At 33.5% G+C, this 72089-nt stretch overlaps 6 protein-coding genes across 10 annotated transcripts in view; 2 read left to right on the top strand and 4 right to left on the bottom strand.

Annotated features, from left to right (window-relative positions):
- Positions 1–24468: 24468 nt before the first annotated feature.
- On the bottom strand, positions 24469–31083 carry LOC140887885 (NADPH-dependent diflavin oxidoreductase 1). 4 transcript variants are annotated; one of them, XM_073295459.1, is made up of 13 exons: positions 30697–30826; positions 29660–29889; positions 29494–29571; positions 29281–29385; positions 28751–28842; positions 27860–28044; positions 27591–27685; positions 26808–26882; positions 26577–26687; positions 26358–26483; positions 26073–26192; positions 25347–25563; positions 24470–25248 (listed from the first exon to the last, which is right to left on the bottom strand). In XM_073295459.1, the coding sequence occupies exons 2-13, from the start codon at positions 29828–29830 to the stop codon at positions 24719–24721; spliced, it is 1905 nt and encodes a 634-aa protein (XP_073151560.1). In that variant the 5' UTR covers positions 29831–29889; positions 30697–30826; the 3' UTR covers positions 24470–24718. The 4 variants fall into 4 exon arrangements, with proteins under 4 accessions (XP_073151561.1, XP_073151562.1, XP_073151560.1 ...); XM_073295458.1 differs by lacking the exon at positions 30697–30826 and adding an exon at positions 30954–31083 and having other exon boundaries at positions 24471–25248; XM_073295460.1 differs by lacking the exons at positions 27591–27685; positions 27860–28044; positions 28751–28842; ... (2 more) ...; positions 29660–29889; positions 30697–30826 and having other exon boundaries at positions 24469–25248; positions 26073–26172; positions 26808–27577.
- Positions 31084–40213: 9130 nt separating this feature from the next.
- Positions 40214–44439, top strand: LOC140891098 (ultraviolet-B receptor UVR8-like). Of its 2 annotated transcripts, none has more exons than XM_073299382.1 (11): positions 40214–40409; positions 40498–40642; positions 40730–40840; positions 40944–41004; positions 41232–41350; positions 41680–41765; positions 41897–42098; positions 42632–42685; positions 43287–43397; positions 43731–43787; positions 44022–44439. In XM_073299382.1, exons 1-11 carry the CDS (start codon positions 40381–40383, stop codon positions 44229–44231), a joined length of 1185 nt encoding a protein of 394 aa, XP_073155483.1. In that variant the 5' UTR covers positions 40214–40380; the 3' UTR covers positions 44232–44439. The 2 variants fall into 2 exon arrangements, with proteins under 2 accessions (XP_073155483.1, XP_073155484.1); XM_073299383.1 differs by having other exon boundaries at positions 43925–44223.
- Positions 44440–44575: 136 nt separating this feature from the next.
- Positions 44576–45919, bottom strand: LOC140893361 (membrane protein PM19L-like). The gene is made up of 4 exons (XM_073302416.1): positions 45524–45919; positions 45253–45430; positions 45073–45121; positions 44576–44993 (listed from the first exon to the last, which is right to left on the bottom strand). The coding sequence occupies exons 1-4, from the start codon at positions 45654–45656 to the stop codon at positions 44883–44885; spliced, it is 471 nt and encodes a 156-aa protein (XP_073158517.1). The 5' UTR covers positions 45657–45919; the 3' UTR covers positions 44576–44882.
- Positions 45920–61728: 15809 nt separating this feature from the next.
- On the bottom strand, positions 61729–64164 carry LOC140893244 (uncharacterized). The gene is made up of 5 exons (XM_073302313.1): positions 63865–64164; positions 63726–63770; positions 63353–63625; positions 63084–63262; positions 61729–62159 (listed from the first exon to the last, which is right to left on the bottom strand). The coding sequence occupies exons 1-5, from the start codon at positions 64088–64090 to the stop codon at positions 61962–61964; spliced, it is 921 nt and encodes a 306-aa protein (XP_073158414.1). The 5' UTR covers positions 64091–64164; the 3' UTR covers positions 61729–61961.
- Positions 64165–66579: 2415 nt separating this feature from the next.
- LOC140887823 (probable NAD(P)H dehydrogenase (quinone) FQR1-like 1) lies at positions 66580–69136 on the bottom strand. The gene is made up of 2 exons (XM_073295327.1): positions 68442–69136; positions 66580–67124 (listed from the first exon to the last, which is right to left on the bottom strand). Exons 1-2 carry the CDS (start codon positions 68990–68992, stop codon positions 66896–66898), a joined length of 780 nt encoding a protein of 259 aa, XP_073151428.1. The 5' UTR covers positions 68993–69136; the 3' UTR covers positions 66580–66895.
- Positions 69137–71814: 2678 nt separating this feature from the next.
- LOC140888713 (homeobox-leucine zipper protein ATHB-40-like) overlaps positions 71815–72089 on the top strand; it is a 2625-nt gene continuing 2350 nt past the window's right edge. The window contains exons 1-2 of the mRNA XM_073296410.1: positions 71815–71872; positions 72038–72089. The exon at positions 72038–72089 is cut by the window's right edge and continues 277 nt beyond it. Coding sequence (XP_073152511.1) covers positions 71815–71872; positions 72038–72089 — 110 coding nt within the window. The remainder of the gene's footprint in view (positions 71873–72037) is intronic.

Here is a 72089-nt window from a genome sequence, read left to right as displayed (position 1 = left end):
TCCCTTTGCTTGTACTACCCGTTAACAATTTGTACAGGATAAATCATGTTGTCCACTGAACCACATAGCAGTTACTCCTTGCTCCGTCACTTGCTTTTTCTTTAGGCTTTAAATTTGTGTCGTTTTGTCATGTACTCAGCCAAAACATATAAAGAACAGTTTTAGAAACATCTTTATTGTATTAGCTGATTGATGTCTGTTAATCTGAAACAGTGGTAAATAATATGGAATCTTTTTCTTCATCGTGTTACTTTTATCCTTGTCTGGTTTTCCAGATTATTTTTGGCAACAGATGGAGACATATTTTGGGTGAAAAAGAGTTCTGGGAGCATGTTGGAGGAATCGATATTTCTCAGGTCCCTTCAAGTTTTGGACAAGCTAATACACAAGTATGTATTTGGAGTAGAGACGTTTGTTAGTTTTCTGTTTGAAACATCATCACAGCTCTTGATTGTAAATTCCTACTTCTTTTGTCGTCCGTTGTTTCCTTTCCTTTGTTTTATTTGAATCAACTAGGCTTTGTGTGCTATCTAGAAACTTAAATCAGATTTCTGATAGAGTGATACTATGCAGTACGCAGCTGTGTAGCAGTAATTTATACGTTTTTTAAAGTTGAATAACCTCTTTAATTTACATCAATTTGGCAGGCTTTCGATGCTCTACTGCACATATTACAAAAATATGTTCGTATGGGGGCATCGTAGTTGACATTTATGCTGGTGGTGGTGTCATTAGTTTATCTTTGGCTGCCACAGGAAATGCAGGTAGGATTCGTGATTTTTATTTGGATATTTTGGTTTTAAAACACATTAGGTGCTTGTAAGGAATAAGTGGTTTCACATAAACAGTTTTAGGTGTTGTCACAAGGTGCTGGCAACACCTTCTAAAAACACCTTAAGTAATACGCAGCGGAAATAATAAATTGAAAATAAAATAAACAAGCAACCAAAATAAATAGACTCAGATATTTATGCAAGAGTATACAATAATCTTGCGGATGCCTCAGGGCAAAACTTTCACTAGAAAAACTTTCAAAGAGTTTTACAAACCCTAAAACTAGTGAATTATTTCAAAAGTGATTTTCTCAAAAACATGTGAGAAAATAAAACGAAAACTCCTAAAATTCTATATGAGAAATATAGTAGATTAAAAAGAGACAAGGAGTTGGCCCAATATGCCAAAACACGAGATCAACAAGCTTGATGATCTTCGATCTTCAATCTCCAATCAATATGCTCTCAAACCTTCAAGGCAAATCGGTGAACACGAGCTTCAAGTGATCTTTAGATTTCTCTCAATATTGAACGTGTAGAACCTCTCTTTAATCTCACTTGATCGTGTATACTGTCTCTCTTCTCGTGTGTCTCTTTACTCCTTGTGCACGCCTATCACCATATAAAGGCAAGAATCATTCTTCACAATGTTTCCTTGTATGCATAGAATTCCTTAGATTTGATCATATCAAATCTACACAAAATAAGAAAAGAATAATTAGATAAGAGATAAGTATAATATTTTAATCAAGCATAATAATATCTCAAATCTACTTAAACAAGGAAATAAATAATATCTTTAATTTACTTCATGTCCAAGAAAGGCAAAAAAATTTTAAATAAAATCTTTTTAGAATTAAGAAATTTAAGGAATAAAATATTCCTTTCAATCTCCCCTTTTTTGCCTTTCTGGACAAAACACATTTTAAAACAAAATCAGTCAACTCCCCCTATATCAAAACTCCCCATGAATTTGAAAAACAATTTCTCCCCCTAAGTATAAGCAGAGGTGTTGACACAGGATGTTGACAACATCTGGCGATAACACTTCACACAATCAATCAAGTATAAAGGAGAAATAAATAACATATCAGAGCAACACAAGTAAGGGAAAACAGTTTTGATTAGAAAGAGAGCAAAGACAACTTAGCAAAAACAACTACTAAGAAAAATAAAAACAAATAAACAAAAACTATACTAAACCAACAAAGCCAATCTAAAATTGATTTCTTTTTGATTATCCATCGTGTTCAGCTTCAACTTCTTCTTCTACTCCCCTTTTTTGTCCAGAAGAGGGACCAACACCGAGCAAAGTCTCGTAATGAGCTTTCAAAGCTTCATAGTATGCGAGATCAGCCTTACCTTGTGTAATATTTTGCTCAGCATGCAAGAGTTGAGCTGCAGCAAAGGTGGTATCCATCGGTTGAGAGGCAGGAGGAGGAACAAAAATATCAGTGGAAGAGGAGGTGTTGGCAACACCTGCCACAACACCTGCAACAATACCTGATTCAGACCAAGGAAGATCAACTTTTCGCTTTCCTCGAAGCAGGGCAGGTGCTATCTTCAGTACTTCTCCTGGCTCAGTAAGAACTTCATCCTCATCCTTCTCGATGTCTTGAGATATCATCATAGAATAGATCAATGAAGGATAGGGAAGCTTGAGTGTGGGTTGGCCACAATCTGCAAAGGCCATGACTGTATCAAACACCAGTCGACCATAGTTGAATGCAGTGTCCGTTCCAATTGCATACAAAACAGGAGTCTGATGTTTGGTAACCACAGTAGTGTTCCCAGACGGAGTCCATGTCTTGACTGATGTTTTGTGCAAAACAGAGTATAAGGAGTTGAGCTTGGCAGCAGACAGTTTGTGCGGATGCACAGGAAAAGTTGTGACTTGACCACCTATAATGATAGATGTCATTTCATCCAAGGTGGGTAAAGCAGCATCATCACAGGCCGGTGTATTGAGAAAACCATTAATCACAGCAGGGATGAAAGAAAACAATTGCCCTCGTACATACACTCTCCCATACTTCACAAATCTGGGATCCTTCACAGCTTCAGTGAGGTTGCAGTAAAATTCCCTAACTAGAGTCCCATAATAAGGAACTGCAGTGGTGACAGTAGCAAGTAGATTCCTCACTTCAAAGAACTTCACCATGTTCTGAGCTACATAGCTTTCCAGATCAATGTTGTGTTCCTCAAGGAACACACGATCAGCATACTGATTCCAGCAATCAGCAATCTCCTTGGAATAAAAGGCAGAGGAGTAAGAAGAATTTACCTGATATTCTTCACCCAATGTGTTGTCCAAGGTGTTGGCAACACCTTCCTCAGCATCTTCAGCAGCATCTTCAGAGTCATCAGATTCAGACTCTGCTTCCAACTCCTGTTCAGCATCTGAGTCTTCACTTGAATCAGAGCTTGAACTATTGGGACGGTTTGGATGGTTGTCAGCATATTCCTGGAGCATCTCTTCATCAGGCTCATTATCCGAATTGGCTTGGGCAGCAGCATCAGCCTTCTTTTCTTTGATTTCAGCCAAAAACTTGGCAATAGATGTCTCTTCATCGTCAGAGAAGGCCAAAGGAGCAGCTTTTGGAGGCTCCTCAGAATCAGGAACAGACGCAGATGCATCTTTATCAACAGTGGAGGTGTTTGGAGTTGTAGACTCTGTAGACTTAGAATCAGAGGTGGATTCATCCTCTGAAGCACTGACAGCAGCAAAAAGGACTGGGATCACCTCACCAGTGGGTCCTTGTTCATGTTTAAGTTTCCTTTTGTGCGGAACAAGTTTGAAATCCTCATCAGAGCTCGCATCACCGAAGGAAAACTCGGTATCCACCAGAGGTGGTCTTGATGATTGTCTCTTCCCATGAAATCTATTTGACGCGGTGTAATCGGGGTTGTACCTGGCTTGGCGTTTAGATCGTCGAGCCAATGGCTTAGGAGGGAACACCTTGTTCAAGGTAGCCATGTCTGGAAGATTCTCCACATCCAGAGCATTCCCAGGTTCTCCAGGAGCAATTGATTCCAGAGGCAACGGTTCCTCAGTAACAGCCTAACAGGAACAATAGCAAGCTCGATCGCAGGGTGTGGTGATAGAGATGTTGTCACACCTTCAGCAGCACCCTCAGTAGCGCCCATCTCAGATCGGATGTCATGAGAATCAAATTCCTTGCCTGCCATTTTTGTGAGAAAAATAAGGTAAGAATTAGGGCAAAAATACGCAGGGACAGAAGAGATTAAAGGGAACGAAAAAATTGAGAAGGAAATAATGTGATTATAATAGATATACAATATATATAGCAGATCACACAATCATTCTCCTGAACTCACTCGGAATTCCAGTAGGCCCCAACGGTAACAATGCATAATGATAGAAATTTTTCCCCCAACGGTAATAAAACTCAAAACGGCAACAAATCCGAATTCAATTTGGAACCAAATATTTTCTATTTTCGGCAATAATCTTGGTCCAAATATTTCACCAAATATTTCCAAATTTAACTCCTCATCAAACATTAAAACCACTTAAACAAAATCCGATCATAATCAAATTCAAAAATTCAGTGGATATGGCAAAAATTCAAATTTTTGTTTGATCGGAAGCCCTAACCTTTCAGCCAAAAATATTCACCATAAGTAAAATGCATGTCCTAAATATGTTTACAACAGAGTGTGACTGAAAAGTAAAAATGCAATCATATGCAAAAATATGTTGACAAGTGAGGTGTTGTCCACGATGTTGGCAACATCTTCCAGCAACACCTTAAGATTCTCAAAAATTTTATTACCCAGACAGTATTTAAATTCATTTAAACAGAAGTGGTAGTCTGCACACTAAAGAGACAATCAAATGAACTTTATTGACCGAACCTACCTAAGACATGATGATATAATTTTATGCACCAACTGGGGTTAGAGTTTGAGTTGTGACTTGTGAGAGAACCAATTTCTTACTTAAAAAACTGCCAACCAAATATGCATCTCATTCATTAAAACAGAAGGAACATGGAGACAATCTTACGGAAAAATAAAAAAGCAAAGGAGACAAGCTTCTCGAATATATGTTTAGATGGGAAAATTCAAATGAATGTGGCAGACATACTAGTAAAAATAACTAATTTTTTTTTGTAAAGATAAATGCCCTAATTCCGTTTCCATTTCAGAATGCTGTACCAGACCAAAAATACTTAGCAAGTTCAAACTAAAAATGTCACAGCTCTCTACTGCTCCAAAGAGGTAAAATGCTAAAGAGTAGCAGAAAACATTACCTTTCCTCCAAATAAAGCACACGTGTCTGCTGCAATAACACTACTAATTGAAATTAACATAGCAACAAGGCCTACTGTCCACTGAGCTTGGCCACCAAGTAAAAGTGGCCAAGATGCCCCAACTCCTGCGATATAAGATTTGAAAGGAATTTTATTCCTTGGAAAATTCGGCCCTTCAAATATTAGATATTAATTGATTTTGCTTCCTAGACAAATCATGGTAAATTATATCTTGACAAGGCATTTATTAGATATACTATTAATTCGATATTATCAAGATATGATTTGCTTTATTTGATATAGTTTTATTCCTACTTAAAAGTGTTTCCTTATTTTTGTAGGACTCTATCTAAGGAAATCTTCTATGATTTGGATTCCAATCTATAAAAAGAGATTTCAACGCACAAGTGAGATGAGCTTCAGACGAAAATTCTCAGAGCACCTATCGAAGAATTCTAATCGGAGAATTGAAGATTTCTAAAGACGATTTTGCACCATTGTTGTTGCTTGTCCCCGTGTTGCCGTTGGTGTTGAAGACATCGGAGACAAAACTTAGTGCATAGTGTTGATCAAAGATTGATTTCTTCAAATTTAGGCTACGGGAGTTGCATCAATTTGTTTTTACTCTGATTTATTTATGATACAAATTTGATTTCTCAATCTGTTGAGAAATTTAGGATTTACTGATTTTTAGTAAAATCACTAGTATTACTTTGTAAGACATATCTTACGTTTTTTAGTGATATTTAGCCCTAAGACACCCGCGCGAGTATTCTTTACTCGTGCAAAAAATTATTTCTGGTCTTATTTATTTTTGTTAATTATTCGTGTTTTTATTTCCGCTGCATTTTGTTGTGTTTGGTGTTACAACACCGTGGACAACACGAACTCTACACGAATTAAGATAAACCGCAAGTATACCTTTCAAGATTGTATGTTTTATCAGTTGAAACCTAAACAAACCCTTGGCGCAGAAAAAAAAAGAAAGAAAATTTTAAAAATCAGAAAGAAAAAAAAAACACAAATGAAAGGTGGTATGCCAAGATGAATTGATAATCTCACTCTCTAAAATTACAAAAGAAAACTGTGTTGAAGAGCATTTAGGGAGTGTTTGGTAGAGGTTCTATAAAGTGCTTCTTAGCTTCCAGCTGCATAAAAGTACTTTTGAGTGTTTGGGAATGTTAAATTCTGCTGTAGCTTCTACAACTTTTAGCCAAAAGCAATAAGCTAAAATTTGATACTTTTTTTGTCTTCTGATTTTTTTAAGGTCTAAAATTACATATTGTCATTTATATCCTTAACAAACTTATAATATTACGTAATTACCCCTAACTTCATATGACCTAATTTTTCTCCCCATTCACGCCTCTTTCCAAATCAGTCGCGGCAGAGGCGATTTTCTCTTTTATGCCACCTTCAAAAATCGGCGGCGGCTTCCTGCGACTACCGGCAACGACTTGAGCTGGAGATTATCTAACATCAATCGAAGGTTAATACTAGATTCTTCCTCGATTTTCTTCTTTTTTATATATGAACGGAATTTTGATCGAATAAACAATATTATTTAATTTTTTTAAATATATTTTTCTTCCGTTGATGATTTTTGTTTGTTCGTATTTGTTGAGTCTTTTTGACGACTGAATTTACCATTATTGAATTGTGTTTGATTTATGCTTTAAAATACATAATCCCTAGAAAAAAAATAGTTTTGGATGATCGGTCTATGACTTTTCAGAACACAATCACATTGTTCCGTTTCAAAAAATAATGTTTGATTTAATAATTAATAGCTAGATTTGATTATGGATTAATTTGTGATTAATATAGGGATTTGGTGGAGGAATCATGAGTAGGCTGAATAAAATATTGTGAGCATCAAGACTCAAGAGCTTTTGGATATGATTTAATTTAAGAATCTCGTTTAAGGAATGGACAGAAGGATCAAGCATTAATGTAGTTGATTTAATGTTTCTCTTCATTTATTAGTATTCCATGGATGTCGACATATTTTTTTACCACATATTTTAACGCATTCAGCCACCATTGTTTGATTTATGATGTGTAGTAATGGATTCACAAATGCCTTGGGCAAGAAGTTCTGATTCTAATTTTTAGAAGCATTCACAATCATTATTACAATTTACAACCACGGTGACAACCAATATCACAACCGTTATCACAACCATCTCAAAGCATTGATTCTAGTAGACAACAAAATATGAAAATTAATTAGCATATTGGGAAGGCAAGTTGGGATCGTGCAAAAATTGAGGCCTTTATTAGAATATGCGTAGAGGAGCTCCAAGCAGGAAATAGGCCCGGTACTCACTTCAACAGGACTGGTTGGGAATATTTGATTTGTAAATTTGAAGTGTGTACGAACCTTAAGTATTCAAAGATACAATTAAAAAATCGTTGGGATGGCTTGAAGAAAGAATGGGGTCTTTGGAAAACATTATTGAGATGAGAGACTGGACAAGGTTGGAACCATGAAAAGGGAACTGTGGATGCGACTCCTGAGTGGTGGCAATGAAAGATACAGGTGAGTTTAAAAAATATGACACTTTTATGATATATTTTTTCTGTTTTAATACTTGCTTATTTTAACACATGAATATGTAATTTTATATTTTTATTAGGAACATCCTGAAGCTGCCAAGTTCAGAGAGCGAGGACCTATACTAGTTGCTTCAGATGTTGTAGCTTCAGGGAACATTATATGGGCACCAAGCTCTGGAATAATGCCACCACACTTACAAGATGAGCCTACTAATGACAATATACATTCTAGCGAGATTGACAGATCCGGCATCGACCATACAACTGAAACAAATGACACACAAACATGGAGAGTGGTTCTTCTAGAAGAAGTAACCTTAGAAACAACCTATTTTCTGCTCCTGTTCGTCATAAAAAGAAAAAGAAAGCATCAACTGCAGAAAAAAATTGCAAAGTGTCTAGAGCGGATGGTTAATACAATAGAGAGTGAATCACAATCATCTCGGGTATCAACTGGAAATGTGGGACAGTACACTATCAAAGACTACATGGAAATTTTAGATTGTATGTCTGGAATTGAAGAAGGTGGTAGTTTGTGGATGTATGCAACACGGTTGTTTTTGAAACCTACTGTTAGAGAGTTATTTTTAACAATTAAGAGAGATGATTTACGGCTAAAGTGGTTGCAAGATCAAATGGAAAGAGACATGCAACGAAGGACTACTTCAATGATTTCAGCTCATGCATCACGTGGAGAATTGTACCATAATGACAATGCCTCTTTTGGATGAGCGTCATTTAAATAGGATTTAAACAATATTTTAATTTTAAATAGCTTATGTATCCTTGAAGGCATCGGATGATTAAAACAATATAGCTATTATTTTCAGCTTTCGTGTTTGTAAAGAGTTATGAATCTTGGTAGGAGTGAGACATGTTGGGAATTTTTTTTTTTTTCTATTTTGTTTGAATATTGTTAGCGTTCACTTCTGGAAATGTTTTCATAATATTTACAGTCTTAGAGGTTAATGAATTGGATGACAAAGGGTACTGAGATGTATAAATGTATAAAATAATGAATTGGATGACAATGTATAATATAAGTATTTTTGCTACAAATTATAATGCAGGTTGTTTTTTTTAGATTGAGTTAATCAAATTTCAAGTCATTTTACTCTTGAATTACTTCTTATATGTTTTTTTTTTTTTTGGTTTTATCTTTCTCTATATTTGCAGCTAGCATTTACTTTCCCCTCCGTATTGGACCAGAAAACTTCTTTTGTCTTAGGGAAGGAATGACAATAATTGGTATACTTTTCATTTTACATGAAACTTGAAAATGTCAGATAGCTAGTGACTTAGAGAGTGGCTCAGAAGGTAGATTAGATTCTCTTTCTCCTTCCTCGGGTTCTGAAGAGTTAGACGACTTATTCAAATATGGTTCCTCTTTTCATGGTTCATATATGCTTCTTATACAAATTTTCAGGATTGTATTGGTGCAATTAACGGTACTCACATCAAAGCATCAATATCGTGCCACTTGCAAGTTCCATTTATTGGCAGAAAAGGTAGTCCAACTCAAAATGTAATGGTGGCATGTGATTTTGATATGTGTTTTACATTTGTGTTGCCTGGTTGGGAAGGGAGTGCTCACGACACTAGAGTTTTTTATTCCGCTATTAAAGATGCATCAACGAACTTTCCAATGCCACCTAGGGGTAAATATTATCTAGTTGATGCAGGATATCCTAATATATTGGGATTTCTAGCTCCGTATAAAGGGCAAAAATATCACATTCTAGATTTTCAGCGTGCCTCTTCATACAACAATCATCGTGAGGTCTTCAATCACTTGCATTCATCTCTACGTGGTACCATTGAACGCACTTTTGGTGTATGGAAGAAGGTTTCAAATCATGAGTAACATGACTCTCAATATTTCTTGGAAAGACCAGGGTTGCACTTGTGCCGGCTACAATGACAATTCACACTTTTATCAGAAAGATGGATGCAAAGGATGAAGATTTTTTGGAGGCCGATTTAAGAGCAAATAATAGAAATGATGATATTGAACAAAATGGTGCAAACAACACAGTTTCTTATGGTCAACCATCAGATGAGACCATGAAAAAATTGAGGGATGATATATGTGCATCAATTACATTTGGAAGGATTGGTATCCCTTTTTTCTATACTACAAATTGAACATCGAATTTGGTTTCCTCTAGTTTTTATCTTTAGTTTTTTTATTATTATAGATTGCGTATATTTTTGTGAAGGACTTCTGTATTTTTAGAAAAAGTTCAAGCAAAAATATGGAGATGGTTTGTAATTTCTAATGATTGAAATATTTGTATAATGTAAATCAAATTTGGTTTCTTCTAGTTTTGAATATTTAGTTTTTTTTAATTATAGAATAGAATGACGTTTAACTAATTTAGGTGTTTTTTAAAATTTTACATTGTTATTACAATTATTTTTTAAAAAAAATATTGCATTTCCTTGAATATTTTGTAGATATCTTGTATATTTATACAAATTTTATAATTTTTTATATTTTTATTTTTATTAATCTTATATATTTTGTCAAACATTCATGTTATAAAAAAATTAAAATATTTTTGATACAAAAAATAATGTAATAAGAATATATAAACACATTTTTTATGATGTGAGAATCAAAAATTAAATTATTACATAAGGGTATGATTGTCATTTAAGTAAAAAATTAAGTTTGGAAGCAATTATTCACCAAACACCAAACTTTAGCTTGTATTAGCTTTAAACTTCTATTTCCAAATACTACATGCTTTAGCTTCTCATCAACTTTAAAATAATCTCTACAAGAAGCACTTCTAAAGAAGCACAAGCTCTCCAAAACACTCTCTTAGTCACATAATGAATGAATTTCGAGGGGTTACCCAAAAAATAATAAAATATATATTAAACCCGATTTAGTAAACTTTCTACGGTCACTACAACAAAGAAAGCAGAAAATACACAGGCTCCTTGGTAACAAATTGTCTTCAGTGTTCTGAACTTGTGAACAAGCGGACAAGTGAAAATAATCTAAACGAGACATACCCCAAATTGGGTGGGGTGCGTGATTTAAATTTTTAATGAAGGGTAAATTAGTCTAACATTAATTTGGACATAATAGTCTAAGGTAAGGGTGATCACGGTGCGGTTTGACGGTATTTTCATAAAATTTAAACCAAATTGCTATGCACGGTTCGGTTTCAAAGATAGTTTCTAATTGCGGTTTTTCATGTAAATGTAGATATGCGGTTTGAGACGGTTTTGGGCGGTTTCGGGCGGTTTAGCGATTTTTTAATAAAGAATAAGGATCATCAAATAGACAAAAAAAAATACATAATATATGAATACAATAACGCCAAAAAAATATAAATTGATATAAAAATATTTAATGAACTTAAAATATATTTTTTTTCACTGCGACATGAAATCATAAAGATTGTTTTTCAAATAAAACAGTATAATAAAAAATTCTAAATCATTAAAAAATGACATAAAAAATTATTCAAGTTTTTTATCATGGAATCTCATAACTCAAATTAAATGTTCCATCAAAAATTAATTTCGAGTTTCAAGGTATAATATATGTAAATAAATAAAGAAAACTCTCAAAGAAAATGTATAAAAATCTCCTCATATTTTGTCAACGTGCAAGATTAACAAAAATTATAAGAAAGGCAAAACAAAACATTTTCTGAATAAAATTGTAGAGAATTTTTTTTAATGATAATATAGTCTATTATTTTGTACATAATTTTTAAATTTCTATCATTATTATGGTATTATAATTAGATATAAACATCAATATTTAATTTGAGCCATTCTATTGAATTTAAAATAAATTATATAAACGATATCCATAATCATATTAATATATCATAAATAATTTTAAAACTATTTATTTATTTATTTATGTGGTGCGGCCGGTGCGGTTTTTTCCTAAAATTGCCACCAAACCATCTTATGTTGTGCGGTTTGCTATATTTTTTTCACCCGCGGTTTTGGTCAAAAAATTGAACATAGCGGTGTGGTGCGGTTCGGTCGATTTGGACGGTTTTTATTAAATTTGATCAGCCCTAGTCTAAAGTGCTTAGCAATTATTAAATAGTTAGGGTGGTAAGGATGACATCTATTAAAAGTGTCATAATAATTAGTCTAATATGTTTTTTTTTTAATTAAGAGTTTGTTAGAAGTTTCATTATTAAATTCTTTTAATAAAAATATCCACATTAAAGTGTCACCATAATCATTTTTTCTTGTAGTATACACTAATAAATTCAGATTAATTCCTAACCAATGTCGCAAAAATAACTCGAAAATCTAAGAAATATAGGTGTCTAGCCCCATCCAAAATAATATCGCCTACTCCTATCCTTTTAAGCACATGTATACATTTACATGGTTTAATCGAAATTTACACTGGAGTACAGAAAATAACTAAACATTATCCACGAATGCCATTGTTGGATGAAAAGTTTACTAAACTTATCGATATGACTGCCAATACGGGTACCAAACTGAGAGCAGCTAAATTTCTTAAAACAATAGTTTGGCCAAACATAAATGTTTAAAAGCTTAAAAGAATTCAATTACGAAGTTGGAATTCACTTTTCATATTTAGTCCCGCATATTAATAAATATATATGTTAGAGTTGGCCACAAATGGCTTTATTTCTAGTTACGAGATTTAATTAGTGTTTGGAAAAGCTTTTAGAAATTTTTTAACTTCTCTTTCATAACATTTTAAAATTTGTGAAGAAAAACATAAAAAAATATTTTTTAAAAGTTCACTCAACGCTATCTTAAAAACAATAATGTTATTTTAAAATTTTATTTTTTCGGACGAACACATTGGAGTGTTGATGTGATCATGAATAGCTCGCATGTTGATCAAGTGGCAAGGAGAGTTTGAGATCCATTGAAGTTGTCACATGGACCAATAACGAGGAGCCGAGCTAACAAATTTAAGAAGACACTTCAAATATTGATGATTAATTATCAAGATGGAGTTTGATCACTTGAAGATCAATTTGGGAGTTGTCTATCGTCATTGAAGTGTTAGAAGTCAAAAAGAGTGAAGACAAGATTTTCGGGGCAGAGTGTTATCCGCTCGATCGGGTAATTTCTACCGACCGAGCGCAGCCTGTTTAAAAAAAAGGCAGAGAGTTCTCCGCTCGATCGGAGGATTTCTACCGATCGAGCGGGATGGGTTTTTCCGAGAAAAACACACACTCGGCATGTTTGTGTTTGTGTGTGGTATTTAGCTTATTTTTGATAACTTTTGTCTATTTTGAGTATTTTAGACTTACTAGGAAACTATTTAGATAATATATTTGATATATTTAGAAAATATTTTTCTATATCTTTTATTTTTTATTGTAAACTATAAATAATTTGTTTATTTTTATTATAATAATTCAGATTCAGTTTATACACAAAATATTGAAATTCTCTCAAGAATTTTATTCAAAGTTTTGCTTTGGCTTTTCAAATCAAACTTTTTCCAGTTTAATTACTTGGAATCTTTTGTCAATTGATTTCTCATTGAAGATTGTCAGATACAAATTATCTGAAGGTTTTTTTTTGTTTCGATTGTTCGTTATTTCTGTTGTTAATAGTTCCGTCGATTAAAGGTGAAAATCAAAATTCTATCAATTTTACTTTTTCCAAATATGGGGCATGTTAAGTAGTATCCCCTCGCAAGTGACAAAGTGGACAGCCTCCACTTACCGGCACATGATGAAAAGCAAGATTTTCTATTGTTGGTATGATGTTGTTTACAGCTCTCCACCAAAAAAATTTAATCTTGGGGGTATAGAAAGTGCCCATAAGAATTTTGACCAACTCTTGGAATGACCCACAGAAGTTGAAGATCGACTCCGGCAATGATTTTCAAAACCGATATTGTAGGGATAAATGAGAGGAAATAAATTGAAGACCTTTAAATCGGAAAATTACTTGATGAATTTTGAGATTCTTGACAGAGATTCCAACGCCATGGGGTTGACGAAGGGAATCAGGCCTTACAGAAAAATTTCCCGACAAATCTCGAAGATTGATTCCACAAATCTCAAATTGGAACATATCTTAATAGTGGAATTGATGGCAACAAGAAGTGAAGATCGAGAATGGAGATTAGAGAAAGCCCGAAGGAGAGAATGAAGATACAGATCGAGAGAATGGGGTTCTCGATGTAGCGACAGTGAAATCGATTTATCACTTCACCGATTAGAAATTAAAAACTTAATTTTATTCTTCATTGAATTCATTTTACTTCATTAAATACATAAATCGAAGTAAAATATGACTTCAAAATTTAAGTGAAGCCCTTGTTTTTTTATTGATGAAGTCTAAACTTTATTTTACTTCATTAATATTATTATCGCAGTAAATAGATATTTATTACTTCAGCGATATTGATTGCCGAAGTAAAAACTGCCGAAATATATTCTAACTTTTCTACTAGTGATAGTCAGCTGAGTATGCATGTTTATGTGTATCTGTCGCATTATTTACATGTCATGTGATGCATGATTATACTGTCATGTTTATGTATGTGACATTTGCATACCACGTTGGTCATTGAACATGTTTACTTTTCGAGATAACATTTTGTGTCTAGGGTCGCTCAGCCATAATTTTTTCTTGTACAATCGGGTATCGTGTGATATTCACAGGGTCAACGAAGCAGCGTGTGTGGTCACCAGTTAAAGGATAGTTGTTTAAGATCGGAGTCAATATGTGTCGCACTCATTGGATCTTCAGAGTAGCATGAACATACTGGTTGGAGCCTACATTCTGAGTATGATGTTCCAGAATTTGATCCTTGTTTTTCAGTTCATTCATGTATCATGATTGCATTCATTGCATTAACCTGTATACTCATATTTGCGTACTGGACGTTAGCACTCACACTCTTGCTTTATCCCGGACGCCCTATTCGACGAGACAGTTTGTACGTGATCGAAAGAGATCAGTGTTCGGCCGAGATCAGGGTCTGGGAGTAGATGTTACCGATGGTTTAATTTAAGTTTATTTTTTTATATTTACTTATTTGGGTTGTATAATTGATACTTGGGTTTTTAGGTTTGTTTCGGTTGTATATTGTCGGATTGATGTTTAATTAAGTTCCGTAGTTTATATACCTACTTGTTTAAGTTAATTGCATGCGTAAAATTTTCTATTATTATGTAATTCGAGTTGAGTCACTACAGTTTTACTATAATTATTTATCTATATTTTTAAAGTTTAAATTAATCATATGTACCATATATAAAATATTTTTAGATTTTAAACTTTACCATAAAATAAAAAATATATATTATCAAAATTGTTTTTAGATTTTAAATTTTTGACACAACTTATTATTTTTTTAAAAAAATTAATATGTACGTACACAATTTTTTTATTTAAAAAAGTACGTATACATTACACGCATAGGAGTGCTAGTATAATAATAAAGAAGAAATATTTTTAAGTTGTTATTCTCAATTTTTTTTTAAAAAAAAACTACATCTTATTTAATATAATAACCTCTGATCTGGTTAAAAAAAATAAATAAATAAATAACCTCTAATCAGTCCAATTACATTATTTTAAGTTAGTCAGAACTTCAGATTTGTACCATACAAATGTAAAAACAAAAAATAAATAAATAATACTTCAGATTTGTTAGTGGTTAATAACTAGAGTGCGGTATATACTATATACCGCACTTATTTTCGGTATCTTATGTACGGTAAGTGCGTTATATATCGAAATAACGAAAAAAATTATAATAAAATATATTTTAATTATATGTAAGAATTTTAAAATATATTTTAATATATATTTTTTTTATAATATTGGATTAGATGGTATTATATCGATACCGTATCGAAATTCGATATACCGAAAATTTTCGGTAAAAATGATATGAATTTATGTCGTATCGAAATATATATCGGTAGGTATCTATTTTTTCGATACCGAAATTTTCGATACAATATGAGGTATCATTAAAATTCATATATTGTACCGAACGAGCCCTACACGTGAGTGACGGGACCAAAAACATAGTGTAGAAAGATTTGGCTTGTCGGCTTAACCGAAGGTGCATTAATTTTACCACTAACAATTCATGCTTAGTCAACAATATCAGTTGATATTGTGTATATATCATGAATATATTCTATGTAATATTTATCATTAAGTTGCAGTAAATACAATATTAGTTGATATTCCTATAAATTATAACTCATGATATATAGGAACTTCTATTATACGGTTCGGTGAAAAATTATTACATTTTATAGTAAGTATTATTTTTCATGGTAAATATGGGTTGAGTCGACTCGTCTCATGAATATAGATCCGTGAGACTATTGCACAATAGATATATTTATTATAATTTGTAGCCTAAATAATCACAATTTAACGAAGTAATTGATAAATTTACAATAAATTAAAGTTGAATTTTAGGAACGATTTAATCAGCTTTAATTCGGATATTTGTTTGAAGTGTTTGATGGTGTTGGGGATTAATTGTTGGCAAGTAAATGCCGTGTTATTAGGGATAAGTAACGGTGGGCTTACTTTATTCCATAAACTATGCTAGTACTGACAATATTTACAATAATTGTAAAATATAGTTTTAATTTTATGGAAAAACATTTTCCCCTCTAAAAGTTAGATTGTCTCATTTTGGGTTTGACATGACATCGAACACATTGATATTTGAGTCTTAGTTTCATCATTTTTTTAGTGATATATAAGGATTTTTCGATATCATATAACACTCGATGAAATAAAATTAAAAGTGTCGGGAAAAATTAATAAATTTTTTTGTCCTCAACTGTACTTATAGAGGTTTGTGTGATTATACAAATATCATTCCAGATATCAAATCTTAAATTTTTTTTGTAATCCTCAACTCAAGAAAGTACTTGATGGTCATTTGGTGATTTACGTGTAAAAATTATCGAACTCCTAATTACATATATATTTAGATCAATGAGCAATCTTACGTATAAATACACGGTTTACAAGATTATAATTTATAATTATTTTATCCTTTAAATTCAACTTTTACTACATAATTGCCCTACAACGTGAAGTGAAGCCCGACTCATTTGCCGTGAACTTTATTATTGAGGACCATTGAGAAATACATAATCAGTTATAATGATAACGGATCATGCATATATTGATAAATGAGTATCTTTAAATTGTTCATGGGATAGTGTCTGTAAAAGGTAGGTTGAAATGATCCGTTATAATGAAAGTCGTAATTTTTTGGGAAAATATTTTATTGGTCCACTAATTTATCTATTTTTTTGTTTTGATCAATTAACTTTTCAAATTTTGGTTATGCATGGTACAATAAATTTTAATTTCAAGTGATTTTGGTCCAATTGTTGATGTGACGGTTTGACACGTCATCATTTTTCGATGTCATATCAGCATTTTTCGGTGCCACAACAGCATGGACCAAAATCACAGAAAATTAAAAGTTAGTGTACCAAAACCAAATTTTGAAAAACTAATTGACCAAAATAAAAAAATGGACAAGTTAATGGACCAAAAACACTATTTTCCTAATTTTTTAACTGTACATTTTTTACGTGCGATTTTGGTCATCAATATTGACAAATTTCAGTTTCAATTACGTGACTACGTCTCTTTCAAATTTGGACAATTTTAGTCTCTCTTTTTTTTTAAAAAAAATAAAAAATATCTGGAATGCTTGTAGCACAACTCACATTAGTATTTCACTGGTATCACATCAACGTCATATCGAAAAAATGATTAAAATTACCAAAAAAATATAGTAGCCTAAAACTAAAATTTCACAACACAGACTATCAAAATCACAAAAAGAAACTTATATATGACCGAAATCGTGATTTTAATTTCTCTTATTTATAACTCACACTGGTTCAATTATATATATTGTAATACAATATAATAATAAAACATAATAAACTAAACATTATGAGGGTGATTTGTCAGTTATTGAACAACATAATTTACTGAGTTCGATCCAAATTAAATATTGATAACAGATTGAAGCTCGATTAGAGTTAGGTAAGTTAATTTAATTTAATTTGGTTGCAAACACACAATATTCGAATGGCTGAATCAATATTCACAAATCAGTTGGGTTAATTTCCAGAGGAACCAATTAGTTTCAGTAGGAAATATGCTCCACACGAGGATCGAACTCGCAACGCTGTGGAATTTCTTCCCACGTCACCTCAGGTCTTACTAACTCGTCTATGCCCCTGTGGGCGACGATGTCATATTGAATATTGACCTGGACTGAGTGACTGTTGCTGCAGAAGAACTGATACGGTGAAACTCTGGTTTTTTTTGTTTTTTACTGATACAGTGAATATTACTATACGGTGAAACTTTGGTTTTTTTTTGTTTTTTACTGATACGGTGAATAGTACTATACGGTGAAACTTTGGTCTTTGTTTTTTTTACCATAAATGATTACATATGGACTAATTGACATATGGTTGGAATTGAATTTGACGATTTACAGTTGAGTTGTTTTCGATTCGATTGTGTTTCCTTCATTCTGGATTTTTAGTTTTGACATTTTTATTTCAGTTTAAGTGACTTTTCATACTCGTCATAAGTTTCACACATTTTTTTCTTAAATATAGTGGGATATACAGTTGAGTTGTTTTCGATTCGATTGTGTTTCCTTCATTCTGGATTTTTAGTTTTGACATTTTTATTTCAGTATCGTTTTGGTAAGTGTTGTGATTAGGCCACAATCAAATGGATGATTGAAATATTTTTTTAGTTTTAATAATGATCATGCTACATATTCGTATTTAAAAATATTTATCTTTTAATTATTTTTTTGTTTAGATTAAATTTTTTAAGTTAAGATATATAATTGAATTATTTAAAAAACATTTTTAGTGTTTTATATATATAAAAAAATTAAATTATACGTTTGGACATAATTTTTGTAAAATTAACATTTTAAAAAAAATTTAGAATTGAAAAAACATATTACTTTTTAATTGTAAACATTTTTATAGAATAGTTCTAAACACATACTCATTCTTAAAACAAGTTTACAATATTTTATAAAATAAATTAATTTTTTTATGAAAAAACATTTTATAAGTATTGTCACAACATAGCCTTAATTTTTCTGTGTGGTTTTCTAATTTTTAATAGTAATATACTTTGCATGAATTAATTTATTATTTAAAAATAGTATATAACTAGTATTTCTATTGACTTTGTTGTAATTAGTTAATTTAGTAAAAACGTAGAATAAAATTAGATAGGTGAACAATAAAAAAAATCCAAATCTTGTATATTGGAGGTTCTTATTAAAAAGAAAAAGAATGAAACACAAAATGAGAAGCATTTAAAAAACGCAAAAAAAAAAAAAAAAAAAAAAATTAAAACAAAAGAGAACGAGGGATAAATGGACAAAAAAACCTAATATTTATCAAAACGGTACCGTTTTCAGGGCCACAGCATGAGGTGCTGTGATTTGGCCACTGTAGATGATCTTGTTTCCTATACAAAGTCCTTAATAACATACACATCAAACGAAAAATGAGATAGTTTTAACAAAACAACTAGCATTGTGCAATCGAACCCGCTAAAAATATGGATATGGTTAGGCTTCAATTCATCCAACAAATAAGAATTTCAAACAGCAAACCAAACTTCCAAAGTTTTCTGTTTTTTTTTTTTTTAACAAAAAGTTCTGGTATAACGATTCTAAACTCCGTACTGATTTAGAGATACACACTGATAAGTTGTAAGATACTTGAAGAAGTCACTCAAAGCTAAAAAGGGCTACAAACTTAACGTAAATCATATGTCCTTCATCAGAAAGCTGACAGGCTCAACATCGCATTACCTCAAGATCAGTAGCTGTGATAGGCTCATCACTAAGAAATTGTTCAGCAAGCTTATCATCAACCTCTGAGACCCCACCTCAACCAGCTCATGCCGTTTTTCCAGAGCCAATGCTTTAATATATATCAGCAGAAATATCTTCAGTGACAACGTTTTCACTGCAATAGGCAAAAATAAATATAAAACAAAGGGGGACATATGTATGAGTATGATCAATGCAACATCATGAGTTATCAGACGAACCCGTTAGAACCATGAAAATAATAAGCTTTCAAGGTCGACAAGGCCCTTGCAATCATCCTCTAGACCAACTGGGAGTTGAACAGCAGCACCGTGGTGTCGTAGTTTGGATCTCGCCTATGGAGAAAAAGAGAAGATGATTCAGCTCATAAATGTCATACATAAAAAAACTGCATTTGCTTCTGTGGGTTTTCAACTGGTGAAATTCAACTATATCCAGTGAGGAAAACTTATCGCATAACCTACTAAACAACAGTGATGCTACAAGATACTGAATCTCAAAGCACACAAGATGATAGAAAATATAAGAAGGGGTATAACTGAAAGGGGAAAACAAGTAACAAAAGATGACAGAAAAAACGTAAACACTGTCGAACAATTGTCATATATACAAATTAATTTCACACATCGTCAGCCTCGTTCAAGAATTTTCAATACATATTCTAAATCTTAACATGATAGGCTTGTGTTGCTGTTGATAAAAATTCAATTACTTGAACTGTACAAGCAGTGATAATGAAAATACCCCAAATAACCTGATTAAGTACTTTCCATGGATCAGCCCCCATTCGATCCAGCTTGTTTATGAATGCAAGTCGCGGAACTTCATATCTTCTCATCTGTCTGTCAACAGTAATTGACTGAGTCTGTACACCTCTCCAACACTACATAGAACAAGAATGGCGCCATCTAGGACACGTAAAGCTCTTTCAACTTCGATAGTAAAATCAACGTGACCCGGAGTACTGTCAATTATGTTAGCCTGGAACAATATAGAAAAATCAAATAAAAAAATAGAAACTTAAGACAATTAAAAAGGTCCCAAGCATTAATACTTTCTTTTATTTCACATTTTGAAACCAAAAGAGAAATAGTGGAATCACATTGGTTTTGTGAACAAGGTCGCAAAGTTATCTACATCCTGTGAAAAAAATAGATGAACACCAATTTTCATTTCACACTAATTGATTCTGCTTGGATGTGGTCAAGATGCTACTTTTATTGTAACACACACATAAAATACATACATATACAAATAAAATAACAACAATACAACAAAAGTACTTAAAAACTGGGTCCATTAATTTTACTAGGTTTGGGAAATAAAATCACATGGTTAAATCTATATAATACTTACTAACTAATGATTAATAAAAGCTCGGTTCATGAATATTTGATTCCTATGAAATACGTAGGATCCACGTCTATATAGCTGTCGAGTTTTTATTGATCTATATAGTTCTATTTTTCTCATGCATCAGTTAAAAAATCACGTATAAATAATAGAACCAGGTTTCAAATAAATAGTGATTATATATTTTGTTGTTTACTTCTCATTTTCTTGGAATTGACACATTAGCATATTAGAACATAAGCATTCGGGAAATCATCAAACATATATCGACGATACTCTAATTGCTTAAAAAAAAATGGTAGCACAAGATGCAGAAAAACCTTTAAAATTCATCGCCAATGACAAGTGGAGGTATTAAAATTGATACATACAGTTTGGTACATAGGATAGGATAAGTATAGAATATATAATATAAGGATAAATTAAGGATAAGTAAAATATTAGATACTATATTGAATGTTTGATATGATTTTAATAAGAGTGATTAAATTTATATATTCGATTTTAATGACAAAATTAACCCTACCGTAATGTGAAGGAGAATGAGACGTGTTTAGAGTTGAGATGTTTTTATATGTTGAGGGTAATCATGTCTTTTTGTAGTATTTTTTTAGTTGTATTAAATTTATCACACCAAATCAAAGGGATACATAGTTCACTTGTCAAAGCATTTATCAATGGCCCATTGACTTATCATGGGTTTTTTAAAAATGTACCAAGCATGGGATGAAGGAGGATAATTTATTAATCACTTCCTTATCATGTGTATCAAATTATGCCTTAAGGCTGCGTTTACTTTAAGAGATGAGATTGTGAAATGATAGATTAAAATGTGATTATTAGTATAATTTGATAGGATAAGGAGTGGTTATGAAAAAATAATAATATGTTTAGTTTGATGGATTAATTTGGGATTGATTTTTTTTTTTCTTTTCACCATGTTCAAATTTATAATCCCTTCTAAAATTTAGGATTAAAAATCATTTCTAAATTTCATTATTAACGGGTTTAAGGATTTATAATTATTTTCAATTTTGAAACTAAACATAGGATTAGTCGGTATTAATAATGTTATCCCTCGTTTATCAAAGCAAGTAAACGCAGCCTAAATGATAGATGGACAAAGGGATAGTGTAAAAACCCATGCTGATATATTAAATAATCCAACAAGTATACAACTCACCAACGAATTAATGTGACAGCATTTTCATGCGTGTGCTCCGCCTCTGCCTATATGTACATTATGATATAATATTAATTCATAGTCTGCTCCATATATATGTCATGTATACATACACAATTATGCGCACAAGTAGCATGTATTTATTAACTCTTATCAATTTCAATTTTTTTTCCCACTGTTTTCAAATAAAAATGGGTTCAAGTTTTACCAGAACATGAAAGCAATTAATTCAACTTTCATTTGACAGAGAGCTGCATTTTTTATGTTCCATTTCTTATATTTTCAGTACTTAACTTTTCTTCTCAGATTTCTTCTTTTTTTCTTGAGATTGATTATTAGCGTTCATTACAGTAATTATAAAAAGTATTTGATAAAAAGTATTTGAAAACACACACGCAATATTGTATCATCGACCACATCATGATCTCTAGTTTTCACCATTTTAATCTTTTTTTTGGGTGCACGGGTCATCAGTTCGTTTCGTATTTTCGATTTAATTTACATTTAACATAAGCACGAATAATACGTACATTCTTTAAAAAAATATAAGTAATTAAGTCAACAAAATGAAACACAGGGATGTAATCGAGCCGAACTTCTTGAGCTTTAATCGTTTATAAACGAATCGATCTCGAACTTTATCTAAAGAATATATTCATAATTCACGAGCTTAATCGAGTTTTTATTCAACTTAAATCAACTTAAGAAATATATATTCAAATATTCATTAAGTTTATTAAAAACTAAATTACATGTCTAGAGAAAATTATAATATTTTTTATTTCAATTTGTAATTTTATTAATAAATAAATTTAATAGATTTTCCAAGCGTAAAATTGTAAATCCTATTAAATATCAAAACTATTGTTATTATTTTATCTAAAAGCTGAAATCACAAGCCTAACAAATATCATATTCACGAGCTAACTATCCAAAAATCGTAAAATTTGATATGGATTCGTTTCCCTTATCAAAATTCAAATGAGCTCAAAACGATATTTTATGGAATAAATTTCCGAATAAATCACAAACCACTTGATTTATTTGGACACCTATGAAGCAAAAAAAGAACTACCTGAACTTTGTTGTGTCCAGAAATTTAAATAGAAGACATATATCATACCAATTTATTAATTCGAATTTCAAACCGAGAAGCAGCTAATTCAAACGCAAGCAATTCAAGAAACAGAACACAAAAACATATACCACCATAAGACTTGATCAACGATGATACAAGAGGCAAACCCAAAAATCTAATCGCAAAATTAATCTACAATACTCTTCCCTGGATCATTTTCATACCAAAAGTGGGCAAAATTAACTCAGAAAGCCTCACTGAGAAAAGTTTCCTCCACTTTGCTGCCACAAATTAATGATATCAGTGGCTTGATTGAGCAGAACAACTACCTGTTTCTGGGAAATCCAAGGCTTACTCTCCAGCAAAACCTTAAGCTCTTCCCAAGCATCTTTCCTCGGCCAAAAGCAATACGGGCTCAAAGGAACAGCCCCGTAGCCTCCCGCAATCACTTGATCTAAAGCTATTCCTATATTCTTTTTCATCCAAATGAATTTCAGAACCAGCCTTGGTTTCTCCATTGGCATAGCCAAAACTCCCAGCTTCTTCTTTGATCTTTTATTATTGGCAAGATCATGGTTCTTATTATCCAAGGTGGATGATTCTTGAGTGGCAGAGGGAGATGAAGCACGGATTTTGAAGGGTTTGAGTTTGATTTTGCTGGGTTGGGGTTGATGATGAGAAAAAGGTGGAATCTTTGAGGTCAAAATGATTGGATCTTTGGGGAGTTTTGATTTGAGGAAATAGTTCGAGTGGATTCTCGAGCTGGGTTGGGAGCAAGCTGGTGGGAACATCTTCTCCGGCGAATGGCGGAATTGGGCGAGAGAGAGAGGAAAATGGCTTTGAAGTCCTTTGGATTTGGGGGACAATTTTTTTAAAAATTGCTTTTTGTAAATTATAATTTTTGGATTTTGAAAAAGCTTTAATTTTGATTTAAAAAATGTATTTTAAGCACTTATTTTATCATTTAAACACTTTGTTAACTAAAAAAACATTTTTTGAAAAAAAGTGTTTTTTTAATCTAGTTTTTGATATCAAACGGGGCTTTTGTACTGCACCTGTTCAGCTGCGGTCAATCTTGTTAATAAATAATTTTCATTTTCCAAAACTACATTTTTATTCTTTCCCTTCATAATATATTGATTTTTATTAGTCTATGAAATTAATACGTCGTTTCTTGCTTTTCCATACATCATAATTCATACATATACAGATGTTTTAATCTTTGAAAATTATAATGTACATCAGAAATTTTTGAAAGAATCTTGGGCATGTTTATGCATTTGTTTTCCACATGGCCTCTTTCCAATTTCAAGGAAATGAAAATAAATATACATTTCTATCAAAAAAAGGGGGAGACAAGGATATTTTCTTGCCTTTTAGATCTTCCAATGTGATGACTAATACAAGGTATTAGAATATCTGAATTACGACAGACTCGACTGTAGGAGCGTCCTTCAAAATTTCAGATACCGAAAAATAATAATGCATTTATAAATGTAATTTTCCAAACGATCAATGTTACAAAGAATATTGCAAGAATCAGAATCTTAGACTAATCCTTTTCCTAATCGGTTTTCGAACCATTTTCTTGTATTCAAATGAGAAAATAAACTGTTTTCAAGACCAGGCTTCAACATGATAGCTACCGGCTTTTTCCAGTGCTCGGATCCATGTCGAAGCAACCTCTTTCGAAACCCCGCTTTCAGCAGAAACGATATCTTCAAATGCGGATAATACATCAGAAGGCATCTTATTTGACGATCCAGCAACATATATAGAAGCACCTTGACTAAGCAACCTCCATATCTTGGTGCTTTGCTCCCTGATTTTGTGTTGCACGTACACTTTCTGTGGCTGGTCCCTTGAAAACGCAGCATAGAATCCTCCACCCTTGTCTTCGGATAGTACCCCTCCGTTCTGTGAATGTTTCATCCAAAAATCTCGATAGAGAAAATCGATATCTTTGTTTCTACACCCGAAGAAAAAAATGATTGGAGCAGTTGGTTCAGATTCATTTTGAAGCGCTCTTTCTTCCACAAATCCATGAAAAGGTGCACATCCCGTTCCAGGGCCAACGAGGATAAGGGGAAGTGATCGTGGTGGAGGAGGAAGCGAACCTTTCTTGAACCACGCTGCTATTGGTACATCTGTTGACAATTAAATACGCTTTGTGAAATCACATAAACAGGAAACTAAGATTTTCTTGGTATAATAGACAAAAGTCAGAACATGAGAATGGACTCACTCTGCTGAGGATCAAGACTGGCTAGCCACGACGAGCAAAGACCTGAACGCTCCCTCTTGTATGGGGTCCTCCATTTCACCACACTTATCGTTAAGTGCACTTGATTTGGATGAGCTGAATGACAAGAAGAAATGGAGAAGGCCCTAGTTTTTAATGTAGGAACCAACTGTACCAACCATTCGAAGGGCATTTGCACAGAAGGGAAGTCCTCCAATATCTACAATATCGCAACCAATGAAAAATGAGTATGAATGCATGGTAGGAAAGAATTTTGCTGGAAAAGAGTCAATAACTTATCCTCGTCCTTCTAACATAAATATAATGAAGCACTTGAACCCTATCAAATAATATCTCCGATATATAATTTACAGACAAGTGCAATTATTTTTCCTTGGTTCATCACAAGAAAGAAATCACAATTTATGTGTATTTCCTTCATGCAAATGGCTTGGTGGTATATTTTCCCAAATCCCTTCCTTCATACAGATGGCTTAGTGATATATTTTCTCAAATCCATATATAATAGGTCAGAAATAAAGTTGCAAACCAAGGACATTACCATTTTCCTGGAACGATATGAAACATGGAATGTGAATACCGAATGTCTTGCATTTTCCAGGGAAGACCTCATAATTTTGTGCAATTTAAACGCGAAAAGACATGGAAAATCTAAAGGATAAATGAATACAAGTGATTAATCGCGGAAAATTAACAATATCTTGGCACCTCTAAAACAGTCCTTCGCTCCTTCTGGTTGTACTGGTACAGATCATCTCTTCCTTCCGGCGAAGCAAAATATTGAAGCCTTTCCTTCTCATGTTCAGCACTGGCAAAGAAACTCATGACCTAAAGAATCCCATAGTTACAAACTGTAGAACTGAACGTGTCTTGAAAAAGTAGTTGTGCAAGATTAAGATATCACGACACGGGACAGGATACACCAACCAATCATGTCTTGGATTCAGAATAATTTGACAAAGCAAAATATACAAAGAAACTGGTACAGCCTACCTCAAAGAAGTAACGTCTAGGAGAAGCTGAGGCCACATCCATATTTAGCTCGACAAAAGTTTTTAGTTTCACAGGGAACAGGGTGGTATTTATCCCAGCTTTATTCCCTCCATCTCTCGGCTGAATCTAAAGATAAGTATTATAATGAAAATAAATTTAAAGAAGAACTAGTTAAACGAGGAAAACACCCAAAAAGAACTTCAAATAGAGAATACATACAGTTATGCAAGCTTCAGGGTTCAAATTACAACGCTGTATGAAAGCATCTACAACAGCAGAACTTTGGCCTGGAAGAATCTCAAGAACATCGCCCACTTCATATTCTATGGACTGCAAACATGAATACAACACAATAATAGAAAAGAACACATGGAATGATTTTAACCACATGATCAACGGGCAAAAGAAAAACAGAGAACTGCTTATTTGAGAATGTTTAGCATGACTTACAGATGAAACAGCTTCGAACTCAAAGTGGCGCACATCCTTCCCAGTGCTCTCTCTACTTAATCGAAGATTTTTGGTCTATATTTACAGACAGAATTGATCACCAGGGTGCAAATTCGATATACATGATAACTGTTCATATTTATCATATTTTCAAACAACTGAATACTCATGTTTACCAGCAGGAGCATTTGCAACCTATGGATGCTTATATACCTTGCACATGAGTTTCAAATAGATGGATGAACTGGAAGAAAACAAATATATCATCCCTGTGGTACCCAAGCATTTCTTAAGTTAATTAGTTGGGGAAAACTCACGGTACATGAAACAAAATGCAAAGTCAAAGGTTGCCAGATCAACCCATATCTGGAACACACTTCCACCAGCCCCTCAATCAACCAACAATAAAAAATTGTTTTCAAGTTCAAGAATCAAAAGAAGTTGCTTTTGGTAGCACATGTAGCCTCATGAAAACTTGGGTATCTAAATATACATCATTACATTGAGTGTTCTTGTTGGGAGGTTATGGGTAAACTACAGTCAAAATACACTTCTTGTGGATCAATAATCTTTCTACTTCTTTCAGACAAACACACCCACAAATAATGGCAAGGATTTAGTTCCTAGGAAGAAAGATATGCTATACTGCTGAAATATGAAGAAACCGTGAATAGTTTTTTTAAATATTAAAAACAATAGAAGATGAAGAACATGACTAACTAACAGGTAACAGAATATTACGACAACTATTTTGCTGCTGAAGACAAAATATGATGTTAGTACCATTTTCAGGAAGCACTCAGGCCTGTTTTTCCCTGAAAATATTGCAGGAGTCATTGAACGGGCCCTCTCAACCTGCATCTCGAGATACTTCAAATCTGTAGAGTTTTCTCGTTAGTACGATCTTATAGTGTCAGCAACGTAGAAATATTTTTTATAAAATAAAAACTTTGATATCATCAATGTATCATTACATCGAGAATAACGAAACAATGAAAATAAGAAAGACTAATTGGGCTTTATTGTTCATGAATATCTAAGAAACAAGCAACCTGTGGCATTTGTAAGTGGTGGTAATCCTTCATTGGTGGCATGATATATAATTTGTGCTCTAGGTCGATCAATTAAAGCTGCATCTGGATGGACAAAAACTGGACCATTTGTAAGTAATTTGGGATTCATTTGATATAATATATTCCACAAGGAGGACATCCAGGGATCCAAAGCCCCTTCATACCTGTTAATGATAAACTGATCATACACCTTTTTATGGGAATGGATAATTCAAAATATTCACATAAATTCAAGTAAATTTATATTAAAAAGGGAGTATCTTAAAATAATCAGGAAACAAGATAAAGTGCCCGAATCATCTGAGAGGCATGTATCATAGGAATAGCCAGATGATACCATCAATTAGCATCACAATACCAGCTTTTTGGCAAGTGAAATTTAGCACCAAATGACAGCCAGTAAAATACACCATCAAGACTAAATTTTGTTTTCGACTCATAAGAACTTCACAAAACTATAAAGCTATTCAAGCACACTAAACTTGACTTCATAAAGGGGAAATTGTGAGCTAGGACGAGTGGAATCCCTAATGTTAGATACTCGCTCTATAATTGTTCTGATATCTATAAAATGTTTATAATGCAACTGAAATGTCCCCTCACACATATTTCCCCTTTCCTTTCCCTGTAAATTAATTACACACTAACACCATTTGGACATTGAACTTCATCTCACTGGAATCCAAATCCAAATAACATAAAAGTGCTTTCATTTCTCATATTTTATTGAATTAAAAGGGGAAGGACGGAGTAAAGATATTCGAACACAACACACAAAACCCAGTACGTAATGAATTAATAAATTTCATAAGAGCTAATGAGTAATTATCTAAAATCATGCGAATACAATATAATAATGCCATATTGTACCCTGAAGGATGCTGATCATCTCCGAGACCTCTTTCAATAATTGCCAATGCACCAAGATCTAACAGTCGTTTGTCTAGCTTCTTTGCTACAAACTACAACCAGAAAATCCATTTATGTCATGGAATTAATAAGTAGAGCAAGGTAACAGTTTGTAACAAGATTATGGGAAAAACTTTTAAAGATGCGATCTGTTAAAACTCTTATGACGGAACATTCCATTATGAGAAAATTTAAAATCAAACATGTTATACCTATCCGATAACAATACAGGGACCCTCATAATCTGAAAATAGGAGCAGCAAAAATTTCCTCTATTTATGGTAATGAAACAATTTAGATTAAACCTATTATATCAAGAAGATAACTATCTTTTACCACGAAATTTAGAGTTTTCAGTAAAAAAAATTGCAAGATTACAGTGCAGGAGTAGGAATACCTTTATTTAGAAATAAGTGAATAAATTGTAATAAGGTATTTATCTAGAAATAAATTCATAAGTTGATTTAATAATGTAAAAACAAACACTTTACATTATATTTTTGATAACTTGAATCACCCAATCCAAAAACTGCATAACGAACTCCTTTAAGCCACCCAGTTGACAAATTCTTTTGCAGCAAAAACCTCCAAAATCCCTGCCAAATAATCTTTTGATTATGACACATGAAAACCAAAAGCTAAACTCAATAGCTGAGCACGAAAAGAAGAAGAAGAAATTATTATCTTTAAACATAAAATAAAACCTTCATAGAATCCGGTGCATCTCCTTGTCCTGTGGTCGACACCACAAAAATCACCGTCTCTTTTTTTGGTAAGTCACCCTGTCAAAGTAACCAATATAAACAGACTATAAAACATTATATAAAGCCTGACAGTTGGCATGTTCTGAAATAATGAGTGGAAATATACCGGATGAAATTCATCCATAGAGAGGACAGAGACAGAAGGGCAACCACGACGCTCTGCCTCACGACCAACCTGCTCAGCAACATCTATGGCATTTCCTGTTTCCGATGCATACACTATCAGCAGCTGAGTTTTTAATTTATCATCCATTGTGCCAATCAGTTTTTGCGTCATCAAGTCTTATAGGCAAGGGAGCTGGCCTTTGTAGCTCTACTATTATAACTAACCAAAACCTGCACCTCGTAACCATCAACGATCCAAATAAAAACAAAGTAAGACATTCAACATATATATCATTGAAAAATTCGAAGTAAACAGAAACTATAGGTCGGTGAGGCACAAAAATACTACTGAATACACTAATCAAGAAATGTAAAATATAAGACACCAGACATCCGACATATCAATACTTTCTGACTGAAGAACTCTGCGCAGTTCATAGTAGTAACCTAAGAGTCAAAAAATTTCCCATAAGCTTATTCCAATAACCAGATTGTTCTATTAACTAGATTATCACTACATTCAAAATCACTTTTTTTAACATTAAATTGGCAGTGAACTAAATGACATCATAAGAAACTGAAGTATTCCCATTACCTCACGGATTCCTAGCATTGTGCAAAAATATGAAATGGAGAAAAACAAAGACAAATAGCCATGGAATGTGTTTGATCATACAAACAAAACTTCAAAGACTCTTATACCACGAAGTGAATAAAAAGTGGAAAGAGTACAAACTACAAATCAAGAACTTGTTATGATGGATTCAGAATCATCGTAAACTGTAAATTTTTACTTCTCTAACTAAACAACCAAAGCCTATGGCCGCTCAAAAATCCCAAGAGAACTAGGAACAAGAAGTCATTATTTGAAAAGAAACAAGTTTAGCACGACTTTTCAAATAGGAATTCCAACAAACACACATCAATTCAAAATTAAAATGTAAAATGTCCATTTACAAATAAATGAAAGTGCCCAGGAAAAATCAGGAGCAGGATGTAGCAAAAACTCCGTTTGTAATATAAAGTTCGATTCTTTACACTGGATTCAACAGCAAATGTTTGCTGTGAGCCAACTCAAAGAGCGGGAGCAGGCATCTTAGGAGCATAGATACAAATGAAGTATCAAATTTTGAGCATCACAAAATGAAAAAACCACGATCAATTAAACTATAGCCAATTTAATGGGTTTGATGATGAGGAATAACTATAAAGCATGTCACTATCCACCTTACACAAAAAGTCTATAAAGCCCAACTCAGCACAACCAAAAAAACAAAGAGAAAGATAACCTTTACCTTCCAATGCCGTAGCTCAAGTTTCTTGGTTTTCTCTCCCCTGCTCCCTATGATTTTAAAAACGAAACCTTTAGATAGGTGAGAGGGGGCAAGGCTCCCGAAGCAGTTTCAACTGAGAATAGGAAAGACAGAATATATTTTTGGTTTAAAAAATAAATATCAAGATTAATTATTTTAAACTCCGCAACTTTTAACAATATAGATATAGATAAGGGCAACTTGTAGATAACTCCCTAAATTAAACATAATTTTCAATTTACTTTTTATATTTATTTTTCCGAAAATGCCCTTGTCGTTATTTTAATCATTATTATTTTTTGAATTATCAAATGTGGAATCGGATTCAAAATCTGATTCACTTGATTCATCAAGATAATAAATATTTTCATCATTGGATGAAAATTCAATTGTTTCTACGGGATAGAATCCAATAGTATATATTTCTTCAAGAAGTTTAATTTTATTTTTCTTTTCGTTTCGTTTTGGACATTCATTCGCATAATGTCCTTCTTCGTTGCACAACCAACATGTGCAATTCTTTCCTTTACTCTTTGGGCAAGGTGGTTTTTTGTTATCAAACTTTTTATAAAATTTTCTTTTATAAGGTTTTCTGAAAAAATTCTTTTTAAATTTCTTTTTCTTATAGGGAATAAATTTCTTATTAAAAGATTTATAAGGTTTATTAAATTTATTCTGTTTCTGTCGTTTTAAATATTTGTGTGACATGTTTGTTTTGCAACCGTATTCTTTTAAAGTGAATTTCATTTTGTCACAACAAAGTTTATTGTTTTGTTTGTAGGATTTAGAGATTCTTTTATTTAGTGTTACTTCATGACATTTCTTTGTTATTATGTCTTTGATGAATTTAATAGCTCCTCCTAAAGTTTTAGCATAAGGACTAGTTAAGAATTCATCTTTACTGTGTATAAGTATATTAGGTATCTTATTAAAGATACTTAGTTTATAATGTTCTTTTTTATCAGCATCTATTAATTGATAATAGTTTGTTTCATAATCACAAATAAATTCTTCTAAGTAACATAAATTTCATAATTTAATATTATCTAATATAAAGATTGCTCTATTTTGTTTTATATTCTTAGCTACCAAATTAGCATCATTATTAAAAAATCCTAAAAATTCTTGGTACAAGGCATCAACAAATAGTTCGAAATATCGATGTCCTGTCATTCCTTGTGGTAGATTAGTAATTACTAGGTTTTCAGCCCAAGTTCTTACTGCTCCTACCAGTGTCATTTTTATCATCTCATGAGTTAAAACTTGAATATTCTCGCTTTTGTCTAATAATGGTGTTAATTGAATTTGTACTGATAGTTCATTTGCCCAATGATCTATCTTTGATTTTCTTTTTTTGGCTGTTGAACATCCTAAATCTAAGATATTTTGTTTCACAAATCCTGATGTTTTTGATTCTCTAAGAATATCTCTAACATCTTTATAAGATCCAGAGTATTGGTCTCTGTTATATTTAAATTCTTCATCATCTCTTCCATACCTTCTACCTTCGTTCGTAGATTTAATCGTGGTCTAGAATCATCTTCAGATTCTGATTCTAAAATATCCATATCTCTGTATTGTTCTGAGTCCTGATGTGAATGATATAATTCTGAATGATATAATTCTTCTGTATTTACTCCTATTTGTTCAAAATCAGATGAGTCGGTTTCACTAAACATCTCCATACTTATGTTTGCCATAACTAAGGGGATTTTTATACCATGATTCAATTTTGAATGGTGGTTCTTCTTCCATTTTTCTTTTTCCTTTATCTATTGGAAGAACTTTCTTAAGATAGTTTAATATTTCATTACTATGTCTTTCTTGTTCAATTATTAATCTAGTCGTTGCTAAATCAATATATTCTTTGAAATTCTTCTCTAATTCTTGTATTGATAGATTGATCTTATTAATATTATTTTCTAAATCTCCTAGATCTTTTTCTAATTTTATTAAGGACGGCATTGCGATGAGGTTGACTCATTAACAATAGCTTGTTTAATTTTAAGAATATTTTGATTCATGGTTCCAATTTTATCAAGAATATCTTCATCATTTCTAGCAAATGATAATGATCTTCTTGGTGCAGACTGTTTTGTGATTTGGAGGTCATCTGAACTCCATCTTTTATAGGAATTTATATTTTTTCAATAAATGCTTTTCGAGGGTGTTCAATTCTTGTAATATTTTCAAACATTCTTTCAACAGAAATAGTTGGTTTTGTTGAAATTATTCCTGTTTGAGAATTATTACTTATTGCTAAACCGACAACATAATTTATATTTGATCGGATGGTTTCCTGTTAACATAAGATTATTTCTATAAAAGTAATAATCTAATGTTAAAACGTCATTTATGTTTTTATCAAAAAAAGATATATTGTATTGTGGATAAATACAAAATTTCATCTTTTTGTAACATAAATTTCCTTCAATTTTTCCAAGGATAGAATCCTCGAAATTACGTATTCTTTTGTCACGAACTGTTATTTCAATTAGTGTATCTATTCTTTCTCGGTAGTGAGCTGATATTATTATTTCAATTCCTTCGATATGAACATATTTCAGTTCAGATCGTTCTTTTTCACTGGCTTTTGCCATGATGGTATTAATATCTTGAGTTGTTAATAACTTCAGAGTATTAGACCTTGATTCGTTATTTATTTTATAAGATCGTTCTTTTGTACGAATCGAATAATAAATTAAATTTTTTCTGGGATTAATATAATTTGAAATCTTACTTAGTATTCCTGGTTGGTCTATTAGATTTGTTTTTGAATTAGAAAACCCTGTTTTTTGTATTTCAGCAAACTTGCTTTGATTGAATATAATATTCAAATTATACTCTTGGTTTTCTTCAGATTCTTCAGATTCATCGACCAGGTTGTTTTGATTTGGAATTGTTACTTCTGTCATTTTAACAGATGATAGAACTTTTTAATTTTCTTAAGGCTATTAAAGGCCTTTTTGTCGAATCTATCTGTTCTAATAAATTCTGAAAATCTTCGAAACTATCAATTGAAGATTGACAATTTTTAAGATGTTTCAAATTGTTTTCACAATTTTCTATATCAAAATTTATATTTTGAGAATATAAATTAAAGATATTCATTTTTGTATTTTCATACATTTTTCATTTAGTAAAAATTGTTACTTTTATTATTTTGTTTTTGTTGATCGGATTTCGATAACAAAGTTTGTTCTTATTCATAACATATTGTTATGTCTTCAATTTCATCGTTTTCAGAAATTTGAATTATCATTTTCCAGTTGCTTGAAAAATGTTCTTTTTTATGATTTTTGAAATAAAAGGTTTGGAGATCTTTTATTTTATTCCATAATTGATCTATTTGACGTAAATCTTTTAGTAAGATTATTTTATCAAATAAATGTTTAATCTCAATCTCTAAAGTTAATCCAAGCATTAATAATTTGCTTTATTTAAGCTCTGTTACCAGGTTGCGGAATTCTTCAAATTCTTATGAATTTTCTTATTCATGGATTTACAGATCTGATTCATGGATTTTCTGATCTGATTCATTTATAACAGATAAATGTTTTCATATTAGTTTGGTTCCATTCATGGATTATTAATACAAATTTTAGTTGATAAATTGATTCAAATAAGGTTAAATCAGAAGTATTTAAACGATATTCACGAAATGTATCATATTCATGATCATCTTCTATTTCGAACCAGTTTTTTATTATTAATCTTCCATTTCTTATAAAGGATGATGACATGATTAATGTATTTTGACTATTTCTTTGAATTAAGGGCTGCAGAAGGTTTAGGAAGGTTACCTTGTTTGAATGAATCTTGGTTTTGAGCAAAGGGCAAATCCTTGCTTTCCCTTAACGATCACTTGATCAACTGGTACTTGCTCTATGGATCTCCAGGTTTACTCTTAACCATGAATATTCAATGATTGGTTTCCAACCTTATCCTCCTTACGCCCTCCTTGTTTAGTTATTAGCCATAAGGCTTATTTTGTTTCTGATTTTATGTTTCTTAGTTTCTGATAGTTTTCATACGTCTTGTATGAACCAGATTGTAAGAAACTTTAAGAAAAGAGAGATACTCAAACTTCACTTACTTCTTTTACAGCACAAAACATCTCCTTTTATAGGCGTGGAGAAACGCATACATAATTAAAAATAAAAAGAAAAGAGGGGGACCACCCGACACTACATAATGAAAACAGCTCATTTTACATCTGAGTGGATGCCTTTAACATGTGGTGTGGTCCACGATTTCATTTGTTTTTACATTGTGTCACTCTCTGAATCACTGGTGCATTCGGACCATTTCTTTATTGGTTTGTCTTCTTTGACAGCTGGTTTGTCCTCTTTGACATCTGCTTCTTCTGTCTGAATGGGTTGGCAATGTCCACATTTGTGAGTGGATATCATTGTTCTTAGTTTTTGACATAACATTTGTTAGGTTTCTCGGGTCATGTCAACTCTTGCTTCATAGATTGGAGCTTCGAATTGAGCTAACATGGCTTGTTCTTTCTTTTGGATTGTCTCCTTGTGTCTAGTGGTTAATAAAATTTTACTGGTTGCAAAATTTATTTTAACCTTTGAGTTTCCATCAATCTTTCCTGTCTTTGAGATCATATCAATCAATGTCTTTATTCTTATCTCAGGAAGTGTTGAGATATCCATTACTAGTTTCTCTTCATTTGATCCTTCGAATAAGAACTTGTCTTTTTGTTTTCGACATTGAATATATACCATTGGTTGATAGAATTTGTTATCATCCCAATCTGGAAGGGTTGAGTGAATACTCAATGTTAATACTGGATCGTCCTTAAAGACTGCTTTCTTGAACTGGATGATACTATTTCTCAACTGATATGGAAATAGTTCTATTTCTTGATTGTTGAGACTGACTTCCAATCCACTTAATAATCCATTTGAAAAGAATCTTGCGACTTCATGCGCTGGAGCACCTTGCAGTGTTCTTGCTCTTGATATGCTCCGTGTGTCAAAAGTTTGTAGCCAAGATTCTGCAGATGGTTTGGCTATTCTCAAATAGTTTAGTGTTTCAAAGAATTCAGTCTTGAGTTTTTCTGAAAAATTTGTTTTCTCAAAAATTGGTTTTTGTGGTCGCAGATTGACCATCTTTCTTTCTTTCTTTTCAAGGGCACTTTTAAACGTCCTTTCTTCTTTTTTATTTTTCTCGATGCTGGCTGTGTCCACCGGTTCTTTTTTCTTTTCTTTTTCTTTGTCAGTGTTGGCTGTGACCACTGACTGTTTCTCTTTTATCTCCATTATTTTGTCAAATGGAGTTGCCATTTTGATTGGTGTTCTTGGTGAGGATGATGATGATGAAGTTATCATCTTTTCTTCTGTCCTTTGAATTTTTCTACTCAAATTCCTTTTTTTTAGTTGAAGAATTTGAATTTCTTCCTGCAATTCAATCAATTGTTCTTTTAATTGACTTAGTTGCTCCATCTTGATTATACTCTGCACAAGAAAACATATTTATATATATAATGGTTAGTAAAATAACTCTTTTCGTGAGTAATTCGGATAGTTTTATTATGCGTATCATTGCATTTATAAATTCTTTTGCAAGAATTGAATCAATCTTAAATTTATTATTTTACTCAAAGAGTAATTTATGTTTCTGAATATAAATCTCATTTCATCAATTTATATTCCCCATGCTTTCTGAGGCATGTTCGGATGACTGAAAGTCATAAAATAATTCATGTTTCTGAATATAAATCTCATTTCATCAATTTATATTTTCCATGCTTTCTGAGGCATGTTCGGATGACTCACAGTCATTTTCTGGATCACTTAGGATCTTCTTTATTATTCCATTACTACGGATAGTATAGTTTGGATGAAGTTCTCTGGTTAATGCGTCGGGTAATGAATTATCCGTTCCTTTGACATGTTGGATCTCGAACTGATAATGGTTCAATTCCAATTGCCATCTAATTAGCATTGCCGCATTTCTCCCTGCATTTCTTGATATTTTCCTTGTTTTGAAATATGTTAAATTCATATTATATGTTCTTACTAAAAACGGTTTAGAAATAAGATAAATTTCATAAGTTCTAATTGTGAATATTAAAGCTAATAATTCTTTTTCATTCGAATGATAATTTAATTGTGCACCTTGAAAAGTTTCTGATGTATTGTTGCATAATTTTTCATTATTTCTAGTAGCTGTTTTAGTAAGTTCTTCTAAATTTCTTTTTCCAGTATAAGCTTTTAAACATGCTTCCCAGTATTCATCTGAAGCGTCTGTTTCAATTATTATTATATCTTTATTTGAAGAAAAATATAATTTTGGAAGATTACTAATTATTTTTTTTAATAGTGTCTATGTAATTAGTATCTTCTTTCGACCATTTTCACTTATAGTCCTGTTTAAGTTTTACCTGAAGAGGTTTTCTGATTTCTGCAAGTTTCTTAATGTAATTTCCAGAATAAGTTAATAATCCTAAAAATCTTCTTAATTGATCTTTATCCTTGATTTCACTAGGAAAATCATGAATTTTCTTAAGTATATGCGGTTGTAAACAATGTTTTCCATCATCTATTTGTAATCATAAATAATTTATTTTTGTTTTGAATAATTGTGCTTTTTTTTTCTTCAGAAAGTATAATTCCATCTTTATGCTAAATATCTAAAACTGTCATGAGATCTTTATAATGTTGATCTAGTGTTTTTGAATAAATTAATATGTCATCGCAACAAAAATCTATATATGATTTAAAAGATTCATCCATATATCTTTGAAAGATACCTGGTGCTTGTTTAAGTCCGAAAGGTAATACAGTCCATTGATACTGTCATTTTGGACAACTGAATGCTGTAAGTAATTGTTTTTGTCGTTCTAGTTGAATTTGCCAGAATCCTGATTTACAATCTAAACTAAAAAAATATTTCATTTCTCCTATATAAGATAGTAAATCATTCTTATTTGGGATATAATATCCATCCATAATTGTTGCTTTATTCATCTTTCGATAATCAATTACCATTCTTTTCTTATCAGTATCCTTCTTACTGACATAAAAGGCTGGTGAAGAGTGTGGACTTTTACTAGGGATGATTATCTTAAATTTTAATAATTCTTGAACTTATTTTTCAAATATTTTTGCATCATCCATGTTACATCTTCTTGGTGCTTCACGGATTGTAATATTAGGGTCTTTGAGTTTTATTGAAGCAATGAATTGTTTTCTTTTCTTAATTTTGTCCTGAGGATTTTCAGAACATATATCATGAAATTTCCTCATGATTTTTTTTTCAGGATTAATCGTTAAAATATTTTCTATTTTTAGTTCTATTGGATTTGTATTTCGTTTATGAAAATTCTTTGTAAATCCTTCATTTCCTACGCGAAATGCTGTTCGTATTTTGGGAATGTAAATCATTGATGATCCTTTGTTTAAAGTTATATGATCTTCAAATTGTCTAAAGGAAAGATATTCTCTTAAAAAATTATTTCCTATTATAATGTCCATTCCTGATTCTATTTGATATATAATGGGTATTACAAATTTTGTTTCTTCTATTTCTATTTTTAATTTTTCTGCTACTGTATTAAGCATGATTATTGATCCATCTCCTATTCGAACTTTTAATCCTTTATCATATTTCTTTCAATAATGATTTGGAAGTATATGCTTGCTTCCTAAACACATACTTGCTCCTGTATCAACATAAGCATTTATATGATATGGTTTATGTTCTTTGATTTTAATTTGAATTTTTATATATATACTATTTGGATTAGTTTTGTTTTTATTATCCATTCTCTCAGTTTTTTTTAAGAGATAAGGGTAAAATTGGTATTTAGAAACAAAAGTTTCTCTCTCCAGGGAGTTGAAAGTAAGTTTTAGGTGGGTGTATTCAAAGTGGGAGATTTAATTACTTTCATAGAGTCTGGTGGAGTTTAAAAGTCAATAGATATTCAATCTAAACTTTTATAAACTCTAAAAAAATCCAGAGGTATCCAAAATAGACTTCCGTGGAGTTTTTAAAAGTTATGTGGTATTCAACATTGACTTTTAAAAACATTATAAAAGTCTAGAGGTATTCAAATTTTCAATGGATTTTTAATAACTCCATGAAAGTCATTGAAGTACAAACATAAAAACATAATGTACAATACTAAAATGTCAAGATTTGTCTTTGATTCATCCGCAAGATTTGAATAGACTTCTAATTATTCATTTCTTCTTTCTCTTCTTTCAAATAATATTTCTACATATCTCTATCTTTTCTAATTCAAATCACATTTCTATAAACACATTTTCTTTTCAAAATTTTCTAGTTTTTAGCCGATTTAAAAAATATTTATAAATTGTTGATTAATTATTTTTTATAATTTAAAATTCAAAATTTTAAAAAACGCCAAAAATTTCAATTTTTTGAATTTTGCCGGTTGGAATTTTTGAATTAATTTTTTATTTTAATACACAAATTATACAACTAATTTTAATATTAATGACATTAAATGATACTACAGAAAACTAAATATATTATGATAGGTAAATATATTATTTTCGCCATCATACTATAATTTTAAAACTTTTGTATTTGTTTGTAGATATTTAACTATAGATATTTTCAACGCCGTTCAAGTTATAAAATCTATTAAATATATGTCTATGAAAGTTTGCCAAAAACTCTGCAGAAATCCGTAGAATCCTGTTTACAATTTTATGACTTTCTATAAAAATCAATAAAAATCTATCAAACTCCATAAAAGTCTGTCATTTTAAAAGTCACTGAAAGTCATTAAAATTTTGAATTGAATACACCCCTGTTATTTATGTAGAGATTTATAAATAAGTTATAAAGTGTTTTAGGGAGTGATTGACAATTAACCCTATAGATAAATAGATAATGATTATATTCTCTCAAAAATTTGTAATTAATACTTGTTTTATTGCGCTAAAAATAATCTTTTTGAAAGCTTAACACAAAAAAAAAAAAAAAAACTTGACAAAACTCAATTTTTCAATGTGTGAAAATCCGTAAAACAAAATCCAATATTTTCTTTCTATAGTACCTTGTGTTTTTAACTTGCTAAGTTTTTTTCCCCTAAAATTCTAAGGAAGTTAAGAAATTGATTTATTTTAAATAAGTTTGATTATTAAATTTTAAAATTTATGTTTGAATATTTGTTATAATTAATAATTATAATTAATTGATAAAAAGTCCAAAAATATTTGTCACGTGGAATTTATTTCTGGAAGTGAGTATCATCCAGGGAATGATGGATTCCGAATCAGATACGCACTTCAATTCAAGTTGAAACCACTGCTGAAACCTACCCAAAGTTTGTAGCTGCGCAGCCACCGTATTCATCAAAAGGCACGTTCTTTGAGAATTTGCCGTAGAAGCCCACCGGTGCAGTGGCATCCCACCAATAATGGCCTCCAAAACTGTGGTTATTGCATGGTTTCCCCCGTTACCTTAGTAAACTACTGTCACCCTACATGCTCTGTTCTAAATTTTCAATCTTTTCTTGTTTTCAATGTTTTTTTAGGGGTTCTGGAGAAGATGGACAGTTGGGAATTGGCAACAGTGAAGAGAAAGAATGGGTTTGTGCCATTTCTGCTCTGAGTTCTAGCAACGTTTGCTCAGTAGTGGCCGGCAGCCGCAACTCCCTTGCCATATGTGATGACGGAAAGGTTCTAACTTTGAACTCCTTTATCTTTGTTTTACTGTGAAGGTGATGTGTCTACACTGTGTTTGATTGTTTGCTTGTGATGATTTAGTTATTTACATGGGGATGGAATCAAAGAGGAACACTGGGGCATCCACAGGAAACCAAAAACGAGAATGTTCCCAGCCAAGTTAAGGCACTTGCAAATGTCAAAATTATTCAGGTGTCTAATGGTTTTTTTCCGCGAGTTATTAATTTATATAATTTTTATAATGGTGTAGATCTTGGCACTCTTTGCAAGTAAAATGGTCTGATTTTGATCACAGGCTGCTATTGGTGGTTGGCATTGTTTGGCTGTTGATGAACAAGGTCGAGCTTATGCATGGGGTACGACTACTTTTTCCTTGATACCTATTTTAATGTGTCTACAGAGGCTAGTAAATGAGAGCTAGAGAGGAAAATTCTGAAAGTTCAGCTTTCAAAGTTACTTGTGGCTGATAGGTGGAAATTTTGATATTGTGTCTTGGATAGTGTCATATGGTATGATTCAAATGTGGACTCAAAAGTGGAGTTGGCTTCTTTTGTTTCTGAAGAGCAAACCCTCTTTTGTGCAGGTGGGAATGAGTATGGACAATGTGGTGAAGAACCTGAACGGAAAGAAGACACAGGCAAACCTGTCAGAAGAGATATAATCATTCCACAGCGATGTGTACCAAGACTATCTGTTCGTCAGGTGGGTAAACTTGTGTGTGACAGTTGAAGTACGGAATTATAAGCTTTTTAACACTCATTTTCCCTTGGATGATAGTTTAATTAGTATCAACAAATTGTAGCAGTGAACTTGGTAATAAATTGGAATGTTTTCAGTATCAATCATAACTGATGATTATTCTTCTAGATGATCTTTGATTACTATCGATAGTTCTAATCAACTTTGCAAACCCCAAGGAATTAGTATTTGACTTTTTTGCCATGTGTTTGATATTTTAATTTATGTGCAATACACATGCACCAAGCCACTTCAAATTCACCAGTTAAAGTCCTTACTTTCTCACTCCACAGGTAGCTGCTGGTGGCACTCATTCTGTGGTTCTTACACGAGAAGGACACGTATGGACATGGGGTCAACCATGGCCTCCTGGAGACATGTATGTTTGGTTTACTGAAGTTTGAGATAAATATATTATTTCTTGTCTGACTTTTTCATATGTTACAAGCATTCATTGAATTTAGCATCTTCGTCAGTTGCTTATACTTGTTTAACTTAATCGATCTACAGAAAGCAAATTTCAACCCCAGTTCGAGTGCAAGGTCTTGACAGTGTTAGGTTAATTGCAGTTGGCGCCTTTCACAATTTAGCCCTTCTTGATGATGGAACTTTGATGGCTTGGGGCAATAATGAATATGGTCAGCTTGGAACTGGTGATACCCAGCCAAGATCACAACCAATTCCCGTCCAGGGCCTCGCTGATCTTACTTTGGTATGGGTCAGGGTTACCATCCTCTTTGTCTTATCCAGTGGCCATTAGTTTCCTTTTTCCAATGCATAGAATCTTTGTGATCATTTCTGATGCTACATGATGTTTGAGAATGGTTTTTCATGAATCTTGTAGCCATTGTGAAAAAAAATGTTACGTTTCATCTGAAAGAGTATGAATTTCTCCGATAAAAGAAATGACATAGTAATTCCACCATTGCAGAAAAAAGTGAAGTTTCATTTGGAAAAATCTGAATTTCTACAATGAAAGAGACGGTGATGGAGATTTAAAAATAGCTAGGAAATTTGATGCTTTTGTGATTAGGAAGTTCAAGTGAATATCTTCTGAATAAAATCAGAGAGTAGATATGGAATTTTTAAGGTTATACGTTACTGATATCATATGGCAATAACAATTCAGAGTTCTATGGAAAAAGTGTAACGTTTAGAACTTATTGTCATAATAAGTTTTGAGAATTAGAAAGTCTTCTGTATTATTTATGGTTGAAGTTAGAGATTCTATGCATTGATGTCCAGGTTGATATTGCTGCTGGAGGATGGCATTCTACTGCATTGACTGATGATGGAGAGGTATATATATTATATCTCTTCATTCCGCTAAACATTTACACATTTGAGCACATTTTGGTGCTACTATGTACACAAGAACAATGCTTACCCACTTGAAGAGAAGCAAAAAACCTTAATTTCATCTTATTTTTAGCAACATGTTCCCTGCCTTACTGGTCCTCTTAGGCATCAATCTGTCGGTTTGACCTGAAATATTAAATATATTGTTGCAGTATTTTTCTACCTTTTGCTACTACCAGTATTTGGGATGTTTAGATTCGTATGTATTTGGAATCCGTAACCAGAAAATTAGGATTCCTGAAATTATTTAATTTAAACATCACTACATTATTTATTTTGTGTCAAATGCAACTGCGCCACCACTTATAATTCCCCATACCCATCCCACCCATTCGCTTGGCACCAAATGGATATGTTTTTTTTTTTCAAATACATCAACCAAATCTTGATTTAGCAAATTCTCTCTTTACTTCAGTTTTAGCTATCTTTTGGTGTTTTTTCCTTTTGTGTGCTCTGTTTATCCACAATGGAGTCTTAACATACAATGATGGAATTTGTTAAAATTAAGTGAGACTATCTGTCTAATTCATGTTTTCCCTAGGTGTATGGTTGGGGCAGAGGAGAGCACGGAAGACTTGGGTTTGGAGATGACAAGAGCAGCAAAATGGTTCCTCAGAGGGTTCAGCTTTTAGTTGGCGAGGACATTGTTCAGGTTTGTACATGTGTCAGCATTCTTGTGATTCTTATGTTAAAAAATTGTAATGGCTTGAAATAAAAATGTTACAAATGAATTGCTCCAACTTTCCATTCTGGACCAACCGTTTTGTGTAACTGCATGTGTGTTGTGGTGCAAAAAACACCTTAACTTACATTCTTATGGTGACATATCTATGTTTGTAGTAATTAACTTATATTTGTTTACAGACTTCTTTTCTTTTCTATGTTTTGTGGTTTGTCCCTTTATGATGAGCAATTTGGAAATTTTGAGATGTGTTATTTATACTATGTTTTTTTGAAAGACAGAGACTTTTCTCTTTCTATGCAGATTTCTTGTGGAGGTACTCACTCCGTTGCATTAACAAGAGATGGCCGCATGTATTCGGTGAGTGCTTTACGCTTTTTTTAATTTCATATATACGTCAAATGGACATACTCACCCATTAAATGCATTCTTTGTAACACGTTAAATGCTTGGTTCTCCCTCGTTGTGCATTTCTCTTGGTGTTGAAACTCTTTCAGGAACACAAGATGGGCGAAACTTTCTGTTTCCATTTCACCTTTAACTTGAATCCAAGCGATTTTCAAGGCAGCCATCAACTTATCTCGATGCTTGCAGTTTGGACGAGGGGACCATGGACGTTTGGGATATGGACGAAAGGTGACGACAGGACATCCAGCTGAAGTTCCCATAGCAGTTCCACCTCCTAAAGGCATCAGCAGCAGTGCATCTGAAGGCCGGTGGTGTGCTAAACTAGTTGCTTGTGGCGGTCGTCACACTCTGGCAATAGCCGAATGGCACGTTTCTGAAGCTGATCAGGTACTCTGAAGCGCTAAGGTAATTGATCAGGTGTAGGAGAAAAAGGACCAGCTTGTTTCTTGTGGAAGAATTATAAAAGCTTGTATAATAGATATGGGGTACTTTTTAGATACCGTATACAAGTGTCTTGTACACTTGCCTTATAACTTACTAGCTCTGAATTCTGATGTACGTTTTACAAATTAGTTTTTTTGGACAAAAATAATATCTTAACTTATTTTTGGGTAAATTGCAGGTGTAAAAAATTAGTTTTAGAACTAAAATGTCCCCTAACAAGGTGCATTTGTAATGTGACCGTTACATTTTTGGAAGCATAATTTTTTTCAAAAAAATCATTCGAGAACATCACAGACTCTATTTTAATCCTTCTGCTGGATTATGTGGAATTTTCGCCAAATCTTTAGTCGTCCCCATTACCAATCTGTTACATATATCAGTATCACGAAGCTTTACTAGAACTATTTTATCTTGCTAGCAACTAAATCTGTAGTAATTAAAATTCTTGCAACTCAGAAATGACACATTCTGATGGATTCTAGTACTCACTCACTAGACATAATAATCACTTGGTTCAGACTCGGACAAACATCTAACCTTCCCGTCGCAAACCCGAAAGATTGTAAAGCTATGCTTGTAATATACATTCTCTGGGATATGTCCTTAACCTTGGTAAGTCGGCCCGTATCTGCTGTTAAATATGCCAGCATGCAGAAGAAGCAGGTAGAGTAGTTGGCTGATGCCCGATATCGCAATAAACGCTTCCAGTGTTTGCTGCAGTTTACAAACTTAAAATAAAGAATCGGAGATGGATGTAACAATGAATGTTGTATGTTCAGTTAAGACACCTTACCAAGCGTTTACCCCTGTGTCCTCCCATTATGATTTGCTTGCAAACAAGACTGTGTCAATGAGCAAAGAATATTGCATGTTTAGATTCTGTTTTTTAGTACAGCATTAGCATACAGATATTGATCTAGTACATGCACGTACATGGTGGAGTGGAGATTGAAGAAATTAAGATGTATTATACCCGAAAGCAAGAGCAGTAATCCCCAGTGAGATGATTGCAGATGTTGCAGCACTTGCAAGTCCGACGCTGTTCCAGACACGAGCCTGCATGTATCCCTGAAACACCGAGCATAGCCCCGTCGTAGCAGCGATCAAAGCAAATATCAGGAGGAAAATGGTGGAAGGATTCCCACCCAGGTCTGCAAATGTAAACCAAACCATTAGCCTAGCCCAGTTGGGGACTTTGGAGATGTATATAATGAAACTGGCATGGAGAATTGGTTGGTACTTACGGGGATGACTCTGCTCTCCATCGATGTATTTGTCGAGTGACCAGCCAGCCAGCCCCACGACGATCAAATACACCACCATATTCACCGTCAGCAGAGGTCCCATCAACCTTCTCCCGCCATTTCCGGCCGCCATCGATCTTCGAATCAATCTGATCAAAACCCACGAGTCTCCCTAGCTCCCCTTAACCGATTAGTTTCTCTGGTGGTTTATGTGATTCAATTTCTATGCTGAAGTTGAGAAATTCGAGGTGGGTTTTGTGGTAATAATTGGAATGAATGATGATGCATGTATTTGTTTTAGCTTGTGTAAGATTTGAGCATCCAAAGGGACGTGTGACTGAATCATTCATCATCCGATCATCATCTTCTACTTTACTCTTCATCAAATTATTTATATATAGTACTTCTTTCCAAGCTAAATAATGGATTCAGAATTCAATAAACTGATATATATTTGAAGATAACTACAAATTAATATGACGCAGCCAAATAGAGTAGACAGAGCTGGTATGCCTTTCATTTTGTATTCATCATAAAAAAAATGTTATATATTTATGATTAAAAATCAAAAAAAAAAAAAAAAAAAAAAGACTTGTCTATAGTCTAATCTAATAATAAAGACCTTTCTCCTATTCGAGCTTTAATTTAATTTTAAAGACTATTATATTATACAAAGAAATATTTGTAGGCGTCGACTCCAAGTACCTAGGCGAAGCTTTTTTTTTTTTTCATTTTTTGTATCGAAAAACTGGCATATGCTATTTTTAGCTAGTTGGGGAAACTATTGTTTTCGTGTTAGCTAGAACGATGATATTTGAAATCAATTCTATTTAGTATTATTAATATATAAATAAAAAATGAATAAATTCAAGATTTAACTGATATTTTATTTAAACTAATTGAAATTCGTGGATTTTAAATTCATGTCCCAAAACGCAACCTAATGTATTTCGTATATAGGATTATATATTGAACACTTTGTATGGTGTTTTTGTTCGAAAATATGATTCATTCATCAAGAGTTATATATATATATATATATATATATATATATATATATATATATATATATACTTTTTTCTGAATGAAAATTTACTCATCGACTTGGACCAAAAATAAACTCATATCCACTCAGGAGTGGGTTTTCGGTATACCGTATCAAAAATATTGGTATCAAAAAAATTCATACCGACATCGATATCGAAATTCCGAAATTTTGGTATGAAAAAAATCCACACTAATATCGTATAGATACCGAAAAATATTTCGATACGATATTACGAAAAGTCGATATTTTTGGTTCGATATCTCATCCTTGTATATTGTTACTAAAATTATCAGTTTTAGATTACTTATAAATAATCTATGTTTGTTCTATATATCACTTATAATCTTTTTATTAAAAAAAAAACTTTTCGTATTTTTCACATTCAGTGAAACTCTCTCTTTTTCGACATCTCTTTCAATATTATAAAATTTAACCCTTAAATAGTAACTTCTTGCAGCCTCGGGGTATCCATTGGCTCTAACTTGAGCCAAGCACCCTTGGAAACCATCTTCAAAGAAGACCAAATTCTTCTCGGCACAGAGATCGGCAAATTTGGAAGAGGTAACAAAATCTTGTTTCTTCATAGCCCAACCAACCACAAACTCCCGATCCTTAGCAGCAAGCGCATCCTCCAGGTCGGTAATACGTTTCTTGGCACCTTCCCAGCCGTCCTGAACCGTTTCTATATCCGACCTTATGTCATGCACTTCTTGGTCATGGGCGGACTTGAGATCCCGAATTTGCTTGGTCAGGGCGGCTACCCGCTTCACGATAGCATTCTGGCTCAAGGAATGATGAGTACGGAATTTATAGGCTTGGGAGGTGATCTCTTCTGCCCAGACCATGGCCTGCGAGGGGAAAATACAAGGTGTTATTTATGGTTAAAGGAGTAAGAATTCAAAGTTTAAAAATAAAGAGAAAATACCTGCATGAAAGCCAAAGCTAGAGATTCCTCAGCCTCCTGGTCCGGGATAACCCGGATTATATCTAGATCTTCGGTAGAGAGCATGTGTTGCAAAATGTTCAGGCTCCCAAGATGGTCTGGCCGGGCGAAGAAGGAAATACTCGGGCTGTAAGGGTGATCGGGATCACCGCGTGCCATATGCTCGGGAAGGGACCCGAGGTCAATGAAAACTTTCTCCTTCCATTTTCCAGGAGCGGAGATGTTGGCTTGGGGAATGGGCTCTTGCTTGCTCGGGGCTTCATCTCCTCGAACTTTCTTGGAAGACTTCCGCGACTGCTGTTCGGGAATTTCTTGATCGGGTTCAGTACCAGACTCCGCGGACACCTCGGGTTTCTTTCGCTTCAATCTCTTGGCCGCGGCTCGGAAATCAGTAGTCATTTCAGCTTCGATTATTCTTTTGTCTGTAAATAAAGAAAAAGAAAAGAAGTGAGTACGAGTGCACGGGAATATAAAGAAATAAGTGAATGAAAAGTTAAGTGTTTCCTACCTAAATCACCCTGGACCTCTATCCCTTTCCTACAAAAGTCATACTTGCAAAGCAGGTCTTCTTTGATTAGGCTCTCGATATCAAAGGTTTTTTCAGATAGGGTGACAAGAAAGTTGGTGAAATTATGGCTGGGTTGAGCAAGAAAATCACGGGAAGTAAAATTCATTGCCAGTTGGATCGAAACCTCCAAGGCTGCTTGGGCTCAGGACGAACAAAGAAAAATCTATTTTTCCAGCCCTTGTGTGAGCTCGATTTTCCCTTTAAAAATTTGTACTCGGGTCGGATAGAAATATAAAATCGACCCGGGGCTGTCTTTTTTATTTGCAGGAATTTGGTGAAATTCCCCACATCTAAAGGAACCCGAAAAAAACAAAACAAAACTCTTAGGGATAAGATAGAACTAAAAGAGTTAGGGGTCAGCTGGCTCGGGCATATACAGAAATATTGAAGGATAAGATCATCTCGGGGATGGGAAACCTAAGACCCATCTTGACCTGGTCTAAACCAAAGCTTAAGACGCCCTTGGGGGGTTTGTGAGCTCGGTCTCGTCGACGAGGAAGTATGAGGTCATACGTATTGGGCATCCCGGACTTGTCCCTGATGACCGAGCCCATGTTTGAACCTAAATGGGAGGCTAAAACCTCAAACCAATGTTTACCCTCCTCCCGTAACTGAGTTTCATCAGATCTAAGTGCATAGAGCCTCCGCATTTTTGCCTCCCGAGTCTCGGAAGGGCTCGGGTCGGCATCTGACCCCGAAGAGTCATTATGCTCGAGCATCTCAAGAGGATGGGAACCCTCTATAAAGGCTACCATTTCCCGGACTACATTTTCGTTTGGGGAAGACATTTTTAATTCTTAGGGGAAGGATAAAACTTACAAAGGAGGAAAATAGATAATAGAGTTCGAAAGGAACCAGTCCGGGCCAGTCGTCTCAGCACGGGTCGGGAGAGCTCTCAAAATTTTGACAGATTAACGCAAACGCTGTGAAAAGTGAAAAATGAAGTTTTTTACCGTCTTATTTATAGGAGAATCGAATTGATTCTGATCGTTGGATTAAAATACCGATCAGCGATCTGGGGCGGGCCACATCATTCGGGGAATATTTCGAGAATCGTACCGTCGCGAAATCTTTGGCGTCCAGAGAAAGCACATAACGAGGATCCACATCCGGACCGTCCATAGAAAGCACATGACGAGGATCGAGATCCGGACCGGTCATGGAAAGCACATTGTGGTATATTACATTTCGAGCATGATACATAGGGCTCGGGGTCAGGTCAGACGACTATATGATCTAAATTTCATACTTTTTTTAGACCAGCGAGGGAGGTATTATTGATGTCCCTAAAAAATATACGGATCTAACCCGTCCCCAGCCCAATAATCCATATTTCTGAAAATATACTTTGAAGCTCACCTAGTCTTGTTTTATGAGAAGGCCAGTCTGGGATGACCCTATTAGGGAATAGGGTCACAATCATAAATTCATGAGCTTGAGCTATAACTGTTATAGTTGGAACCCGACCTGGGCCCAGGACGGGCCCAAGGTCAAGAATCTTCCATTATTTTCAGATATGAATCTTGCTACTTGGTCAAGGTTCATGCTTGAATAGAGTTTTACTCTAACATATATTCTACCCTCTCCAGCCCCTATAAATACAGGTATGGTTCATGTTTTACACATTCATCTCTTCTATTCACTTCTTATTCACACACTCACTCACACATATTCTCTTGTTCTTATTTTTGTCAAACTCTTTATTTATCGAGCACTGACTTAGGCATCAAAGGGGTCACGCCGAAACACCTTCGGCGCCCCCTAACTTAGCTTTTGTCTGTGCAGAGCTCCGTCGTGCCCGACCCAAAGATCCATTCTACCAGACCGAAATCGGAGGAAAAAATCGACATCATCAATATTTTAAAAATATTTTTAAAAATTAATAAAATTGTATAATTGTAGTTTTAAATAAATTATGGTTATAATTAATTAATTATAATTAACTAAGAATGAGGAAGATAAATACAATTTAACTAAAAATGAAAATGATAAATACAATTTTTAAGTGACCACAATAAGCTAAAGTTTGCAACCTCTAAATATAAGTGATTGTGAAATTTTTTTTTCACAAATTTAAAATGGTTACTCTAATGTCTCTATTTTATAATATAGCAATAAATATCAAAGAAAAATGTTCCCCTGCACCCCTACTTGGGCGCCAGCTGGGCTGCCATTTCTCTTTTTTTTTTTTTTGTATTTTTCTTTATTATTTTTTTATTAAAAAAATTGGGCCCAAATTGGTCCAATTTATGAAACGATGCGTCTTTTTCCTTATTCAAATCCTCCCCCTTCCAAATCTTCATAGCCGCCGTTGCCACCGACCACCCACGCTGACCGGCCACCCCACCCCACCGAACCCCACGCTCAACCCCACCCATCCGACCACCCCACTCCATGCACAACCACCCCCGTACGACTGCCCAAACCTAAGAAATACCAGGACTGGAGGGAGGAAGATGAGATCCAGGGCAAGGGATGACCGATCGTGGTGGCAGAAGGGTGGGGTGGTGGCGGCCGGTGATATTTTACAGAGAGGGGAGTGGAGAAAGGGTGAGAGGCATGAGTGATGTGCGTGAAGTGATGGGTGTGAGAGATGGGCTGGGAAGGTGTAATGGACTGGGTTGGCCCAGCCATTCTTGCACTCATGGTCTTCTCCCCCCTGGTGGGGAGTTTTTGCCCTCCCCAGAAATCGAACCTTGTACCCCAGACTTAAATAAAAAGTTTTAAAAAAGGGCGCCCTTTTCTGTAATGGATTGAGCTAGCTCAATGGTACCAGGATTCATAAAACTTTGTATTTAAGCCTGGGGTACAAGGTTCGATTCCTGGGAAGGGCAAAAACTCCCCACCAAGGGGGAGAAGACCATGAGTGCAAGAATGGCTGGGACAGCCCAGTCCATTACAGAAGGAAAAATAATTTTAAAAAAATAAAACAATTAACCAAAAAAATGACATGGCTGGCGCCCCATGGGTGCAGGGGAACAAAGTTTAAATATCAAATCCTATAAAATTCTACCAAATACCAATTATGTTTTAAAATTTCACTGCCATACTCAACGAGATTTCTAATTCAAATCCCACCAAAATTCCACGAAATCAATTGAAAACAGACTTTAACATTTTTCAAAATGCTTGATCTAATCAAACCAGAGATTTCTAATTTCAAATCCAAATAAAATTCCACAAAATCAATTGAAAACAGACTTCAGCATTTTTCAAAATGCATAATCTCTAGCAAAAGCTTATTTCTTCACATGCAGTGGCACACTGGTCTCAACCGCAATCCGTCCTTATCTTCCTCCCACTATAAAACAAAAAACTTTATCAGATTTCATTTCATCAAGTAATTCTATTGCAATATGTGTGTGTATATTTCTATCTGTAATGAGAAAACAAAAATAAAATAGTAAGAAGGAAAAAATAAAAAATAACAAAAATAGAGATTAAATACTCTGTGAGGTCATACAGACCTGCGAATGACACGAGCCACACACTAACGCTCACAACTCATAATTGCTAGAAGATAATTTAAGTAAATTTGACTGCGAGCCATAACAAATACAACACTACAATTTGTAAGAATTAGCAATCGATAGTTTAGCTTCGAAAAAAAATCCAGGAAATAACCAGGAAAGAATCTTAGATAAGAGAATACGTTCTCACATCGTTTTTTTCTAGAAAGCTCGACCAGCGAGAAAAAGTGTTTGGCCGAAGCCAAAAAGAGGTTGACCCATTTCTTCACCCCGGCATGCCATCTCCTACCATCAGTAAGGAATAGGTACCACCACTTCCTATTTCGGCGCTAGTGGAACTCTATGTTGGTAGCCACCTCCAACTCTAGAACTAGCAATGTCCGCCTTCTTGTTCATATTGTTGAGAGTCTATCAAGAAGACTAACCTTAAAGGACTCTCCGATCTCTATATCTTTCCTAGTTAGTCACACACCTATGAAAAGTAGTTCCCCATGGAAAGCGAGAGAGCTGTTGATGGAGGAGAAATCACCGGGTTGTTCGGTTTCATCAACATTGATACAAGACTTATTATTGCTAACCTCTGGAATGAGCTTTCTGCTGCGAAGGGGACAACCCCAAGGCGCCGAGCACACTGGCGAGACCAGTGTGCCCCGGCAACCCCCGGTTGCCCCAACCTGGAACCTGAGGCTACCACGTGATGGAAGGTGCCTACAGTGTTTTTTCTAAAAAAAATAGTAACATAAACATCCAACATTGTGACGCCAGTGTCGGCGCCTGGGGGTTGTCCCAACCTAGAACCTGAGGCTACCACGTGATGAAAGATGCCTACAGTATTTTTCTAAAAAAAACAGTCACATAAACATCCAACATTGTGCACATTTAACAAAACCAATTTAACTTGGTTAGCATAGGAAATATAACTTAGTTCATTTAGCCAAATTGGAGGAAGGCATCCAACTTGTGAAGACAAGGTGGAGAATTGTTAAAAGTGTCTCTAAAAGTTGGATAAGGATCAATCAAGAAGTGGCAGTCGGAAGCAACAAAAGAAATTCTACCGGATACAACTGGAGAAGATAAGACAGTTAGAATGGTTGTGCATTCTTGGAGCTGAATCCAGCTGGTTCTTGAAAGGATAAAGGTGAATAAAAACTTGGTGTAGCAACTGGAATAACAAGCAGTGATAAATGCACGAAGGGTCTACTTCGAGAGGCATCAAAAATCAATTGAAAAGGAGATACAAGTAAAAATGTGCCAAATCTTGTGCTCAATTAGAAAACTTTTCATTTGCTGAGACCACAAGGTGCAGTTGGAACCTTCTGAAATACTAGCAATAGGTCGAGAGATATCCATACTAGACAACCCAATGTATGGACGAGACAGAGACAAGAATTAATCCAAATATCAAGAAGAAACCTCTGCAGATGTAGGTTTCATGTGAATACCCAAGGCTACAGACAAGTAAACACATAGATATGAACGAGATCGAAAGAGACGAGAAAAAAAATGGCTTATTGACAAGACTCAAATACCATGTTTGTGATAAAGCAATTCTTGAATTGATGATTTCTTTGAACAGAGGATATACTGTTAAGCTAGTGTGCTGCTGTTTAGTTCAATAAAATCCTTATTGTTCAGGATGATATTATTTGTTTTTCAGTCTTTCTATTTTTGTAGGAACCATTGCTTGTTTCTTGCTTGTTTTGTTAGTAAGTTATTTTTATATAGCTGATGTACTTTGACAGTAATAAAGCAAAGAACATCTTTCCTATCAAATCTTGTATTTACATTTTGTTCTAAACGTTATCATTTGGTATCAGAGCCTCGAGGGGCCTGATTACATTTGGAAGCTGCAATATTTCAAAATATGATGACGGAAGGATCATTTGTGCAACAGCAGTCCCTCGATTTGATGGGCATTATGATCATTGGGCAATGCTCATGGAGAATTTCCTGCGTTCAAAGGAATATTGGGGCCTAATAGAAAATGGATTTCCTGCGGCAGTAGAAGGAGCTATTCTCACAGAAACACAGAGAAAGAACATTGATGATCAAAAGCTGAAAGATTTGAAGGAAAAAAATTATCTATTTCAAGCTTTTGATCGTTCAGTCCTGGAAACGATCCTCAACACTGATACATCAAAGAACATATGGGATTCTATGAGGCAGAAATACCAAGGGACAACTCGAGTCAAACGTGCTTTGTTGCAAACACTACGAAAAGAATTCGAAATTCTCCACATGCAAGAAGGAAAATCGATGAACGAGTACTTTGCTCGAACTCTTACCATTTCTAATAAGATGAAAGTAAATGGTGAAAGCAAAGGAGATGTTGCTGTCATAGAAAAGATTCTGAGATCCATGACTCCAAAATTTGATTATGTTGTGTGTTCAATTGAGGAGTCCAGAGATATCGACTCGCTAACCATTGATGAGTTGCAAAGCAGCCTTCTTGTACATGAGCAACGTATGAGGCCTCATAGTGGAGAAGAACAAGCTCCGAAAATAACTCATTGAGATCACACAGGAGGCAGGGGTCGAGGTCGTGGATATTCTAGGGGAAGAGGACGAGGATGAAGCAGACAAAGCTTTGACAAATTCACAGTGAAATGCTACCGTTGTCACAAGTTGGGACATTTTCAATAGGAATGTCCAAACAAGGAGGAAGCAAATTACGCAGAAACTCAAGAAGAAATGCTTTTAATGGCACAAGTAGATATGAATAAAGCTACCGGTGAAAATTTATGGTTCTTTGACTCTGGATGCAACAATCATATGTGCGGAAAAAGGGAATACTTCTCAGAAATGGATGAAAATTTCAGAGATTCGGTAACACTCGTCAATAACTCCAGCATGGCAGTATTAGGGAAGGGAACTGCCAGGTTACAGGTGCATAAAGTAGCTCATATTATCACTGGAGTGTTCTATGTACCGAAGCTGAAGAGCAACCTATTGAGTATTGGGAAATTGCAGGAAAATGGGCTTACTATTCAGTTTCAACATGGCCGATGTAAGGTGTTTCACTCTGAAAAAAGTTTGATTATGGATAAAAAGATGACTGCAAATTGAATGTTTGTGCTATATGCCATCTCGCAACCTTCACAATCTATTTGCTTCAGCACCATCGCTGATGATTTGGGGCAGCTTTGGCATCACAGATATGGACACTTGAGTTTTATGGGCCTGAAAACTCTTATGAAAAAGAACATGGTAAATGATTTACCTTTATTTCAGTCTCCTTCAAGGGTATGTCAGCATTGTCTGATAGGCAAACAACAAAGAGACTCTTTTCCAAAAAAAAAAAAAGCACCTGGAGAGCTACCAAAATTCTTCAGTTTGTACATGCTGATATTTGTGGACCAATCACACCTCTCTCCAACAACAAGAAAAGGTATTTGCTTACCTTTACAGATGATTTTAGTAGAAAAACTTGGGTTTTCTTTTTAACAGAAAAATAGGAAGCCTTTGATTAGGGATGACAATGGGGCGGGTCGGGGACGGGGATGTCTTCCCCATCCCCGTCCCCGAATTCAAATCCGATCCTCATACCCGCCTCAATCCCCATTAATTTTTATCGGAGATTCCTCATATATTCCCCATCCCCATTTTTGTATGAACCGTTGCTTGTTTCTTGCTTGGTTTGTTAGTAAGATATTTTTATATAGCTGATGTACTTTGATAGTAACAAAGCAGAGAACATCTTTCCTCTCAAATCTTGTATTTACATTTTTGTTCTAAACGTTATCATATACAACTATATATGCACCAACTATCTAAAATAGGAAAGTGAATCAGAGGAGAATAAAACTTATTACATGGATTACGGCAGAACCTATGGTTAAGAATACTCTTAAAGAATCTATGTACATTAATATTACACTAACAATAATAACATAGACGATACTTACTTCAATCTCCTTCACAGATTCTCACACTGATTTCGCCTGTTCCTCGAATTCTAGAACTGATTTTTCCGTTTTCTTCAAGTCTGCTTCCATGCGCTTGAGGCATGAGGCCATAGCATTAGTGGCTTCGCAGTGCTTCTCGGGGATTTTATCCATTGTAGACTTCATGAAGGCCACCACACAGACTACTACCCCCGTTTCCACAGTCCGTCTATGGAACATTTCTATTTCGGTGTAGGCCACGACTCTGGAGAAGGAATTTTTCATAAATTCCCAAACGATCGCCATGGCGTTGTGACGAATTAGGTTTAGGGCTATAAATTAGGGTTCGGTGAGGGGATGGTAGAGTTTTAACATACACAGTGAGGTGATGGTAGAGCTTTAACATACATAGTGAGGTGATCGTACGGAACATTTTCTCTTCGGGAGAGAATGCTGAACAAGAATGTATACGGGTGACAAATCCAGTCTTCTCCATTGAAATGGTGCAGAGCACATTGTATTAGCTTTATAAACCTTTTTAATTTTTATTTTTTTAAATAAATAAACCTTTATAATTTTTTTTATTAATTTCGAAAAAAAATTAAAAAATTAAAGGGTAAAGGTTTTCTAAATTTTATTATGCTCTTAGAAAAAAAAAACCCTCAACATAACATTAATCATACCATATAAAAAATCTGGTTTTGATACCACTATTGGACTGCAGTTTTTTTCGTTTCCAAAACGCAACATAAGTTTCAAAATTTTAATTTTGTAATCAAAATTTTTTTGACACTAATATGGTTTAATGAACATACACTACATGCTCTTCTGTGTACTTGCTATGTTTTAATTCAATTGTTATATATATATATATATATAAATTTTCAGCTGCCCAAACAATGATATCCAACTCATCCCCGACAACTAAAACCTGGTAGTAGGTGTTAGTGATACGAATTTTTTTTAAAAAAAACAACTAAAACCCGGTAGTGAGTTTTAGTGTCGGGAACGAGTTGGGCAGAAATGGTTGGGTAGCTGAAAATTACTATATATATATATACTTACTATGTTTTAATTCAATTGTTTGATTTAAATATACTTACACAGAAGAGCATGTAATCAAACACATACACAATCATCTTAATTCATGCTTAGATATAAACAAAAAAATCATGCTTAGACTCAATTGTCATAGACTCTAATTCGAGCATATCCTAGTTTATGCTCTGATATCAAATGTGGTACATGCTCCTGATTAATGTTTAATAACCAAACAAATATGATTAATTAATGTAAACAACGAAAACGAGTAAATTTTTTTATTGGGCTTATAGAAATTTCAGCATGACCTCACCGTAAATAGGACATCCCGAATAATCCAACAACACAACAACCTGTTAATACTTGAAAATATAATTTAATTCAACAATTACACACCTACAGCCGCACTCGCCAAGACTAATCATATGCAAGTCGGCAAGGCTGAAACACATCAACAAAAAATTCCCATATATCGTAAAATATCGATACAATTACACGGGGCATCTCCCCGGCAAATAAAAGACTCCAAATAATATCATAATAACTAGGAACTCGACGACAACAGCTCAATACCCTCCTTGGACACCACTGGCAGAAACACCACTAGATGTCTCTGAACAATATGTATAACATGTCATGACAATAACGACAAAACCACAGCAGCCCCGAGGAACAATGGTCAAACCCCAGTACGAAGATCAATTAAATTACGGCAAAATAAATGATATTTAAAACAACTAATAAAATGCAAATGTTAATTTCAAAAAAAATAATAATAAAATAAAATAAAATGCAAATGTCTGGTACCAAAGAACGTCGGATATCAAACCTGAATCCAATAACAATAGATATAACTATGGTGACCTGTGCTAGGGGTGTGACGTCTCAAATTCACCCTCGATTTTGCAATAGTATGCATAAGGAGAAGCAGTCCGCAGAACTGAGCGACCCTACACTAGCCATCAGAGGTGTGACGTTTAAATGTCCACGGATCTGATGTCTAAAACAACTCATCACGAGTGGATAACGGTCTCAGAAATAAAAAAGATAATGACTCAGTATGAATGCAATGCAATAAAATTACTTGATGAAATAAAATTATCAGATTTTTTTGTTTTGTAGGACTAAGATAAGGACATGTTGGTTCGTGTGATGGGATAAACAGATGATTGATTATGAGAGTAAAAACATGAGAGGCGAGAATACAAATAAATTATGATAAATTATACTGTGTTTGATATGATTTTATGATCGTGAATTACTTTTATGTATTTTTTTTGAATGACCTAAGTACCCTTTCTACCAATTTTTTTCCTATTTTTTATTATTAAATAATATAATAGTAGTCCTTTCAAAAAAAATAATAATATAATGATATTTTAAAAAATTTCTTCAAATCTAATGTACGTGGTGACGATATTTTGTTAAAAAAAATGGAAATATCATCGATTTCACTCCCGAAACCATTCTCATATAATTTAAAATACATATTAAATTTTGTGTACAAAATATCCTAATTAGCCCCGCATAATGCGGTAAATTACTCTAAAATACCTAAAGCCAAATACAAGTAAAAATTAATTCCTTGATATTTAAATATATTTTTATATTTGACGATGAAAATTTATTTGTTTTATCACCAAATTTTAACGAATCATATTGTTGGAACATGATTTTTTTTTTTTGACACCAAAGTAACTTGATGAGTATAAGTATATTTTTAATATACTTAAAATATATAAATAAATTAAATGGGTTAATTTGCCAGAATAATATTTTTAAAGGATTAATTCTTAATTTTGGAGTCTTGAAGGATTAATTTGCATTTTTGGGCTTAGAAGGGTTAATGTGTAATTTAACTCAATTTTGCTTATAAATAGAAGGGGATCTCTTCATTTCAAGATAAGTGACTCTTTGGATTACAAAAGCTCTCTGCTCTCCTGTTTTGTGTGGAGGTGATCGTTGACTTGACCGTCAAAGGGTTTTCGTCGGGTGACCACGCGGCGCCTCTAACGTGTGTTCGTGAATCAGGTGACAACCCAAAAGGAGGACGCACGACTTCTTTTGGTGATCAAAGGAGTAGGAGATCAGGAGATCGTTCTCCTCTGCAGATGACCGAGGAAGAAGGAGACCAGGAGGACGTACGACTTCCTAATTTATCTGCTGATTAGGGAGATAATTGTTTCGGCCGCATCATAACTATTTCCATTTTTCCCCAAAAGATCACAATGTAAGACATCCTTAGATTTTTTTTTTTTTTTTTTACATTATTGATTTTTACAATCAAACGTTTTCTTTCCCCATTGGTTATATGATTATTATAAATTTAAATTTTTTTGTTACATATCCAAGCTCTAAGGGTTATAAATAAAAATAATGCTCGCGTGGGAGAAGAAAATTGATCTTCAAGCCGTGTTGAAAGGCAATTCATGAATTTTTTTTAAAATTATAGTGATTAGAAAATTAGTTTATTGGAAACATTATTAGAATATGAAACCATTGAAAATTAATTTTTCGAACAAAGTAAAATCGCATTAAAAAATATTCTAACCTTTTTTTTGACGTAATTAAAAAATCTAACTTATTAAATTATGTAATGCGTCAAATTAACGAGGTTAATATGGCCCCGTTGAAGCTCCATTAATGATGTCTTACACACATAAACCATAGTATCTTCTCTATGATAGTGTTTCTTATCATTGATAAGATGAGTATGAATTGTTCAACCAACACGTTAAACACTATATAATGAGTAAATGTATATTCACCATAGAAAGTTTAGAAACTGTTTATGTCTATCAATTTTTACGATTCATATTACTCTTCTATATTTTTATTATTTTATATAAATTATTTCATCCTACGAGCCAAATTAACAGAGTCGAATATTGTAAATTAAAACAAAATCTCTGATGTGAAACGGTGTGTGTGTCCAAACTGATTCGCATGGTTATACATCAAATTAATTTAAAACGAGATGTTTTTGCTAAAGCATGAACACACTCATTTGCTTGTCGCCGAGCAAAAACAACTGAGAAATCTTTCTCGTTTTTTAAAATTTTTTGACATTTATGGACGATAGACGAAAACTCGGAGATACCACCATATTTTGCATTGATTGCTTCCATTACTCCCTTTGCATCAAGTTCAAAAATTACATTCTTGAAGCCAAGACTTCGGACCCATAATAGAGCCTCGAGAAGGCCCATTGCCTCTCCCTCCACCATTCATAGTGCAAGTTTTGCAGCTAATTACTTTTCCATTCTCATCCCTCAATATGCATCCGATCCCAAATTTATGATCATCTTAAAAAAAAAAGCAGAATCCACATTGCATTTATAGATCGAGAGTGGTGGTTTATGCCACAAGATACACAATTCCTTTAAAGATTTAGGGGGTTGCATCTCATTACACAACTTCTTAGCTCCCAACCATTCGCTTAAGAATTCATTTGCCAAGAGATTTGTCTGAATCGCGTTGGAATTTTTGTTGTTCCAGACTCTATCATTTCTTTGCCTCCAAATGCTCCATAATATCATGCAATACTTATCCAGCTCACTGCCCTTCAAATGTGCCATCAATTGGAAGAAAATGTCTTGAAAAGATTCAGCTTGTTGCATTCCAGCTTCAATTTTTCCTTGTAACCTTGCCAATCTCCAGCATTCTTGTGCAAAAGGGCAAGAAATAAAGAGATGTCATCTATTCTCGATTCCTTGGTTACATAACACCCAAGCTAAAGGCACTAAAAGACCTCTCCTTTGAAGTCTATCCCTTAAGGGAAGACAGTTCCTTGCAAGTCTCCACAAGAAGATCTTTACTTTTGGTGGGAGTTTTATTGTCCATAGCGTGTTCCAATTTCTTCTCATATGGTTGTACTCGTTTGTTCCAAATGAGCATGCTAGAAGATACCCTGATTTAACAGTATAGCAATCATTATTTGAGAGATGTCAGATGATACTATTTTCTAGATTCGAAAATTTAGAGGTATATTTGGTGGTCAAAAAGTGGCATGCACAAGCCACATGAAATTGAATTCAAGCAACTACGTGTGAATTTATATGATTGAGTGGTAAAAAACGACCTACACAAATCAGAGTCCCTCGATAAATTGTTGATTCAGCATCACCAGATTTAAATGCAAAATAAACATATACTTAATGCATGAAATAACATCACATTTTCACTCCAATAAATAAATGATATGTTTAAACAATATAATAATAGAGAGTATCATAATTTATATAGCATCTATACTTTGAAAAAAGAAAAGGTAGTTTTCATCACTCAAACATTTTAGTGAAATAAAAAATATCATCACTTCACTTATACAAATTATGATTTGTATTTGATACACACAAAAACATGTATTCATAGTTGACTAATATATTATTAGGACTAGTTTTTATAATTCATTACAAGAAAAATTCGAAAAGCGATCACTAATTTGAGACCGACATTATTAAATCGGTTTAATTTTTTTTTTTTAACGTTCTCTTATTTATTTCACTCTAAAATCAAATATCAAATATATTTAACGACCAATTTTATATTATGGTTTCAAATAGACTAGTTAGGGTAACCTCAAATTCTTTAGGTATTTACCCAGGTTTATAGTGTTGCGATGTATGTTAGTTTCTGTTTTCTTTTTCTTTTTTTTATTTAGCGTGGGGCTTGTGAATGTATTAGTTTCTTTTTTAATTTTTTTTTTTTTATATAACAGAGCCTTTTTCTTTTTTTTTTTTTTTTATAGAAAGGACTGGTCTTCCAAATGGGATTCAGAAATTTCCTTGGTGTTTGAATGACCGTTGTCTCTCGTTGAGAAGAAATAACCGTTTGATATTAATGAACATTGAACTAAATTCTTCTGTAACAGGGAGGGAATCATCAAAAGATACAATAATAAAACAAAGATATGTTGAGAAATTGCCAATTTATAAATGATAGAGATGCACTCATTGTGCCACATGAAGGTGTAATAGAAACTCGCACTTCCTAAAAAGTGGAACTAATTCACTTTAAAAATTAAATAAAAAATGTTACTGTTTTACAACTCTTTGCTTAACATGAGTCAGAAATATAAAAGAACAAAAGGATAAATGCTATTCTCCACCTAGCTTTTCGCTTCAAATTCTTTGATATTGTATTTGGATGGAAGGATATGATTGTATTTTATGATTAAAAAATTGACACTAAATTCAATTTTAAATTTACACAGTATTTATTTACATATATTAGTTATATAAATATAATGGATTTAAAATAACATAATGATTGTGTGGATTTGAAATTTTATCTTAATTAACATGAAATATTAAATAAATATGAAAATTTGGTTTATGAAATATGTTAGAATAATTCTCGTGTGTACCATATATAAGTACTCACATCCCATTTTATTAGCCTCTTCTTCTTCGTAAGACTTCTTGTTTTTTCAAACTCTCCTGTGGGCAATAAGTTGCCATATTAATTACTTACATCTAGCAATTAAGCTTTAATGTGATGAAGAGGGGTAGTATTTTTTGTGAGTTTGGTAATTCTGTTTGCTCTTCTTCTCTTTCTCTTGATTAAAGAGATCATGAGGCAACTGCACGTACTCGCTTTCTTTCTTGCTTTACTCCTATCTTCTTCTCCTTCGTTTCTTTGTGTCAATTCATCATCCTCCCTCGGTTTTTGCACTTCTACCTGTGGAAATTAAATCACAATTCATGCCACGCATGCATATAAATCCATGGAATCAAGTAAATTTTGAATTTCTTGGGGTTAATCGAGCCAATCTGCATCGATTTCGAGCTAAATTCAAATATATTTTTGTGCTAGAATTATAATTTTATCCTATAACTTGCATTTCTTGTATGTGTACGTGTTAACAATTATATTAGCTCATTACTTAAGTTCAAACCCGAATCTCGTTCAAATTTGAAGTCTTGGTCGAATCGAACTCAGAATTAATTAACATAAGATTAATTGTTTCATTTTTGGGTTTCAAGCAAAGCTAATAATATTTTACTCGATCAATTTCACTCATGAAATGAAAACTAGAAATAATAAAAAGACAAAATTCTCTCTAGAAATGTGACCACAGTCCACATAACACCTAACTTGTCACATGCTTGAGGGACCATTCTATGATTCAAAATCATAGGACCTCCCCACATAATACAGCAGCACTGTGGGGGGTGCTAGCTTGCAAATCAGAGTATCTCAATTGTATCTCCTTTATTAATGAAGAATAATTAAGCAGACCAAATTTATCACAATTTCACATAAAATTTTATTGAAAATACTTAAATTTTTAGCCTCCATAGATATACCAACTCTTACTTAGCACCCCACCAAAATTCACATAACAAAGATATTGGAAAATTCTGGGGTTGCCGATAAGGGAAGTAACATGGCAGTTGGCACACCTACGATTTATTCGAATATTCTATACTTGCATATGTTTCTTGTTAGACGGGTCAATTTATAGAGTGAAAAATAATATGTTTGTAATCAAAAGTAGTACATTTTCAGAGGTTGGATCAAACAAGAGATCCTCTAGCAAAATTAAAGTTGATTTAAAAATAACTTTGGACTGAAATTGCTTATTTCATTACAAGCGATTACCTCCTTGTCCGATGCAAGTTTCCCACTGGAAACAGACGAGTCTCCACTCTCATTTTCACCTTTCTTTATCGATCTTTCTTCAATGGAAGGAGTGGGAATCGGACTCGGGCTTCTCGATCTAACATCAACCGGCGTGCTTTGGGTCCCGATGTCTCTAGTTGTTATTGTTTTCAACCTCTCTGAGACGAAAAATACAAGTTTTAAGCAATATACAATATTGCTCCTCAAAGTATATATGACAGATTAATTACATGATCAAGAAATGAAACCTTGAACACTGATTTTCTTTTCAATGGAGTTGGAGTAGTGAGGCTGCTGCAAATTCATGGTAGGATATATCAATGGAGCGGACATGGTGATTCGACTCGTTAAGCTACGAAAAGACCTTCCACTCAATGTTTTTGCAGACAAACATTCCAATGGAACTCTTCCTGATAAAGGGTTGGAAATGTATTTCTCAGCTTCACTCCATTTGGAGTTGAGAGTGTAGCCTTCATCTGGTGAAAGGTATTCCCATGTGTAGATTGTTTTTGCCTGTAATGCTGCAGAGAAACATATATTTTTTCAAAAAAAAAAAAAGAAAAAAGAAAAATGGAACCTTTTGAAATTTTAAAGAGTATATTTTTCTCACAAAGTTTTCACCTTTCAAGGCCGTGGTGAATGAGTAAGTGGAAGGGTCAATTTCTTCTGCACCAAAAGTGGGATTAATGATCAAGAAAATATATTGGATATATTTATATCATTTATATATAGACGATGCTCTCTCTGTGGGAAATGTTACCTCGTGATGTGTATCCTGGAGAAGAGGTGGTGCTGGAAATGGTCATGTTTGATCTGAAAGATGTTGCGATGTCTTCTCTGAAACTACTTAGATTTGATGCCGAAAATCTCCTCGAATTCGTGTTTTCGCGGCTGATTCGAGCCTTGAGGCCCCATTCTTTCAAGTCGAAATCGACCTCGTCGTGTCTTCTTGAACCGTAGAGGGATTTCTCCATGGTTTTTGACATGAGTGTAGATATGTTTTTTTTCAGAGTGGATGAGGTGCTCAATTTGGTATGTGTATTCTATATTTGAAGTTAAGTGATGGGCGCCCCGGGGCATGCAATATTTTGGTCTCGTGACAAGGGCCAGTATATATAGCTCTGCTAATCAAGAATCATACAGAAATTGTGACCACTTACAGGTTGGAATCTCACCAGCTTTCAAATGTTATTATCGAATACAACGTTCTTTTGGTTAGTAAAGATTTTCTTGATAATTCAATAACATAGTTTAATTTATATGTTATTACGTTAATCCAAAAATTTATCTAATGTACATTGACAAGTAGCAGTTACGGATTCTTACGTTATAAAAAAATATTTTTCTTGATACAACTCCTTATTTGCCTAATCTAAAGATTGATTATCCTATGTCCAGATTTACAAAGGGACTCTTTTGTTTTTGTTAAGAGATTGTCACTAACGCATTAGTTAGAACGTCTGGTTCTTTGTTTGCTTTCAAAGGCTAGATGATCTCATTATTATCAATTTATCATCCTCTTTCGCATGTTTCTAATCTAATAATTGTAATGTATTAGACATTTTTATATTATGGATATCTTACTAAAAAATCATAACTACGCTATATTAATATTTCGAACGTACAAAAAAACTGATCAAATTATTGAGCTGTAGGAATCTAAAAAGCAGCACTGATTATATATATCTTGAGCATACATGAGACTGCACAATGAAAGTCTTTTTAAGCTTTTGAAAAACTTTACGATATCTTGTCAGAATCCATTTTTTCTCAAAATTTGTGCTCATCATATTTTAGTAACAATTTGAGGAAAACGATTCGATAGGCCATCTTTCCAAATTCTTTCGTATCCCCCTTTATCAACACAACTCAAAAAATTCAAAATAAAAATAAAAATCATAAATATAATATATATATAAAATTTTGTTAACAACCTGCAGATTCAAAAGTATATATAAACAATTCTGGATGACACTGCTTTCTGGTGAATTAAACGAAAGATGCCAAGGGGTCGAAATCTTTTCAAAAAAATTTAAACTGGACCAAGCAAATTCAAATTCATAAATCTAATCTTTCAATGATTATTTATCTTGTATTTTTGGAACTGGGCCATATTTCATTTTGGCGTGTAGTTCTGAGAGGGAATCAGAGAAATCTAGGCTAATTTTGCCTGCGACATCAAGATTTTTACAAGAATCATATTCCTATTACGGTGAATACAATGTTAGCTTGTAGCTAAGAATAGGGACCTGTACGACGCCTGAAGGTATTCATTACATAGCATTGCTTTTTGTTGTTACGTTTTCTTGATTTTGGGAATGCAAAAGGGATCTCAGAGTTTCGATGGTGGACTAGATTCTCGAGTCCTTGTATCAAATAATTGTACGTCATGTTTTTGGGGTTTGTCAAAAATTATTCACTCTTTGCATGCCCAATCTACCATATATGACAAGTGAAATATTAGCAAATAGTACTAGCTATGGTATAAAATGAGTTCGTTCACCAATTTATTCGACTCGATTCTTGGAACGTCGTATACATATAATTTTATGTAACCAATGCATTGCATTAGATGAAAAGAAATGAAGTAACTTTCTTGACATAAGATCGAACATATTATGTCTTGTAATAAAAATTTGATCCTAAATGTTATTATTGTGTGCATGAATTAATAAAATATAAATATTACAAGATGAAAAGAGGGTTTTATATGATTCTATTTTTCTAAAAAAAAAATTTCATGCATCTCTTTTGTAGTGTAAATAATGAAATGCATAGATAATTCAAAATGATATGATTGTCTTCCATGGGTCACCTTTTTGTCCTATATTTCAGCTCTTTTTTGTTTGCATATGTCACGCCCGGGCCTCGAGTGGGTTGCTTCAAATTGATCTTGTATGGTTTGAAAATTATTTTCATTATTTTTTCGGAAATTTCTATGTAAATTACATGTTATAATAAATTTCTACGCACATTTTGATTCTTTAATATAATTTATTTAATTGGATAAATCTAGAAAAGAATTTTGTTCCAAACCCAGTGGATGTCATATTGGCATTACAGGCTCTCCACATTTCCCAAACATGAATTTATGCTAAAAGAAATGAGAATAATTTCATTCAAATATTACCGAAATCATAACCAAGAATAAAACAAAAGAAGCAAAAAATACATTATCTTGTGAATTATAGAAGATATGATGGCTATAAGTGACAAATTTGGAGATAAGTAAACATCAGTGTCTTATTATTTTCAATGTGCAGATTTGATGGGGGAAATGTATGTGCAAAATGAAAAAGTTGGTATGCATGTGGGTTGGAAAGGAATGTCATTATCATCCACATAGAATCGTCAAACAACATAATTTACTGATGCTATATCGCTAATTTGCAGATTTAAATACAGACACAATAGCACACAAATGTAAAACTACAGAGATTTTTCAAAAACTATAGGACATGATAAGACATGTGATAAAAATCAAATGAACGTATACTATGTAGAAACAGATTACATGAATTCAAATCTTATTGTCCTCCATTCAATCTGAAAAAATAAAAATAAAAATGGCACATTTACAACTTTGAAATCAATCAGAACAACCAATATGTAGAGGGGAAAACCAAAGCTGAAATCAAGGAAACAAGAAAATTTTGCAATATTCTCGAAGTGTAAGCAAGAGAATAACCTTCAGAGCCTATTGCCCGTGGAGATACGAAAAGAAATGCCATATGCTCGATAAACAAAAGATCAAATCACTCCACGTTGTGTATTTACCAAATAAGGTGCAGTTAACTCTGAGCAATCCGCTTAACAATATCAGCCATGTATTTGCCTTGATGTTCAGCAATGGCCAGTTCTGTTTCACTGGGTTCCCTCGTGCCATCACCTGCATAGACTCCAGCACCATATGGAGTACCTCCTCTGATGGAATCCATTTTGAACATACCACCTCCAAAAGTGTATCCAATGGGAATAAACAGCATCCCATGATGAGCTAATTGTGTAATTGCTGTCCACCTGTAGCAGCGTAATATGTGGACAGTGAAATTTAAGTTCAAACATGAAATGTCGAGTTTGAGGAATTGAAGAAACAAATATGACCATTTCAGAGGTATGCTTTTCTAACAAGAGGTTCAGAAGATTTATCTCAAATGAATAACATTCAAGAGCCGTGCACATCATCATACCTTATAAATTATACAAATTTCTGATGTGTGGTAATTCATTTGACAGATGGTGATGGCTGGTGAAAGTTAAGAATTAATATGCCCAATTATTGCAACATGAAGATAAAGAAACACTCGATTCTACTAACTGCAGTAGTACCATGTTATAGGTATATCTTATGTCCCAAAACAAAACAAAATACCAATTAAAGAACGTAAATTAAACGTAAATTAAGCATCACTTTTAAGCAAAGTTGATCCTATAGTTTGGAATCAAGTTCAACACCCTACACACTGATTTCATCATCAAGTTCTTTTGGTGCCTTGCTACGAAAGGTGCTTTTTCATCTGTAGAGCCAGTGTCCTTGGGGGCAGCATTACAACGAAGGAACAGACAAGTAAGTGCAGAAGAATAAAAATAGATGGCTATATCAACTCAACTCGTCCAATTAACAAATTTACCAAAAGATTGTCTCTTCTTTTGTGGTTTTCTAGGAAAAAGTAGTATCCTTATGCAACAATACAGCATTTATGTGAATACTTGAAGATCCTTATCTTCCATCAACGGACAGTTCCCCACAAAGATATTACCTTGTAACATAATGATCCCTTGATATCTTCGACTCACCAAGATTACCAGATAGGGTGTAGCATTTTTTTCTCACAGTATCAATCCTTAAATCAAACTCTATTTCTCACACATGGAAATACACCACACACGTGCGTCCACACAGATAAAAACAGAGCAAAATGGCCACTTTCCATGTCATTCCATACTTAGAAGATAAGCTTTTGCAAGAAACTCACTTGCGCATTTTTTGTTCAAATCTCATGAACGTGGAGATGTTAAGTATATACAATTTGACGACTAAACAGACAACTTATGAATTCGTGAGGTAAATTCAGATATGACCAAAGATTTTTTGCAAAAGCAATTACAAAAAACCATAGCACAAAAAACAAAACATGCTAAGTTGATGCTGAAGTATATAATTCTTATTTTCAACATTTCCGAAGAGCAACAATGATGGGTAGACCAACAGAAAAGTTGCTGAAAATGAATCAAATTTCTTTAAATAAGAAAATTCCATCTACCAAATTCGTTCAGTGACTGTTACAGAACAAACACACGGATCAGTAGGTATAATTCTACTGCAAAGATGCTTACGCAGTAGTCTCTTGGCCTCCACCTTGAGTTCCGGTGCTGACGAAGAAGCCAGCAGGCTTGCCAGCGAGCTTCTGCTCTCTCCACAACTGTCCTGTAGAATCAAAGAAAGCCTTCATTTGCGCAGCCATGAACCCGTACCTCGTCGGAAATCCGAATAAGAACCCATCAGCTGTCGCCAATTCATCGGGAGACCCGATCACAGGGATCGAATCGTCTTTCGGCGGAGCCTGCATTTTGCTAAGTACTTCTTCAGGCAGCGTCTCGGGCACACGGTAGAGCACAGCATCTACGCCGGGAGTCATCTCAACCCCTCGTTTCATCCGCCGGGCAAGGCCCTCAACGTGGCCATACATGGAGTAGAAAACTATGAAAAGCTTAAGATTCCGCGTGGGATCTGAAATGGTGGAGGTGGTGGATTCGTTGCCGATGACGTGGTTTGTGGCCGGCGGCTGAGTGGATTCCGGGAGGCTATCATCATCGGAGGCGGCGGCTGTGGTTGTGGGATTTGGAAGCTTTTTCTTGCTGGGAACACAGCCTCCACCCTTTCCCATGAATTGTATACGGAATCAAGAAATACTGTGAAGTGGGAAATGTGCGTGAAGATTGGTGGCGGCGAGAGTGAAGTGAAGACGGTGTTCCGTGGTGGAAGCTTCGCTCAGCTGTGGCGGCTCAGTCAATTAGCTGGGAAGACGATGTCGTTTCACTTTCTTTTAAAAAAAAGGTGAAGCCGGAGTTTCGAATGGCGGTTTCTTCAAAATAAAAAATAAATAAATTTTCAAGATGGGCTGCGGTTAGTAATCCCGGCGCTCCTAACATTTCGTCCTAATTTCACTTGGACCGGCCCAAAATAGTAGTGGGCTGAGTCAAAGCAATAGTTTCATAACGGTATGTCACATTGTTTTTAAGTATTTCGATTTGCGTCAATATTAAATCAGATCAATCTTATATATATATATTTCTGAAAATCTTATATTTCTGAAAATCATATAAACTCTTAAATATCAATTTTTTATTTTAACCAGTGTTCTAAATAACTTGATTAAACCTCGTTTAATCTCGTTTAAGCTTTAAACTTCTCCAAAACGCCTCGTTTCGGCTAAAAACGGTAAAAAAAACTCGTTTTGTCTAAAAATAATTAAAAAAAAACGGTCAAACACATGTTGATCATATTAAGTGTCATTAAATACGCTTAAGTACAATTTTTTAAAATACCAAAATTGATTAATAAAACGAAAAAAGAACATGAAAGTAATGCTAGTAATGTAAAAAATGTACAATCTTGGATAGTTAAGTGTAGCAATAATGAGTATATGCAGTACATATTGAAGAATATTAATACTAATATTTTAAAGTAGTCTAGTTAAATTGAGTTTGTATTTGATGACAATTGATATAAAATTAATAATAGAATAAATTGAATTAGACTTTGGCAAAAAAATCAATGCATTCTAGTTAAATTTATTATATTTAGGCATTATTTACTCCATTAATTTTTGTTATATATTTAAAATTTTAGGTTTAAGCTCGTATTAATACCATGTACGCTTGCTTACTTTCACGCTTCGATGCGCTTCGCGCTTTTTAAAACATATTATTAATTGATAATGAGCTTATTTTTATTATATTATTTTTTACATATGTAAGAAACTATTAATTAATATAATTTTAATACTTTTATGTTTTTAAAAAAATTGAAATTTATTCGTTTAATATTAAATTTATGGTAATTTTATCATTTTATTTATTATTTGAATTAATATAATTAAAATTTTAATAAAAGTTGAAAACGTTTTTTTGCGTTTAAACTCGTAGTAATCTCGTTTAAACTTGAAAAACTTAAAACTTGATTCGACGCGTTCGCGTTTTTTAGAACCTTGATTTTAACCAATTACCGAAATTGAATAATAAGAATTTTAAATGCCTTAATTTACAACGCGTCCAAATATTTGCAACATTTCGAATTATATACATATATGTTGTATCAATTTTGATGAATCACAACTTCTTTTAACTTTCCATAATCAATACAGGTGACAAATTTTTTATTAATTGATGATGCACATATTATTACTCGATATGTTACCGAAGATTTCAACTGGATCAGGACAAGTAATCGTTACACATAGAGCTTATCTAAATGGATAGTACATGGAATTTCATAATCTCTAAAAAGCATCACATGCATGCTTCCAATGTAAAAACTAAAGCTAGCTAGCTAGCAAGTACAATGATTTGTCCTCATATGTAATACATACATAGATCAAATCTACATATATAGTTTTATTCAACAATTTTGAACACGTGTTAAATTACGATACAATATTTTCTGAAATAATTTAAAATTCAAAAACTTATCTCTAATTAGAAATATGACAGCATCTATTACTTCATGATATTGTTTGCCTTTGTCACTTGAAGATAATGACAAATTCCTATCCTTTAGTCCTTACATAGTTACATTATTAACCATAACAAAAAAAAAAAAAAAAAAAAAAGAACAGAAGAGTTTGGATCACCCAAGAAATTCCATTATCAAGTGAATCACATCAAATGTACGTACCATGATTAGGGTTGTAAACGCGAGCCGGCTCGAAAAAATATTCGATTTGGATTCGAATTTTTCGAACTCGAGCCAAACTCGAACTATTATACGAGCCGAACTCGAGTCTAAAATATTATGTTCGAACGTTTGCAAGTCGGCTAGCGAACCTTTATATAATATATATAATATTTTATATAATATATATTATATATTATATATATTATAAATAATATTATATATAGATAATATTATATATATATATTATATAATATATTCGAACCGAACCCGAACCCGAACTCGAACTCGAACTCGAGCCGAAAATAAAAAAATTTCGAGCTTCGAGTCGAACTTCGAATATCTCAATTCGAACTCGAGCTCGAACTCGAACACTAAAATTTTGCTATAGTTCGGTTCGGTTCGGCTTGTTTACAGCCCTAACCATGATATTATATATTATTGTTAATTTTTATTATAAAAAATAAAATAAAATAAAAACATGTGCAAAGGCCAATTGCTGCCAATTTCCTTGCTCCAATATAGTCTCCCTATTTGACAAACCCTAATAACATGCTTTTTCTGGTTTCTTGTTTTGATCTACAGAAAAGAAAAACAAACAAGGCCCTCTGTTATTTAATTAATTTTCACATTTACTTTAAGCTTTTATCTATAGCTTAATTAAGTCATATTTATTTGTAATTTAATTATATATGATTCAAAAATTTAATTTAGTTTAATTTTAAAGTAGTGGCATTCTTGCAAATGTACGTCAACAACATGACCAAGCATTTATGTTTATAAATGAAAGTGATCTCCCAAAGTCCAAGTAATTATATGGCTCTCTCTTCTCAGTTCTATTCAGGTGGGATGCTCCACCATCTTGTTCAACAAGGTAATTAATCAACTATATATATTTTACATGCATCTTAAAATCAACATATATATAAGTATAACAGAAATACCCTTTCTCTACATATGTGTTATATATATATATATTTCTTGGAAAATAGATATTATATTTTGTTAACTTTCTTTCCACAAACATGTATATATATAGGGAATGAGAACATGAAGCCTCGGCGGAGGCGTCGTGAGAAGAGCAAGGAGGG

Source organism: Henckelia pumila, chromosome 3 (genome assembly GCF_033568475.1).
Source record: "Henckelia pumila isolate YLH828 chromosome 3, ASM3356847v2, whole genome shotgun sequence".
NCBI classification, from domain to species: domain Eukaryota; kingdom Viridiplantae; phylum Streptophyta; class Magnoliopsida; order Lamiales; family Gesneriaceae; genus Henckelia; species Henckelia pumila.
This window is presented reverse-complemented; position numbering and strand designations above follow the sequence as displayed.

Coding starts and splice junctions, on each gene's coding strand:
- LOC140891098 (XM_073299382.1), top strand. CDS start 40,381: ATGGCCTCCAAAACTGTGGTTATTGCATG. Junction 41,351..41,679: donor CAAGACTATCTGTTCGTCAG/GTGGGTAAACTT, acceptor CTCACTCCACAG/GTAGCTGCTGGTGGCACTCA. Junction 42,686..43,286: donor CATTGACTGATGATGGAGAG/GTATATATATTA, acceptor TGTTTTCCCTAG/GTGTATGGTTGGGGCAGAGG.
- LOC140893244 (XM_073302313.1), bottom strand. CDS start 64,090: ATGTCAAAAACCATGGAGAAATCCCTCTACGGTTCAAGAAGACACGAC. Junction 63,771..63,864: donor TCCAGGATACACATCACGAG/GTAACATTTCCC, acceptor CTTTTGGTGCAG/AAGAAATTGACCCTTCCACT. Junction 63,626..63,725: donor ATTCACCACGGCCTTGAAAG/GTGAAAACTTTG, acceptor GTTTCTCTGCAG/CATTACAGGCAAAAACAATC.
- LOC140893361 (XM_073302416.1), bottom strand. CDS start 45,656: ATGGCGGCCGGAAATGGCGGGAGAAGGTTGATGGGACCTCTGCTGACG. Junction 45,122..45,252: donor ATTACTGCTCTTGCTTTCGG/GTATAATACATC, acceptor TCATTGACACAG/TCTTGTTTGCAAGCAAATCA. Junction 44,994..45,072: donor GACACAGGGGTAAACGCTTG/GTAAGGTGTCTT, acceptor TGTAAACTGCAG/CAAACACTGGAAGCGTTTAT.
- LOC140887885 (XM_073295458.1), bottom strand. CDS start 29,830: ATGACGCAAAAACTGATTGGCACAATGGATGATAAATTAAAAACTCAG. Junction 29,386..29,493: donor ATGCACCGGATTCTATGAAG/GTTTTATTTTAT, acceptor ATTATTTGGCAG/GGATTTTGGAGGTTTTTGCT. Junction 25,564..26,072: donor AGCGAAGGACTGTTTTAGAG/GTGCCAAGATAT, acceptor GCGATATTGTAG/ATATTGGAGGACTTCCCTTC.
- LOC140887823 (XM_073295327.1), bottom strand. CDS start 68,992: ATGGGAAAGGGTGGAGGCTGTGTTCCCAGCAAGAAAAAGCTTCCAAAT. Junction 67,125..68,441: donor GGAGGCCAAGAGACTACTGC/GTAAGCATCTTT, acceptor ACGCTGCTACAG/GTGGACAGCAATTACACAAT.